Source organism: Pinus tabuliformis, chromosome Q (genome assembly GCF_031772625.1).
Source record: "Pinus tabuliformis cultivar Carrire ecotype Pingquan chromosome Q, CPIR1, whole genome shotgun sequence".
In the NCBI taxonomy this organism is placed as follows: Eukaryota; Viridiplantae; Streptophyta; class Pinopsida; order Pinales; family Pinaceae; genus Pinus; species Pinus tabuliformis.
Window position 1 is genome coordinate 443,556,265 of NC_142296.1, and position 72,089 is coordinate 443,628,353.

Consider the following 72,089-nt stretch of genomic DNA (forward strand, 5'->3'; position numbering starts at 1 on the left):
CTTTTTCTTCTATTGCAGATACTTTGGATTCAAACTTGGGGGATAATGATCTTAGAATCTTTTGAACTACTAGAGACTCCTTTACTTCTTCACCCAAATTTTTCATACAATTTACAATCTCATCTACCCGAAGAAAATAATTAGCCACACTTTCATCATTATACATCTTGAGAGTCTCATATTGAATTCTGAGAGTTTGAAGTTTGGCTTGTTTTACCTGTTCATCTCCTTCATAGCTTGTGATCATTTTGTCCCATATTTCTTTTGCTGATTTGAAGTGCATTACCTTCATGAATTCTGTTTGGGATATACTTCCTAATAGAGTACTGACTGCTTTTGCATTTGTTTCATACTTCTTTTTCTCAGCTGGATCTGTAGGAGTAGCTGAAGGAAAAGCATAGCCTGTTTCTACAATGTCCCAAACTTCAGTACCAAGAGATTGAAGATATGCAGTAACTCTTACCTTCCAATAATTGAAGTTTGTCCCATCAAAAACTGGTGGCCTGATTGATGCTTCTCTCTCGTAGTTGCTCATGATGAACGATCTACCTTCAAGCGATCAAGCTTTTCTGAAGGACCTGCTCTGATACCAATTGTTGGAAATAATACTGAGAGGGGGGGGGAATCAGTATTATCAAGCAATTTACCAAATCTTCCTTATTTGATCTTTTGAATTATTCTTGCATATCAGTACCATAAAATAATGAGCATGAATAAAGAAAATAGACAGTCACACCAAAGAACACAAGATGTAAGGTGGAAACCCAATGCGGGAGAAAACCACCTGCTGCAATATGTCTCTATCTTCTTTCAAGAAATTCTTTTTACAATGATTTTGTACTGGTGCAGTCCTTTACCAGCACGCAGGCTGCAACCTGCAGAGAGCTACAACTCTCTCTCGTTTTCCAGTCTCTCCTGGAAGGGAGCTACAACCCCCTACTTCTTTTCATGAAGAATCAAATGATCAACAAGTATACAACAGATACAGTCCACTACAGATATCAGATCAGTAATTACAGAAATAACCCAGAACACCTTATGAACAGAAATATACAGTCAACAGATCATCTTAAGACAGGGACGCATATTTTCTTTCTGTGACCTGCGACTGGACGCAGTCTACCTTCCACTATTCTGCGTGCCGACGCACTGTTCCTCTATGCTTTGCTGCGACCGGCGCACCCAGAAACACTATCGCGCCGCGTCTTTTTCTTCAGAGACGCACCCAATAACACAGTCGCGCCGCGTCCTTTGCCTTAGAGACGCACCTGAGCCTTTACTGTACTGCGTCCCGGCGCACTTTCCCTTCACTGAACCTGCGTCCCTTCAGATATAAAAGATATGAGGACTTCAGAACCAACCCAAACACTTAGATCCACAGATCTGATCATGCGCCATAGAGATCACAGTCCATTAGAAGATTCGCCTTCATAGATCTGGACTAGATCTCACCAAAAGATATTCAACCAAGATGATACATAATCCAAATGAACTCCTTTGCTTTATATAGGCAAGCTTCTCCCCAAAACATGGAACAAAACCACGAGCCGACACCATAGAAACACAAAACCGTCGGCTAGATACCACACAAGAAACCCCCACGTGCTTTTCTCTGCCTTGAAATGTGTGCACTGGGCGGACGCACCTCCGGAACGGCTGGCCTGCGTCCCTGGACGCGGGTTCTGTATGGTATACCTGCGGGGACGCACTTGCTGAACATATTTCCTGCGTCCTTCTTGATTTATCACCTGAATGGGTTTGCCATCAAGGACAACACCTGAATCATAATGCCAATAGAAGCTCAATCTCCAAGGGGATTTGAGAAATACCACCACAGTGATGCATATTGCAGATAGATCCACAGTAGCTCTTCATGGAATTATTGAGTATGTCATGGTCTCCATTGAATCCTAGAAGTACCCTACTGATTTCCTAGGCCTCTAGCCCAAAACCAAGTTTAATGGCCATCCTCTAATCTTCAAAAGGCCTTGGTTGGCCAATGTTGATTCCTACATTAGTTTTAGGGTTGGGAACATGACTATCAAGAATGGACATTTATCCAAACAACTTGTGTTTTATCCTCTTGCTCAACCTTATATTGAACATGATTTACCCATATGGTTAGAGGATGAGGAAGGGGATGAATTGTATCATACAACCCCCTACCTATTTTGCACTCTAGATACTGTTATAGGAGGGAAACAACTTGATGAAGATGACTTTGTTGACCATATCCTTCAAAATCAGCCTCCTACTCCCATACCAATTGATGAGTTGATGAAAGAATCAGGAAGTAGTCCTTGGAATTACCTGTACTTTGTTGACTCAACTCCCGAACATTTCAATATTGTAGAGTTTGGCCCATCCATAATTTTAAATATCAATCCCTCTCTCTTGGCCAAACAGGAAGAACAATTGTGCAATGTACTGAGGTAACACCTAGATTCTTTTGCTTGGGATTATAAGGAAATGAAAGGTGTGGATCCCTCATTTTTTACTCATTATATTTACATCAAAGAGGGATGCAAGCCTGTGAACCAACCCTATAGAAGGATGAACCCATATCTTAAGGACATTGTGAAAGAAGAATTACAAAATATACTAGATGCAGGGTTCATATACCCCATTTTAGATATCGATTGGGTGTCACCTTTTATTTTAGTTCCCAAGAAGAATGGGAAGTGGAGAATTTGTGTTGATTACCAAGAACTTAACAAGGCTACAAAGAAGGGCCATTTTCCTTTGTCGTTCATTGACCAAGTCCTATATGGCCTTGCAGGAAATAAATTATTCTCCTTCCTGGATGTCTTTAGTTGATACAACCAAATCTAGATCACCCCTGAAGACCAATATAAGACCAAATTTACATGTCCTTGAAGAATCTTTTCCTATAGAGTTCATTCATTCGATCCATGCAATGCCCTTGTTACTTTTTAGAGGGATATTCTGAGTATTTTTGTTGAACTTTTTAATGACATTGTTGAGATATACATGGATGATTTCAATCCTTATGAATGTGACTTCCATGAAGCTCTCTCCAATCTATGAAAAGTATTGAAGAAATATATTGAAATGAATCTCTCATTGAGCCCTGAGAAATGTGATTTTTTTATGAATGCAGGGACTATCCTTAGCCATTCTATATCCGAGGGAATATAGGTTGACCCAAACAAGATTTCCATCGTCAAATGGGTCCCTATCCCTCAAAATCAAAGAGATGTCAGGAGTTTCCTTAGATTAGTTAGGTATTATAGAACGTTCATTAAATATTTTAGCAAACTAGCTTCACCCTTATTTGGTCTGCTAGCTAAAGGTTCAGATTTTTGTTGGACAAGCAATTGTCAAGAATCCTTTGAAATATCAAAAGAAAAAATGACCACTACACCCATTCGTAGGGGTCCCAACTGGGCATTACCTTTCCATATACACACATATGCCTCAGACAAATTTGTAGGGGTTGCCTTAGGACAAGTGGAAGACAAGTTTCCTTATGATATCTATTTCATTAGTAAGAATCTATCTAAATCTGAGCTGAATTATACCGTCACTGAAAAACAACTCTTGGTTGTAGTACATTCTCTAAACAAGTTTAGGCATTATATAACTAGTTATCAAACTTTGGTTCACACTGATCATGAAACCATTAAGTATTTAATGAATAAACTTGATGTCAATGCTAGGATAATGTGGTTGCAAATTTATTTTCAAGACTAAGTCTTCCTACAGGAAAGGAAGAAATGTAGATGATCAACTTCCAGAAGAATATCTCTTTTCCATATCGGTTCTTTCTCCTTGGTTTGCAGATATAGCCAACCATTTGGTTGTTGGGAGGTTCCCTTCTAACATATCCTCTAAGGAGAAAAGAAATATTGTCATGAAGAGTGCCCCATTCACATGGATTGGGGGAAACCTTTTCAAATTGGGGTTATATTGGATCCTAAGAAGATGTGTGAGGGAAGAAGAGGTCTTTGACATCCTCTCCGCATGACATTATGGGCCTTGTGGGAACTTTTTTGCTAAGAGGACAACCTTTAAAATTATACAATCAGGTCATTATTGGCCCATTTTACATTAGGATGCAAGTAGATACACCACCAGGTGTGATCAGTGTCAAAGGATGGGTAAGCCAACACCCAAGGATGAGATACTCTTACAACCTCAAGTGACTCTAGAGTCATTTGAAAAGTGAGGCATTGATTTCATTGGGCCTATTGGCCCCCAATAAGGACAGAAAAGGTATATCATTGTATGCATTGATTACTTGACCAAATGGGATGAAATAAAAGTAGTAAAAGCAGCAACTGAGTAGAAGGTGGATGAATTTCCGATGGGAATATCTTCTACAATTATTTTTTTTATGAGGGAATTATTCATTGATCAAGGAGAACAATTTTCATCAAGTAGAGCCACATCAAGCACATGATATCTACTACCTATCACCCTCAAGAAAATGGGTAGGCAGAATTCACCAATAGAGAATTAGAGAACATTCTTACAAACGTTGTTAGCAACAGCAGAAAAGATTAGGCAGACAGACTTGTGGAAGCTACTTGGGCCTACAACACCACTTGGAAGACCACCATTAGATTCACTCCCTTTGAGTTGGTCTATGGGAAGAAGGCCATATTTTCTATTGAATTTGAGTACAACACCTTGAGGATGGCAACTCAATTAGACTTGGATCTCACTTCAGCACAATAGGAAAGGTTGCTCCAACTCAATGGTCTAGATGAATTCAGAATGAAATCTCTCCTACACACTAAGGTAATCCAACTATAGAGGAATATTTGGCATGATAAGCACATCAAAGAAAGGACTTTCCAAGAAGGAGATTGGGCCCTATTGTATGATTCCAGATTCAAGGATTTCAAGGGGAAGTTGATGACAAGATGGTTGGGTCCCTATCTAGTAGAGAAGTGTAATGAGAATGGGTTTGTCCAAATCAGAACTATTGATGAGGAAGGGATTCCATTACTTGTCAATTGTAATAGGTTGAAATTGTACAAGAAACCTATGTCCAAGGAAGGATTTGTTAGTTCAGTCAACAGAGAGTTAAATGTGATTGGGAGGCTCATAACCCTTAGTCCACCAAAATTATAAATAAAAAACAAACAAACAAACCAAAAAGAGAAAAATAATAGGAGGGCCTAGATGAAAACCTCCATGAGGAATCTAAGGCCCACTCCCAAGTTGAAAACCTCTCTGAGGTAACCTAGGAGAAAATAAAAATAAAATATCCCCATGTGAAAACCTCCTCTGAGGTGCCGAAGGCATACATGTAGGTTGAAAACCTCTATAGAGGTAGCCTACTTGTCTAAAAAAAAAAGAAAAAAAAGAGAGAAAATACAAGCACAAGGAGGGTGTTCTTACACCATTTCTACTAACATCTTTCTTTTGTAGTACCCCACACAATTGGCATAATTATGGCTGTAGGGTAGAATCTACAAGTATCCCTCCATCCTTCCATCCATACACACCTCATCTCCACACTCTCCACTCACATTCCCACCTCTCTCCATCATCCAATCAACAAGAGACTCCAATTTTACCTCCTCGTTGTAATGTTATAGGAGGAGCTTGTCAAGCTACAAGAGGTGGAAAAAAGAGACCAGAAGGCCATGTTGTCTCTAGGAAATGTTAAGGGGGGTCCTCCAATGTCAACTCCATTACCCATACAACCCACTTATAAAACAATTAATAAAATTTCCACTATGTCACACATCTAAAAAAAACGCAGGAATCATTGTTTTATGTTCTTATAACAAGTACACCACTTCCTCATGATCCTAATCTGGTCCTCATGCCTTTCATCACTTCCCTTAAATCCTGTCATGCAATATAGAGACTTTAAGGGAGTATTAAATAACTGCTATAGGAAGGGAACTCCTCTTGTAGCATCCAATGTGGTCACAACAAGACTCCCTGGAATTCTTTTTTCCTCACAAAGAGAATCTTGGAGCCATATCTGCAATAGAGAGGAGACACCTCATCCTCAGGAATGCACTCAACCAGTCGGAGCAACAAGATTGGACATAAGGAAGGAACATGCACACACAACAAAGTTATCAATCATGATATCATCATGTTATGAAGACATGCACAGAAATAAGCAAAAGAATCAACTCCTCATAGATCATGATGTTATGAGGCCCAGCTCTAGAATGAAACCATATTCAGCAATTCGATCCACATGTAGGCTCAAGTAATACAACCCTCACTTATTCCCTAGGCATAAAATTATAAAATGTGTTAATGTTCGAGAAAGGAGTTTTAATAGACTAGAGGTGGCCAGTGAACTTGGCCAACCTCGGCTAGTAAAATTAAGTTTTTGTCAGTCACCCATGCATCGTGGAGATGTCAAATCAAAGTGAGGTGGTACTAACAAGGAGTGGGGTGATAATCACGAGGAGCGGGGAAATTATTGCAAAGAGTGGGGGAAATGTTTCAAAAGAGGAAACCCATGTATATTCCATGTCACCAAAGTGCCCTAAGCCTTTACCACAAAGAGAATATTATGTACTGGACTCGACTTCATTTGCAGCATCGCTCATTTCCAAAAAAAAAGCAGTTAAAGGAAGGATGAGCTATTGCTATCAGACCACCTAGGGTGCCACTGAGAAGTTGCAAACCTTGTTTATAGGTTCTACGGGATGAAGCTACGGGAAGGTATGAAATGATACAGGAGGGTCAAGAAGGAACTACAGGAGGATTTGAAGGGTGAAAGGTAGTCACATTAACCTAAAATTGTCTCTAAAAACTCATGCACACACATAGTTATTTTGAAAAGAAGTAAGTGACATCATTCTTCCTTATTTTCCATCCACTTTCAAGAGAATTATGCTTGAAATTAATAGCATGTAATAGAAAATTGATCAATAGGAGGTATTTCTCAAAATTGTTGTGGACAAAAGAAGAGAAAAAGAGTTTATTTGATATCAATTCTATCATCCTTATCCCTCACTGATAAAAAGGAGTTTAACATTGTTTCCACAACTGAGATTGATTTAAAAAATAAATTGAATTCCAAAACTAAGTAACACCAAGGAGTGGCAATAGAAGAAATGGGGGGAGGATTTAATAGAAGAGAACCCAAAAACACCAAGAGGACTCACTAATACCCTCCTGTAGTGAGAATCTTAAGAAGACTCAATGCTTAGGTTTCTTTTAAATGCTAAAAGGATATGATGATGATATCACTCATGAATTTTCCATGGTACTACATCCTCAAGGGGACGATGGTTCCACTACTATTGTCAGAGGATTGTCCATATCCTCAAGTCCTAAAACCATAAGTAGAGTGACCAAATTATCCTTGGTGGTTCGATGGAGTGAGGAGGATAAGGAAGTAAGTGTTACAGCCAAGAAGAACTTCTTCATTCAGGGAGAGAAGCCCATAGAAGATAAGAATGGAGTAAGAAGAGAAATCCTACCATACCCCTGGGATGAGGTGGCTTATCACATCCTCAAATATATATATATATATATATATATATATATATATAGATATATATATAGATATAGATATTGTGAAGGGAGATTGAGTGTGGTATTTGCCTATCATTTTAGGTTACTTCATGAGTTAAGATTCAAAGAAAAAAATTATCTCCCTTAAAGATTTAGTATTTCCCATTTCCTCCTGCACTTAATCATTGAAATGATCTAGAAGGTGAGGGAAAGAAAGCATCAACACATAGCCTGCCATGGCCTCATCAAGTTAATTGTGATGGATGATTTGAGCCACTTAACGAACCCTATCCTATGGACTAATTTTGTGGACATGGACAAGGAGATCTTTATTGAAACCCAAGTCATCACACCTGGAGAAACACTAGCCTCTAGCACTGGAGGTAGGGGAGGAAAAATAGAAGAAGAAGAGGCAGGAAAAAAAAAGGAAGAAGAAGTAGCAGTCACAAAGGAATAAGAAGAAGATCTTAAGAAAGAAGAAGAATAGAAACAAGTAGAATAAAAATGAATCCCTGAGAAGACTTCTAAACCCTAAGGAAAAGAGAAGCAAGGACATAAAACAAGTCTTTCTCTAGGGAATTTAGAGCAAGAAGTGGTTTCCACATTGACCACATTGAGCACACCTATCAAGCCCAAAAGGAGGCAATTGAGGTAAGTTCCTCTATATTTCAAAACAAGGAAGAGCACCAATATTAGGTAGGGGAAACCACAACCTCCTTCAGGGGTCAATATCACTATTGAGGAGGCACCCAACAAAAAGGGAGAAGTGAGCCCTAGTGAAGGAAAAACTGAGGATATTACCTCTCCTAAGGGAAAAACCAAACCATGTGACATATGAATGAAGGCCCACCACCAAGGCAGTGACCTTTAAGAAACCAAAGACATAAGCTTCCCTTGAGAAAGAGAAAAAAGAGGAGTTACAAGAGAAACAGGGCAAGCTACAGGAAGGAGCAGCAACCTTAAAAGTAGATGAAAAATTCCTCCAAGAGCTTCAAGAACCTAATCCATAACCTAGTTTAGGGTCATATCATAAATTTATTGAGGCAGGAAGGATCATACTTGAAAATTTTGTAGTCCCACCCCTCTGTGAGTTGGAAGTAGAGAGAGGAAGAACACATAGGTGGATGAAAATTGAAAAATATAAGAATGTAGAAGATGTGGGCCTCATGGAGGAGAATTCTACTGAAATGGGAAAGGAGTGTGATGATTTGAGACTAAGAGAGTTAATTATGAGTGAGAAACTACAGACAAAAAAAAAAAAGATTGAGAGAGCAGCTGCAAGAGAAAGAAATGCAACTTGCCACTATGACGAGTCTCTCTATGGAATCCATATAGTGTAGGAAGCCACCAAAATCCTATGCTCTTTTCCTCAAGAAGAGTGGCTTCAATTCCAAATTAAGAAACTAGCACAATATGGATATTTGCCTTTTCAAGAATATAGACAATTTGTTGAGTTTTGCAAACAAGCTAGTATGGAATATAGGGCAAAGGTAGCAAAATTAAATATGCACAATTTCATTCTAACATATCTGAATTTCTAGTATCCCAATTCAAGATTGAGAGACATGAACCTAATGGCATTAGCATCTTGGTTGACTCATGAAGAGACAAGGGTTGAGGAAGTGAAAAAAGGTGATGACAAAAGAAGAGAAGGAACCCTTGTATATCAAAGCAGAGCTAGTAAGCCCTAAGGTTGTCATCAGCAATCATAACCTTATTGCCTTTGATCTTTCTTTAGTACCTAGATACATAGAAACCCAAGAGCAAGAAATTCTTCATTTTGAGGACACTTCAGGATGTCAGAAATAGAGATTTTACAAGCTTGTCCGAGAAGGTGGCATGGCTTACCCCACATTCTACAAATCATAGAGTATCACCCTCTTGAAACGCTAAGGAATTCCTCGGAAAGAACCCCATTGTACAAAAGGATCTTGCAAAGACTAAAAATCAAATGGATAGGACTCAAATTCAGTCCACATTTTTTGTTGGGCTTACAAGAAGAAGGGAACCAAGTAGAGGAACAAAAGGTATGGACAGAGATAGAGAAATGTTGGTTTTTATCCACAGGAGGTCACATCAATTGAGGTGCCTTTGGATGTCAAAGAGGCCCCTAGGGAAATGAGTGAGCTTCATATGGATGACTAAGTTTCTCAGAGGATGAGAAACACCTTGAACAGGGGGGTGATGGTGATTCTTATCAATAGGTATATCTTGAAGTTCATTATACTATCCTCTTGCCTTAAAACTATCATTTTCTTGCATTAATTCACATTTTTGGTTTTAATATGCTTAGTAAGAATAATAAAAGGTGTTTTTAATAGTGTGTGGCCTAATGTGATTAAATTTAAGGAAAAAGGAACCATTTTTTAGGAATTTACCATGCAGGGGTTTGATGAAGACAACCAGGAGGGAATCTAGGGAGGCTTTTCCACCTCCTTAACTCTCTAAATCGGCTTGAGATCACCAAATCCTCACTCACAAGATAGAATTCACTCACATCCGAGTAACTCCAAGTGCATGAGAAGATCAAGGAGGATAAGATCCATAATTTTCGAGATCAAGGAGGGAATCACTCCTATTTTCAAGGGAATTATTATCAACTACCCTTTTGTATAAATAAACGAGTTGAAAGGATCATGCAGATTTGAATTTTTTATTCATCTAGGAGTAGCTATTGAGCCCGGGGCTTGACATTTTCATTGTTAACTTTTGTTGGCTTATTAGGGCCTGACCCAGGTTTAGAAGTGATTTAGCCAAACAAATCTCGAAACTACCAGCCCTTTCAGCAATAGTCCGCGGAGCGCGGACTAAGGTCTCACCCGAGGTAGTATGGGAGGGTGCTAGAACCAGGTTTCCGCACCTTTGGGATGTCTTGATGGGTCTTGGAAGGCTCGTGATCCCACTCTACGCGTTGCGCTGCTTCCGCACAGCTGTTTGTCCGATGCAGCTACCTTCGTGCAGCTTAAATGAAGAGCACAAATGTTCTTTACCCTTTACTATGCTTATTATTATTATAGATATTGAATTAAATTAAGTGGGTCCAATACTTTCATTTACCATTCAACATAAACAAACATGCATGCAATAATAAACTGTAAATATATGCATAAACAGAAATATAGAAACATATACGTCATGTTCCAAAACCAACTTCTCTTTATTAATTCTTTTTCCAGCTACAATCCACTTCCTACCCTATGCACATAGTTTCAGCGGTCTACACACACAGCTGCTGACTCTACGAGGCCTCTGCGCACACAACTGTAGAGCCTCTTCTTACTACTACCAACCATGACTTAGACTTATAGACTCAGAGTGAATTTCCCATTCAAAAACCCATATCACTTCAGATCAGATCTAAAAACTAACTTCTAAGTGTGCGCAGGGGTCCGCGCACAGAGCTACGGACTCTACCAAGCCTCTACGCAAACAGCTGCAGAGCCTCTTCTTACTACTACCAACCACAACTTGGACTTATACACTCAGAGTGAATTTCCCATTCAAAAACCCATATCACTTCAAATCAGATCTAAAAACTAACTTCTACACTTAGAGCCTCGCTCTATTTATACATTCCCATGGTCCACGGACCATGGGTAGGCCGACAAATCCTATATTAAATTACAATATTTTACGGCGGACTACCCTAGACTCTTGTGTTCTGTGCCCACATTTTGCGGGGTCTTTACATTTCATTGACCCAAAACTGGGCTTTAAGCCCCAAAAATCCGCTATGGGGGGATCCACTACCCAATAGGCCCCAAAGACAATCATCGTGACTCATCCCAAGTCACTCAACTGGTGTGGTGATCTTCGCGCGAAGTCCATCTGGCTATGCCTCCACATCATGAAGGTCCATGTAGGTTTTAACCCTGTACATAAATTACCTGCATACGAATTCTAAAACATAGAAAATAAACAATGCGAGAGCATAACACATAAAACACATATACACAGAGATTTTCCCCTGGATCCCAAAACTGGGACTACTAGCTTGATTTTTCATTATTTTCCTTTCAATGTTACAATACATATTTATACATGCCGAAGCATCTAATACCATGGACCGAAAACCATCGCGTCCAATACCATGGACCAAAAAAACCATCGCATCCAATGCCATGGACTGAAAAACCATTGCGTCCAAAAAACATGTGCGAAAATCATGCACAAAACCATAGGTGGGTCCGCCCAACCTAACATAGCCTCCAAAACCAAAATTTTCTGGGGCGCTGCCCCAGACCCCATAAAGTGGGGTTATGGGTGCCCTTCAAACCCCGTGTTAACTATGTGGAAAGAATATAACACAACCCAATAGTCCGCAACTCACCATGCTATCGTTGTCTAGATTTGCTCCCTTTCTGCTTCAGAATCATCTGCATCTGACTTGATCCTCTATTGTGATGCTGGCTTCCAGTACCTGTGTTTATAGTCCCGCACCTCAGTCCGGCTCCTCGAGCCATGAAGATAGTAGTTTGGTCTGTTAGTCAGACAGGCAGCCCACCCATGTAGGGCTTTAGACGACTGCCATTTACTTTTCCTGGGAAGGGCTCTCCATTAAGTTTGACTAGCTGGACTGTGCCTCCGTCTGTGACCTCCTTTACTACATATGGTCCCAACCAATGGATTTTGAATTTTCCAGGAAATTTTTTGAACTTGCTGTCATACAGCAACACTAAATCGTTTACCTTGAATGTGCACAACTTGATATGGCGATCATGCCAAGCTTTTTCGCGTTGTACCTACTGATGGAATCCCACCAGAAACTGCTCTTCCTCAAGTTCTTCCAATTGTGTGAGACTTTCTTCCAAGGTTTCATGGTCTACCATGCCTTTCATCGCTGCTATCCGCAAACTAGGTACAATGTATTCCATTGGCATGACTACTTCCGTGCCATAGACTAACCTGAAGGGTGTCTGACCCATCAATTTCTTACACGTGGTTCTGTATGCCCATAATACGGAAGGTATACGCAAGTCCCAGTCATTTCGCTATGCATTACATACTTTGTTCAATGCAGTCTCCAGAATCTTATTGAATGCTTCTACTGTCCCATTAGCTTGCAGATGGTACAACGTACTTTGCTGATGATACACTTGGAACTCCTCGGTGAGTGCGCTGATAGTTTCATTGAGGAAGTGCGTTCCATGATCACTCATTAAAATTTTCGGGCATCCAAACTGTGTCAACACATTTTCGAATAAAAATTTCGCAGCTGTGGTGGCTGTGCAGTCCTTAACCGGCTGTGCTTCTACCCATCTGGTCAGATACTCCATCGCAGTGATGATGTAGCGCGCACCCGTCTTCCCCTGAGGTTTGATTGGTCCCACAAATTCTATTGCCCATTTTTCAAATGGTTGTAATGTCATCTCTAGATTGAGTGGCATCTTGTCCCTTCATGATGGTTTCCCTATTTTTTGACATGTGTCGCAGGCCCGACAATATGCTTTCGAATCTTGATGTAGGGTTGGCCACCATAGCCCAGCGCGAAGAATTTTCTATGTCATCAGCCATCCTGCATAGTGTTCTCCTGCAACCCCCCCATGTGCTGCCACAAGGATCTATCCTCGTTCATATTCAGGCACATATCTTCGTAATATCTCATCGTTTCCCATTTTTTAGAGGTGCCCCGTGATGATTGAAAATTCTGCCATGCGTACCACCAATTCCTTCTTCTGCTAGACTGAATATTCCGGCGGCGTAGTCCTTGTGGTTAAGAAATAGATTATATCTTCGAAGTGGTCGTCCGTGACATGCACTGCATAGAGCTGTGCATCAGGTAGTCCTTCCTCCAAATTTGTTGGCTCCTCGTCATTCTCAATTCATGATAGGTGATCTGGTCCTGCATTTAGGCGTCTTGGTTTGACGATGACCTTGAAGTCATACTCTTGAAACAGTAATAGCCATCTACATATGTGCCCCACCAACACAGGCTTGTTCACCAAGTATTTCAACGTGGAATGATTGGTATACATTTTGAAGTGCCCACCAAGTAAATAGTGGCGGTATTTCTGGAGCACGTATACCATTTCCAATCCTTCATGCTCAGTAGTAGAATAGTTCTTTTTGACTCTGGACAGCCGCCGACTCGTGAATGCAATCGGGTGATACAAGCCTTCCACACCTTCCTGCGTAAGCACAGCACCCAACGCAATACATGACGCATCAACATGTACATGAAATTTGATGTCCCATTTTAGAAAGACCAAGATGGGAGAAGATGCCATTTTTACATTTAGAACCTCCAAACTTTTCTTACAATCATTGTTCCAACAATATGTAGCGTCTGTTTCCAATAACTGTTCCATTGGTGCTGTTATTTGTGCATAGCTCTTAATAAATTTCCTATAGTAACCAGTGTGCCCCAATGTGGCGTGTAGTTGTTTGATACTTCGCGGCGCTTCCAGATTGAGAATAACGGCAATCTTCGCAGGATCCACCATCAGGCCTTGCTTACAGACCACATGGCCAAGCAGATTCCCAAAGGGGATGAGGAAGGTGCACTTCTTAAGATTCAACGCAATCTAGTGTCGTCGGCAGGTATCCAGCATCAACCATAAACTTGCTATATGGTTTTTAACCAACCCAAATACAGTCCAATCATCTAGATAGACCTCCAAAAATTTGTGGATGAACTCCTTGAACGCGGCCACCACTACGCACGAAAATATCGTTGGCGCATTCTTCAGTCCAAAAGGCATAACAGTGTACTGAAAATAGCTCCATTTGGTTACGAAGGTTGTCTTGCTCCTATCTTCCAGTGCGATCTTGATCTGATGGTACCCTAAGAACCCATCCGTGAATGAGTAAGCTTCTTGCCCACCAACATTCTCCAATACTTCATCTGTAAACAGTGTCGGGAATGGATCGTGAACACAGGTGTCATTAAGCTTCCTGAGGTCCACGCATATTCGGATTTCGCCCTTCTGTTTTTTCTCCTGCACTACCAAAGGACTCACCCAGTTGGATCCTTCCACTGGTTCAATAATTCCTGCTGTAAGCATTTTTTCCAACTCTTCACAGAACTTTTCTTTATATTTCGGATTTAAATGGTAAGGTCCCTGCTTAATTGGCTTCGCATCCGGTTTCAGAGTAATCTTCATCATTCCTAAGTCGCCAATGATCCCCTTTAAATTTGTGATTTTAGTCGGGAACAAATCTTGATATTCACAGAGTAACTCGATGACCTTATCCACCATAGTATCATCCCAACAGTCCCCAAGCATTGCGTACTTCAGCTCCGCATCTGTACCAATGCTTACCTGCTTTGTTTTCAACGATGCAGTGATGTCGGGGTCCTCGATTGATGGTCCTCGAACTTCACAACTCCCTTCAATTTCTGGAATATTAATATTTTGGGGATCGTCATCATCCTCCTCTACTTGTACGTTATAACATTATAGGGCATGGCTTAATTGGGTGGTCCATACTGGTTGAACTACTTCCTGTGGTTCCTGTGGTATTTTGAAGATGGCAACTTTCACGACTTGCAACGCCTCAACAACAATATCCGATCACGGGTCTTCAAATGTGAATGTTAACAAAATCCCTCACGCAAGACATCCTATTCACCCATACCATGGCGGAGCTCTATCTCGGTATACAAGTTCCTGGGTATGACATCCAGGGTATGGTAGAATAAGTGTACCCATTCAGGCTGAGGTTCTTCTCCATAGGTCTTGGTCCATTTTTCAAGGTGCATGCATGGGTCATCACGTCCATCATATTTATCTACTATTCATAGTTCTGATTTCCCAAACCTTAGCTGCATCATCCTCCTGCAGTCGTGCCAGTTCTCAAAATTCCCTTGGTGTGTTCCCCACCAACGTGCAGGTGCCGCATGCAGTGCCCACTTCACGCTTTGAACCGTTGGTGCTCCAGTACTGCATTCTCAAACTTTCTCAAGAATTCATCCACCGCTGTCAACCCATCATATGTCGGTATATCTCGAGCCGGGGTTGTTACGCAACGCAGTGATTTAGTCATCATATTGCAATTTAGTGTTGTCACTTCATTCAACCGATTGTTCTAGTGTTTATCTTCTTTGTCTGAATCCGAAGTGCAGGAACCTGTGTGCGCTCCCACGAGACCCTTCCATTTATAGTTGGATTTATCCAATCCTGGTCTCACACAGTTATCTTGTAGATACACTCAAGCTCATCGTCATGCACAGGTTCAGTGTAGTGCTCTCCTTCAATTGGATCCAGTGGAACTACTACGCATAGAGACTTTTTCTCAAATATCATCTTCCGCTTCTTCAAGTTGATGACTCCATTCATGTCAATGGCCTAGTATATTCCTAGAAACGAGGGGAAAGGGTTGCTATCATCAACAATCTCTATCACCTCAAAGTCTATTTGCGTGCTTGCGCCTTCGATGTCCACTGTTACCCCTTGCAACCTTCCCATGGGAAAGATATTTTGTTGGTTTGCCATCCATAATTGAATCGGGGACCGCTGTAATGCGAGCCTGCCCATGCATTCCCATGTCTGTTTGGGTAATACATTTGCATCCAAACTTAAGTCTAGGATTACCTGATCCATTTCATATTCGCCAATCTGCATCGTCAATCTCATTTCCCTCCTGGTGTACAATGCATGCCTTCCTAGTTTCTGGACTACACACGGTTCACTCGACCCTGCGCACCTAGTGATCAGCTCTTATAGTCCTTTAACTACCTTACTATTGCGCAACGGCTTCATGCATGTCTCTAAAAAGGTAGTAAGCATAGAAGGATCCATTCCCAACTCTGGTTGATCCTTACTACCTAAAGTAGAGGCCTCTGTGAAGCTCTTTTTAGCTTCCATAAACATCTCCCTTACGCGTTCCAAGTCAAACTCATGTTCCTTTGTAGGTGCCTTGCGAACCCATGTAACTTCCTCGGGCTACTTCCCATTATCTTCCCCTATAGTCGCGTCACTTCTGAGCACCACGTTCACGTTGGGGTCTTCTTTGCACGGTTCAGACTTCATCATTTGGATATTTTGGGTTGGAGTAGGCTGTAGTACCCCCTTCTCGCGCATCTGTGTGATCAGCGCAGGAAAATCTACCATTTCATGATCAAACTGCTCACAATACGAACAAGATATTCTCATTGGGTTGGTACAATCACGAGCGTAGTGCCCTGGTCCTCCACAGTTGATCCAGGTCCGGATGTGAAGAAGGACCTTTCGAAGACCTTTTATTTTCATGATGTGTTAAAATTGCATTTTAAAAGAACATTAACAAATACAGCTACAGATTGTAAAGAAGACGAACATAACAATCATCAGCACATGAAAACAAAAGTTGTTGATAATGGAGTTCGTCCAGGAGGGACTAAGTCTTTGGGCCCCGTGTCAAGATTGTGTAGGCCGCTACATTAAGTGCTGTCAATAATGGTGATGTACACAAGAGGTGATGTATCAATCATACAAGTAAGAATTCCCTCACGCAGGAGTGGCTCTAAGAGATGTTCCACAGCTAGAACTCTCAGTCAAAAGACTCCTATCAGTATGATACAAAAACATGCATGGTGTGCATCCCACCAAAATGGCACAAAAGGGATGTCAAAGAAAAACACATACATGATGACAATAAGAGTATCCCAACAATATATAACAAGGGATATCAAAGCATAACATAAAGAGTTATGACAGAAAGTACATCACATAAAAGATTCCGCATAACATGAAGCGAGGAATCATGACAACATGTAATAAAGAAGGTCATGCATCTATATCAATCAAGGATCCATGCAGCATAATGTAAAAGAAGAAGTACATGGACAATTACCATATACCTCACACCACGGGCCATCTGAAGAAGTGGATGTCTCACTGCTAAAGCTGCTCAGACCATCGATCCCAAGGCATCGATGAAAGAAGATAGTTGCTCACACAAGAATGTGGACATCTGAATCAGACTGTCAAAGTGTTGAAGCTTGCTGAATATCGATTTCACAGCATCAATTGCAAGAAGAAGAACCGATCAAAGAAGAATCGATCTCAGAGAATAATCGATCAAAAGAAGCAGAATTGATCATGAGGAGAAGAATCGATCATAAAAGAGAATTGATCACAGAAGAATAACTGCTCTAGACTTCTCTGCAATGTAGCTCTCAGGCTATCTGGTGTTTGTAGTGCTTTGGCTACATTACTGCAGCTCTATGGCCTGCCTAAAGTTCAAGCTCTGTGGCTCTAAGCATCTTAAGCACAACTCTAGCTTCCATGCTTCTCTGCGTACTCAGGCTCTCGGGCCTCTCTCCAAACAATCTCTCCTCGCAGCCTCTCAGGCTCTCTAGTTTCTCTGCATAATTCACAGCATTATCGAGTTATCTCTTGCTTTCTGGCCCTTCTCATTATCTATGACTCTCCATTGAGTGCAGCCTCCTCCTCAGCTCTCTGGCACTCAGGCTCTCAACCTCTCCATGCAGCCTCTCGAGCTCTCTGCCCTCTGTCACGCAACCTTTTTCCTCTATCCTCGGCTCTCTGCATCCATCATGTTTTATAACATGTTTGGGACATGTCCACATCAAAATCAGAGGTCTATTGCTTAAGAATAGAAGCCATTTGTATATAACAATTGGTGGGCACAAAAACCTTCAAAAATAGTCTTTTTATCATTTTCCAACGATAATAAAAAAACCTGAAAAGCACTGGAAAACATTAAAAAATATGAAAGTTCAGATTTCAAATTTTATAAAATCGGACCTATAAATTGATCGGGTCCAAGCTATATCACAAGTTGGGATCGTAGATCGCCGATCGTTCTAATCGCCGATTTAATTGTGGCTGTTGATCAGTTTCCAATCCAATGGCTAAGATCGCATCACATATCGCAATCACTGTGGCCTGGGGTCCTTTGCTAATACATTGGCATATGCTGACGACGATCGTCGATATCGGCAATCGCTGATCGCTGGTTCTAAAGTCTCGTCATCGTCAATTGCCTGCCCCCGATATTGATTAGTCAGAGATCGCTAATCAAGGGTTCCAAAGGCCTGCCTTAAGTCTGCCCTTGGCACGATTCCCGATGTTATTTACCTTATAAAGGCTTTAAGTCCATTTTTATGAAAAACCTCCTTTTTTCAAAGGAACCAAGGCAACTCTTTTCGCGATAACTTCATCATCCGGACTCGGATTGACGAACCATTTGCACCTTCGTGATCAAGAAGACGAGATATATGCTCTGGTCCTAGTTCATCATCATTTTGATAGCTTTAATTTCCATGCCATGGTGTCTGAAGATCCACCTAGATCAATCCTCCCCACTGAGGAGCTTTTAGTCCTCCAAAAGCATAAAAAGTAATCTGCATCTTTCTCTGTACCCTATCTACATCACAAATGTCCTGAAAAGGTCTCGCTTCCATCTCCTTCACCTTTATTCTTCGAAGCCTTAAGCGACGAGCCGACACCAGCTACCTCTGCAACCTGTAGTACATTTTTTGCACATCACATGCTTTGAATAACATGACCAAACTAAAGACCCAAACGTCCCATACTTTCCACGAGTTTATAACTCATACTCGGTGGTCAAGTTTACAATAAGATGGACATAATACTCCAGATATGACAACAAGGCCAACCTATCATGGTTGCTTCAAAAAGTGATGGAAAACACATCATCACTGCAACACATGATTTACATACATAAGGCCAAACACTATTTTTTTGATAAGTGACGGAAACATAACGTCACTTTCAGAGTTTTAACATGCAACTCAAAATACAACTCAATACATGACTAGACATCATTGTTGTTGACCAAGTGATGGAAATACATCATCACTTTTACACTTTAAAATGCAACAAATGATTTACAAAAGAATGACCATGAAACGACAACATGTCTAGAAACCATTTCTCACTTATCTTTGTGAATGGGTCACCTCCCTGAGGTGGTTTTGCTTGTCGAACAACTACTCTTCCTAGTTCACACACCGATGCTTTGTTTTTAAGGCACTGCTCTGGATGGAGCTTCCAGCAAGTGGCTCTTTGATGGCCATTTCTATCGCAATGACTGTAGTATGTTTTCTTCCTCCATATCTGCTTAACTTGTTTCTTTTCATGTTTTAGAGAGGGTTTTTCATGCCTCATGAGTGTTGCCATTATTTTCCAACACTTGGAAAAGGTATGGTTAGGTAAACCACAAAAAGTGCATGTATTTTGATGCCTTTGTCTTCGTTCATTATTAAAAACATGATCAAAATGAACATTCAAAGATCAAAAATGGTTATACCTTCCTTTGCTGTCTCTGATGTTAGCATGGTGATGAGAGCTTGCCTCAGCTCTCTCCCTGCGATGGAAACTGCCATGTGATGATGGGGATGTTTTCCCATCATTATCTTTCCTCGACAAAGTCTCGGACAAATCTAACACCTTTGAGCACTCTCCTCTAGTGTATCTCAAGTCTGCAAATCAAGGTTCATGCATAACCTCCACAGGTTGAGTGATGCCTTGGTTATCAGCACCAAGTTCTTTTTTCTCCTCGTGTCTCGTCTTTGTAAGGATCCTCATGTGTGTCCTTGTAATCGGGATCTCCAAATCTCCAATAGACATCATACTATTAGAAGATGAAATCAAAAGGAAATCAACATATTTTACCTCCTCTTTCTATTTGGAAAGAACTGATGATGTTTTCTCATCATTCGTTGTTGGTGGTTTTCTAACTGTCTCAGCACATTCCCCAACTTCTTTCCTAACATACCCAAGTTCTGCTCGACTTGGTAATTCCTCTACTTGGATGGGGTTGATAATTCCTTGGCCATTAATGCCCAAGCCTTTTCCTTCATACCCCATTCTCCTCAACAGTTTGGAGCCAATTCCTATGGTGTGATTTTCAAACATAGCAAAATCATCATCAGGAAACATACATGAAGATGGAGAACTACTTTTTACCTTGCATGGGTTACACTGCATCTTTTCTAAGGCCTCGTCCTTTGCTTTTAGCTGTAGTAGAAAACTTTGTTTTTCCTCTTTCTCTTCATGTAAGCGCATCTTCAATTCATCATTCTTTGTTTGAATATTATATTTGTTTTGCTTTAGTTCTTTCATGGCCTCTTCTGTGGCTTTCAATTGAAGCTGTAACCGCTCCTTTTCCTCTATTTCTTTCTGTAGAGTTTCGTACACAATTTCCACTTTCTTGGAAATTTTAAGCATGGTCTCTTACATTTCTCTTTCATCCTCTGTCATTGCACGTTCCATTGTTCACACTGCAAATCACATCAATGCAAAGACCTACTCTGATACCACTTGATCCAGGTCCGGGTGTGAAGAAGGACCTTTCCAAGCCCTTTTACTTTCGTGATGTGTTAAAATTTAATTTTAAAAGAACATTAACAAATATAGATGTAGAATATAAAAAAGAGGAACATAACAATCATCAGCACATGAAAACACAAGTCGTTGATAACGGAGTTCATCCAAGAGGGACTACGTCTCCGGGCCCCGTGTCAAGATGGTGTAGGCCGTTGCATTAAGTTTTGTCAATAATGGTGATGTACATAAGAGGTGATGTCTCGATCATACAAGGAAGAATGCCCTCACGCAGGAGTGGCTCTAAGAGATGTTCCACAGCTAGAACTCTCAATCAAAAGACTCCTATCAGTATGATACAAAAACATGCATGGTGCACATCCCGCCAACATGGCACAAAAGGGATGTCAAAGCAAAACACATGCATGATGACAACAAGAGTATCCCAACAATATACAACAAGGGATCTCAAAGCATAACATAAAGAGTTATGACAGAAATTACATCACATAAAAGATTCCACATAACATGAAGCGAGGAATCATGACAACATGTAATAAAGAAGATCATGCATCTATATCAATCAAGGATCCATGCAGCATAATGTAAAAGAAGTACATGGAAAATAACGATATACCTCACACCATGGGCCATCTGAAGAAGTGGATGTCTCACTGCTGAAGCTGCTCAGACCATTGATCCCAAGGCATTGATGAAAGAAGATGGCTACTCGCGCAAGAATGTGGACATCTGAATCAGACTATTAAAGTGCTGAAGCTTGTTGAATATCGATTTCATAGCATCGATTGCAAGAAGAAGAACCGATCAAAGAAGAATCGATCTCAGAGAATAATCGATCAAAAGAAGCAGAATCGATCATGAAGAGAAGAATCGATCATAAAAGAGAATTGATCACAGAAGAATAACTGCTCTGGACTTCTCTGCAATGTAGCTCTCGGGCTATTTGGTGTTTGCAGCACTCTGGCTACATTGCTACAGCTCTGCGGCCTGCCTAAAGTTCAAGCTCTATGGCTCTATGCATCTCAAGCGTAGCTCTAGCTTCCATGCTTCTCTGCATACTCAGGCTCTCAGGCCTCTCTCCACGCAGTCTCTCCCCACAGCCTCTCGGGCTCTCTGGTTTCTCTGCATAATTCACAGCATTGTCGGGCTATCTCTGGCTTTCTGGCCCTTCTCGTTATCTGTGACTCTCCATTGGGCATAGCCTCCTCCTCGGCTCTCTGGCACTCAGGCTCTTGGCCTCTCCATGCAGCCTCTCGAGCTCTCTACCCTCTGTCACACAGCCTTTTTCCTCTATCCTCAGCTCTCTACATCCATCATGTTTTATAACACGTTTGGGACATGGCCGCATCAAAATCGGAGGTCTGTTGCTTAAGAATAGAAGTTGTTTGTATAGAATAATCGACGAGCACAACAACCTTTAAAAAATAGCCTTTTATCGTCTTGCAACGATAATACAAAAACCTAAAAAATACTCGAAAACATTGAAAAATCTGAAAGTTTGGATTTCAAATTTTATAAAATCGGACCTATAAATCGATTAGGTCCGCGCTATATCGCAAGTCAGGATCGCAGATCACCGATCGCCGACACCAATCATTCTGATCACCAATTTAATCATGGACATTGATCGATTTCTGATCCGATGGCTGAGATCGCATCACATATTGCAATCGCTGCGGCCCAGGGTCCTTCGTCGATACATTGGCATATGTCAACACCGATCGCCGATATCGGCAATCGCTAATCACTGGTTCTAAAGTCCCGTCATCGCTGATTGCCTACCCCTGATCCCGATTAATCAAAGATCACTAATCGAGGGTTCCAAAGGCCCACCTTAAGTCCACCCTTGGCATGATTCTTGATGCGATTTTCCTTATAAAGGCTTTAAGTTAATTTTTATGAAAAACCTCATATTTTCAAAGGAACCAAGGCAACTCTTTTTGCGATAACTTCATCATCTAGACTTGGATTGACGAAGCATTCGCACCTTTGCGATCAGGAAGATGAGATCTCCATGCTGGTCCTGGTTCGACATTATTCTGATTACTTTTATTTTCGAGCATTTCCATGCCATGGGGTCTGAAGATCCACCTGGATCAGTAATTGTAACATATTAGCTATTCGTGGCACCTTCCTGGCCCCATTACTCTTCGTGCTCAACCTCACCCTTGAAATCCAACACGCGCCATCCCCGCGGCTAGGCCAAGGCCTTGCATTTCTATCTACATAGTATATGCTAGGGTTCACTCCATCATTAACTCATAGATACGACAAGTATGTTCGTCATGGCCCACCGATCTACGAAAATTTCAAAACAGCTGTTGGGGAGTCTATGTGTACTTTTGTAACAAATGACAATTTTCCGTCGTGTGCTTCCTCCCACCTGACAGATTGTGCACCAGAGCACGGGTTGGCCCTACATGTGCCTCTAGGCTCAACGACATTGGTCCCCCTCCTGCCAAGTAGTTCGCGAATATTGGACAATGATCCTTATCATGGCCCTTGCCTTTACATTTTATGCACCACACTTCTTCGTGCACCTCTGGCCGCGATGCCCTATCCTGCTTCAAACTCTGCATTTCCAAGCATAGGTTATGTAGTTGCATGTGGATCTGTTGGACTCCCAATCCCAGATCCTATATCGGTGTTTCATGCACCCTCATTTCCATTTCCAGTGCTTTGGCCTAGGTTGAAAGCTTCTGCTGTGATAGCGTCATCCTCAAGTGTGGTGTCAAAGAAGTCATAAACCACGCGTGGTGTTGCACATTCATTAGCGTCATATTAGCCTCGCGGATCGTAATCTTTAGTCTCTAATCCAAATCCCAAGGGGTCTCACCTAGAAGCATCACGGTCTCTTTAAATCCGATGATTGACTATGTCTCTGATTTCGACCAGCTAAATTATTTGTTCAACACATTCTAGATCTACGTTATTCATGCATTTGGGGGATCATTCAAGTGCTTGATATACCATGTTAGTGTGCAATCCTACAATGCACTCACCAACATGGCCTTCTTAATGTTGTCATCTGTGGCTCCTTAGGATTCCCAAACTTCTCTTACCACGAACTAGAACTGGTCCAGATCCTCATTCCCTACTCCTTTGAATACGCGTAGCTTGATCGCACTCACCATGTTGAACTGCGGGTTTGGTGGAGGCGGGGTGGTTGAAGATGGAGGTGAAGTAGGTGAAGTGCATGATGGTGTAGTGGAGGTGATAACTACAGAATGCGTTGCCTTATCAAATGGACCGCACTTCTCGGGGAAACCCGAGCACGCTCTTCCTCGCTCGCTCGCGGGGTTGAAATTAAAGGATTTTTTCCTAACCCTTCGATACCTTTGTAGATCCTTCCACTTCACATCGTTCCAATCATTAATGTATTCACATAACCTGCTTCTCACATAACAGCATCTTAATCTAGGTATTCAAGGATTTGATGTACCTACCTCATGGTCCCTTGAGAAAATGTCATTCTGTTTTGCTATAGCTCATGGTTGTGTCTATCGCGAACTCATTGATAAACCCTCCTATTATCCAGTCGAGCCAATGGTCCATGGCCCACGCAATCTTATCTTCTGATGCCTCTAGTCTGTGTACTAACTCCAGAGTCCACACTATCGGTTGATCGAGCTTGTACCTTCCATGGCTGTCGGCTAACCTCGCGATCCAATCATATAGCTCTAAAGAGAAGGTCACGAAGAAGATCTCATGGACTTCCGTATATACGTATCAATCCAGCCACCTCTTCTCAAATATCTGTGGAGTCTTGTTTTCCTGTGTTACAAACTCGTGAAGCTTTTGATCCAACCAATCTTCAATTTCCTTCTTCGTAGGGTTCTAGTGTTCCGACATCAGACATCCCTTAGGCAGATCTTGATCCTAGCAATGGAACAATTTGTTGGCTTATTGGGGCATGACCCAGGTTTAGAAGTGATTTATCCAAACAAATCTTGAAACTACCGGCACTTTTGGCAACAGTACGCAGAGCACGGACTGAGGTCTCACCCGAGGTAGTATGGGAGGGTGCTGGAACCTGGTTTCCACACCATTGGGATGTCTTGATGGGTCTTAGAAGGCTCGCGATCCCACTCTATGTGCTCCGCTACTTCCACACAGTTGTCTGTCCCGTGCAACTACCTTCGCGTGGCTTAAATGAAGAGCACGAATGTTTTTTACCCTTTACTTTGCTTATTATTATTATAGATATTGAATTAAATTAAGTGGGCCCAATACTTTCATTTACGATTCAACATAAAGAGACATGCGTGCAATCATAAACTGTAAATAGATGCATAAACAAAAATATAGAAACAGATACGCGATGTTCCAAAACTAACTTATCTTTATTAATGCTTTTTCCAGCTACAATCCACTTCCTACCCTGCGCACACAGCTGCAACGGTCCACGCACACAGCTGCGGACTCTACCAGGCCTCTATGCATACAGTGGAAGAGCCTCTTCTTACTACTACCAACCACGACTCAGACTTACAGACTCAGAGCAAATTTCCTATTCAAAAACCCATATCACTTTAGATCAGATCTAAAAATTGACTTCTACACGTAGAGCCTCGCTCTATTTATACATTCCCATGGTCCACAGACCATGGGTAGGATGACACATCCTATATTAAATTACAATGTTTTAGGGAGGACTACCCTAGACTCTTGCATTCTACACCTGCGTTTTGCGGGGTCTTTACATCGTATTGACCCAAAACTGGGCTTTAAGCCCCAAAAATCTGCTATGGGGTGTTATAGACATTTTTGTGCCTTACAGCTCTAAGCATGAAATGTCCATAAACCAAGGTATCCTAAGTCCCTAAAAGTGTTGTTCCGGCCCCTAAAGGAATAAGGTCAACAAATTACAGCTTCTCCCAGAAGTTCTCCACTAGAAACTGCTCAGAATCAGTCAAATCAGAATCATTTCAGCTGCTCCACTAGCTAGTTGCGTTGCATAGCACCCAAGTACACTAGCTAGGTGCATTGCAACGCACCTAAATGCACTACCAGGGTGCGTTGAGCGGGAAATGACAAATGTCAGTGTCATTCCGCGAGGTGGACAGACAATGGAAGCTTCCAGAATCTTCCCCAATGACACTTGCCTCACTGAGTTCGACCAAGGATGAGTAAGAGGCTCTCAGTCTCCAAGTGGAAACAAGAACTGACAGAGAGAAGCCACTAGTCAAATCATAAGCTGACTCATCCTCTTTGCATACATCTATATATGGATCCCTCATCCCAGAGATCCAGAGGCTGGAATTTTGTACATTGCAGAGAATTGCTGTTGGTTTTGAGATAGATATCAGAGTATTGGGTGATTTATGCTTTGCTGGAGGTGAAGAGGGGACTCCTTTGCTGGGAGGTTGATGCTGGATCAGGAATCATCGGTTGTAACTCCTCCTGGATCTTCTTGTTATATCAAATAAAACTATTTGAGTTTCTCCTACATGCTTGTGTATCATTGATGTTTGTTACATTTGTATGTTTAGCTTAAATCTGATCCTAAGCTATTTATGAATATAAATCCATGTCTTTGTGTAGTTTCCTTCTTCTGTGATCTTACAGGAACTTGGTGAAGCTGGGCAAGTAAGGGAGCAGGTAGCTGGAAGCTATCAAAGAGGAGAGAGATTGGATCAAAGGACTAGCGCAAGACATAGGTTGGTTCATCCTATTCCTCTTCGTTTATAGTTCATAAAGAAGAATACGAAAGTAGTTTTCTCTATTTGTTTCTAAGGTCACTGTCACACCTTAGTGGGATAGGGTCGTTCTAAGTAGACACTTTTCCCGTTAACATGGGGGGATTCACTACCCAACAACTTTCATGTGATGTATGAGACTACTATTTTCTGATAATGAGAAGTTGATTATTAAGATGCATCTAAGCTAGTTTTTGAGGGCTGAAACCCTTTGGTTTGGGCCCAACCCAAAGGCTTTGGTTCCTCTTCTATATTTTTATCTTGTTCTTAGTTTAAATTATTTCATGTATTTGTTTTATTGTAGTATATGTTAAGTTATAAAAACATGTCATTGCAAGCTTCCCTATCACCTCTCTTGTAGGATAATGGTTGGAAGGATTTATAATATCAATCTAAAAACACTTTTCTATGATTTATTGGAAACAAATAGATGTTAATTTTTCTTATTCATATTTAATTTCTGCAACTTAGGAGTTAGTTCAGTGATCATAATAGTGTTATGGCATAGGATAATTTTGTAGCAGCTACAACCACCCTCCAAAATTTTGGCTTGCATGCAAATTTTGGAGTCTACCTTGGACCCTGTGATCGATCATCCTTGTTCACTTGTTCATAAGATGATGATTTCAAGCTCCCCTAATTGATCTTAAGAGTTGTTTTTGTTCTCATCTTTATGCAGCATGTGTCATCTTTGGGCATAGGGGTGGTTGTTTGTCATGTAAAGGGGATGTTGTTTTTCTTCAAGGGAAAGCATGTGCGCATGAGTTGTTATCATCACATAGACATGTTTCAAACTCATTATATTCACTCTTGTCACAAAGTTCGTTGCATCAAGCATAGTATGTTTATACATTTTGGATGGTTGACATTGTATCACTAAGTGTTGGTGTGTGATCACAATCAAGTCTTATCAATGTTTACATATGTTTCATTGATCTCACACTTAGCCATTTCCCAAGAAACATAGCCTTATCCAGCCTCCCTGAATTATGCACTTTTCTTCTGAAACCATCAAGCTTCCTCCCTTGCCTGCTGGAACTCCACAATGTGAAAAGGTCCCAGCATCCCCTAGGCATCCAAAACTATGCAGAGGTTTCCTCCAGTGTCTTTCCCCAAGCCGGAACCCACTGTCTCCAGAAATTGTGCAGTATTCTCTCTCAACTTCCCAGGCTACACTACACTCAGAAACTACACAGAGGTGTCCTCCCAGGAACCCATTCTAAAGTAGTGTCACGTGCCTCAAAATTGTGCAGTGTTGTCTAAGCTACCCTATCTATCTTGCATGTAGAAACTGTGCCTATGGGCCTCCCATTGCCTCATCTCGACAACAGTCACTACCCGTCGAAATAGCGTTGATTTGTTTCTCAATGACTATAGGAAAAGGTGATATGCTAAGACCACTCCCAAGGAGTTTAGGAGAAGAACCAAGAGAATAAGTGATGGAAAAGGTAAAGACCACATGTAAACTCTGTCAGATGCATGATCATCTCGAGGGTAAGTATAGTAAGTAAAGAAAACCTTTCGAAGTACACCTCTTAGTTGAGTTTGCAGGACTGCTTGTCATTGTCATATAATCCTATCCTCAGTAACATACATGTGCCCAAAAAAAAGGTCATTTCATATGTTTCCTCTACATGTCTTGCTTCCTTTTCACTTGTTTGACCAACTTTCATCATCAACATGTTTATTTCTATGCCATGCTTGTGACCGTGTTCTGGTAATATTGAAGGTTTGTCTTTGTGTGTATCAGTTGTTTTCGCTATGTAAAAACCCATCACACTCACATACAACGACCTAAGCACTATCACACAAGTGTCGTCATGGTCATCCGAAGGTCTATTCAAAGTTTCGCACTTTTCTCTTTCACCAATAGACAATCGTACAGTCAGTCACACTAAGCATATGTTGTCTTGTTGGTTTGAGGTGTCTTGTCATCAAGTCATGTTGAGTGTGTGTTAGCAAGGTCAATGTATACGTGAGTTTACTCGCTCACACACTTAGCCATTTTTCTAAAAATCTATTGACCGAACCACCCTCCATCATCCAAACCTCCATTGAGCTGCATTGCGCAGTCTCAGCCCTCAATGTCCCAGCACTGTTTCCCAAAATTGCGCAGAGCTTGAGGTTACCTTCCAGGAAGTTTGCACTGTGAAATCTTGGAATCAACCCGACTAATTGTGACCCAGAACAACGCAAAATTTTCCCAAGAATACATCTCTATCTGTGCTTCCCGCAAGCCTATCCATCAAGCCTCCCACTGGTCAACGGAGAATTTGACTTGGGCAGTGACCCAGGCCTACACTCCTCCCAAAAATTGTGCAGAAGCTATCATCCTACCTTCCTGCACTGACTAAAGAAATTTCACAAATAAGAGGGATAGGTACCCTCTTCCTATTACTGCATTGTCCCAGAAAATTTTGCAGTTTTGTCAGCTAGTCCCCTTGCTGGCCCACTTGCCACTCCTCCTGAAAATTGTGTAGTTTTCATGCAAATTTTTCCTACAGCCCAACACCTTGCTCAGCCCACAAACTGTGCAGACATGTCCTACATGAATGCCTCCCATATATGCACATTTCTAGCCAGCAAGCTCTCGCAGCCCGATCTCGACCTCCTCTAGAAATTTTTGCAGTTTTCACTTCCAGTGCCTCCTACTGCCCGCATTGCCTTACCTGGAAAAAATTGCGCAGTTCTTCCTCCCAGTTGAGCTAGGTCCCGCAAATGTCACTGTTGTTTTGGACTACTCAACCCAACCTCCCAGTGACCTCTTCACAAGTTTTCCTCACAGTTCCCTGAAGCCCCACATCCCGACCTGACATGTGCTCTATCTTGTTTCAGAGCCATGTCCTCTCTCTCGGTCACCTGCACCCAGAAACAAAAGACAATGCATTATGGTAAAGTAGGGGATTTTTGGATTTGATTTCGTCTCATCATGAGTGATTACATAAACAGGTACATGTATGAGACATGGCGCAACGAAAAATAGAATGAACAAGGAGTGCATGATAGAGGACTTTCTCGCAGTTGGACAAACACATGAAGCATACTAATTAGAAAGTGAAGGATATTCATGAACATGCATGAACCATCAAGTGAAAAAAAAAATTGAAGACTTCGTGCACTTTTCCATGTGGAGGTGAAACTATGGTAACCCATAAGCACACTCATCACTTAGCATAATAACAACTCGACACGAACAACACAAATAGCATGTGCATACTAGCAGTGGCATGTTGAGTTGTGTCATGAGTCTCCTCTGCCACATCACTATTTTGGATCATACTTGTGTCATCAATGTAATGTAACATGGAATTCCAGGAGACCCACAGATGAAGTTAAAGAGTCATGTAAATCGAAGAGTCACGTAAGTCGAACATTCATGAGGGAATTTGAACAGTCACAAGGGTTCGTTTTTCCCTTGGTTATATATACCCCTCATTTATACATGAAAAATACTTTTCACCTTGGCTCATCCCACATAGACTTGAGAGTCTATAGTATTTTCTTTGAGGAGCAAGAAGTAGCTCCAACACCCCACTATCGGGGTTAGTGATGTATGGTGTACAGATGTGTCTTGGAACTTTTGCTTAATTTATAAGCCTATTAACAAGGCACCATGTTTTAACACATGTATTTTATTCATTTTTAGTACTATTCTTTGGACACTTGTAACGTATTTTTCTTTAACTTGTATTAAGACAGTTGAACTATTTCAGTTGTTTAAGTACATATGTTGTTGGAAATGTGTTACATCAGTTGTTAACATTGTCTCGCTCGTGTGGACTATTCCACCGAACACTCAACAAATTCATTCTCGTAAACTTGTTATAATGACCATCGCACTCATGTGGACTATTCCGTTGGCTATTGTACATGCTATCTGTTCACTTTTTGTTTGTGATTGTTGCATCTATGTGGACTACTCCACTGGAAGATTTACATATCCTGTTGTGTTTTGTGTCTCTAATAGGGTTGGGACTATTTCCTTTCGACTTGAGACTCACTCTCACCTTCTCCCTCTGCAGTGAAAGAACTTAGACACAATTTATAATAAGCACTCACCAGGCACACAAACCTCGTTGTTTGAAGACTAAGTATACCACTCCCATGTGCAGACAAGCAAGAGCTAAGGCATATTTTTAAGATAATGGAAACCGGACCATCATACCGGATGGGACTCCTACACCAAACGGTTGTGAGGTCTACTTGGGACATCATATTGGCGAGATCCCTTGAATGTTGGTTGGTCTGACACCATCAACATTTATGGTTCTAGAAGGAGGGCCAGATGACAAGATGAGTCCTCACAATCTGTTTTGAATCCTCACATACTTATCATGACTAACCACAAATTTTTTCTTCCAGAGTGTATGTCTTACAGAAATGACTTTGAAAACTCAGAATATTTTTGGAATGACTTGTCACGTAATACATATGATGGTGAAGGTGGAACATAAATGCTTAGACACGCAGTTGGCATCGTAGGCTCCTGTGAAAGGCATGAAATCCATGAATATTACATGACCTGCACATTATTCACATACACGCTTCAAGGGCACTCACTACTATGGTGTGCCGCGCTGCCCGAAAAATATATTCACTCTTTCCATCATTTGTTCATGGAGATAACCCTTGCTTTCAATAATTTGGATTGTAAAGCACTCAATAAAGAAATTCTTGAATTACAGTTAGCACCTGATGAATCCATTGAACAATTTCACATGCGTTTTCGTAATCTTGCATATCGATTTCCTGAAGATGAAATTTATTGGGAATTCCTCGATGGAATATTTAACTATCTTCTTTAGCTATTCGAAAATCATTCGAACCCCCACTAGCATACCTCGGTGTTAGAGCTTTCAAATCTAAGACGAAAAAGGTCACTGTTACAAGTGACTATAGGTCCTCTTCTCATCAAACATCTCTAGCTCTGCAGTGCGAGGTGGGAGAAGGTGCACGCACATCTGTTGAACTGCCACATACTCCTACCCCACCTGTTATTAATATCTACGTAGATTTGGCTTGCAGTCCTACTGGATTTCATGTGGATTTGTTACCTCAACCTCTGTCCTTGCGTTCTGATGATCCTTCAGATTGTACTATCTTGTGTTCTTTCATTCTGGACTCCACACTTGTTGTGAATGAGGATCAAGTTGTCAACGGAGTTGGTGTTGTGCAGCCAACCTGCGCTATCATTCATGATGAATGTGTGTGGGAATATAAATAATAACCCACGGTGAAGGATGAATCCCTTCCATCCGTGCCTCATACGCTCTATCTTGACATCTCTTGTGATTTTTCCACTTCTGAATTTCCCTGTGAAAACTCATCTCCGAATGTTTCTACTTCTGATCATTCAAAAGACACAATCGATGTCAGCATGTCATCACATTGCGGAGAGGATATATCTTCCTCTAAAAATCCATCCCATTTGTCATCTGCCATTTCTGAAAACATAGATGGTGAAAATCCTTGTTTCTCATCTACCTGTCTACATGATTAATAAAGTCATTAGGATGCCAACAAACATCCCGAATTTTTTGATCATGGTTTTTGTGTTGATTCACTCGTTGTTAATCTTCCTAAGCCATTGGTCTCCAATGATCTATCTATTGATAAAGTGGAAACCCCACAGGATGTCGAGGCACTTCAGCATAAGCTGATGGTTATGTAAGGCCCTTGTTGTCCTGAGGTTAGTTCCACTTCCGATCATAAAATTTTGAAACACCCAAGGCTCTTCATCACTCTCTGCTTCGCATTGAAGATCAATCTAAGACACAATGTTCACTTCGCCCACTCGAATCACATGATCACATTGCTCAGGCCTTAGAGGAATCTTACACAATGAGCACACTTGCAAAGCATAATTTGTTTTCTTTCTCATGTTCACTCATATGTCATATTCCAAAGGGTGTGTATGTTTATCGTCTACACGTAGTGCGTCACAACACCATGGTACGTCTACAAAATGTTTGTTTTGTGCATTCTCTCTTTTCTTTTTTGTGGATGTTTTAGAACTCAGAGTGTGTTGGTCTTCATTGATCTATATTTCTTGTTTGATGGTTTACATATATATATTTATTATTTACCATGCCTTTGCCAACATGGGCTAGCCAATGCGTCGGTGGCTGCATTAGAAATATCACTTCCCATGAGTAGGCCCATGCATTGTTTAGTGTAGAAGTAGGAGAATTGCTTGCTTTCTTGCTTTACTTTGCTTCCTAGTTTGCTTGTTTTCTTTGCTTGCTTGTTTTCTTGCTTTTCTTACTTGGTTTCACTTTCACATTACTTCTGAATTTTTCTTTTGCTTTCTTTTCTTGCTTGTACCCATAGGTTAGCCTCTCATGAAACCGTGTTTGGCTTTCGAGACAAACAGGGAAAATCTAAGAGGACTTATACAGCTTTAAAATCTATTTATCTATTGTCCTCTCTCTTTATGAAGATCTTGTTGTCTTCTGTCGATGATGCCTTGATGGAAAATGCATTCTGTTCAAAGTGAGTCTTGGTGAAAACACAACGCTTGCATGGTTAACTGGTACTGGCTACTCTAATCAGTTCTTTTGGGTTAACCCTTGTTAGCTCAGTTAAGTAGAGTAAGGTGAGGGGGAAAACCTTAAAAAGTATGTTAGAGGTATATATAACATACTTCTCTAAAGGAACAACCTCTTTTTCTCTCAATAAGTCAGGATCCCTCTCCCACCTTTGAAATAAATAAGTGCTTATGCACAGTTCTTTGAAAAAACAAAATGAATAAGGTGAAAGAAGAGAGAGGCTTCCTGCGTAGATAGGTGATACAAGTAACTCCATCAGGGTACTAACTAGGCTCACTGGAAGCGGAGTGATGCTTTTTTTCCTGCGTGACTCTGCCAAGGTATTGTCCAGGCCTGATAGCAGTGGAGCAACACCTGAGACGAAACTTAAACTCTAACAGTCATATTACTATGCATCAATATACCCCTCATCTCCAATAGAAACAACTAGGGTGACTTGGCTTGGAATGTGTGTTTATCGACCAAGAGAATGGTAGGGACTACATCTTTCACATGATCTAGTGTGGAATCCATCATGATCAAAGAATGGAACAATAATTCCAGAAGTGTTAGACTCACTTTTCAGGAAACAAGGTCTATACAGAGAGTTGGAGTTCTACTAGTGTGTCACCAATGTTGTAGTGGCTACAACCACCCTCCAAAATTTTGGCTTGCATGTAAATTTCAGAGCCTACCTTGTATCCTGCAATCGATCATCCTTGGTCACTTGTTGTAAGCTAATGATTTCAAGCTCCGCTCCTTGATCTTAAGAGTTGTCTGTGTTCTCATATTTAAGCATGTGCGCATGAGTTGTTATCATCACATAGACATGTTTCACACTCACCACACGCACTCTTTTCATGAAATTTGTTGCATCAAGTAGAGTTTTTTTATAAATTTTCAATGGTCTACGTTGTATCACTAAGTGTTGGTGTGTGATCACAATCAAATCTTATCAATGTTTACATATGTTCCATTGATCTCACGCTTAGTCATTTCCCAAGAAACTTCGCCTCATCTAGCCTCCCATAATTATGCTCTTTGCTTCTGCAACCATAAAGCTTCCTCCCTTGCCTATTGGAACTCCACATTAAAAAAACACCCCAACATCCCCTAGGCATCCAAAATTGCGCAGTGGTTTCCTCCAGTGTCTTTCCCCTAGCCAGAACCAATTGTCTCTAGAAATTGTGTAGTATTCTCCCTCCGCTACCCAGGCTACACTGCACTCAGAAACTACGCAGAGGTGTCCTCCCAAGACCCTATCCCAGAGAAATGCCCTGTGCCTCAAAACTACGCAGTGTTTTTTAAGCTGCCCTATATTTCTTGCATGTAGAAACTGTGCAAATGGGCCTCCATGTCCTCATCCCGGCAGTAGTCACTGCCCGCTGAAACTACATTGATTTGTCTCTCAGTGACTACAGGAAAAGGTGACATGATGAGACCACTCCCAAGGTGTTGAGGAGAAATACCAAGAGACTAAGTGATGGAAAATATTAGGACTGCATGCAAACTCTGTCGTATGCATGATCATCTCGAGGGTAAGTATGGTAAGTAAAGAACACCTTTCGAAGTACACCTCTTAGTTGAGTTTGCAAGACATCTTGTCATTTTCATATCATCCTATCCTTAGTAACATGCATGTGCACAAACAAAAAAGGTCATTTCATATGTCTCCTCTACATGTCTTGCTTCCTTTTCACTTGTTTGACCAACTTTCGTCTTCAGAATGTTGATTGCTATGTCATCCTTGCGACCGTGTTCTAGCGATGTTGAAGGTTTGTCTTTGTGTGTATGAGTTTTTTTCGATATTTAAACACCTATCGCACTCACACACAACATTGTAAGCACTTTCACACAAGTGTCATGATGGTCATACGAAGGTCTATCCGAAGTGTTGCACTTGTCGCTTTCACCATTAGATAGTCTCACAGTCAGTCACACTGAGCATATGTTGTCTTGTTGGTTTGAGGTGTCTTGTCATCGAGTCAAGCTGAGTGTGTGTTCACAAGGTCAAGGTATACACAAGTTCACTTGCTCACACACATAACCATTTTTCCAAAAATATTTCGCCTCGACCACCCTCCATCAGTCAGACATCCATGAGCTGCATTGTGCAGTCTCATCCCTCAGTGACCAAACATTGTTGCCCAGAATTGTGCAGAGCTTGCAGTTTCCTTCCAGGAAGTCTACACTACACAATCTTGGAATCAACTCGGCTGAATGTCACCCAAAATAGGGCAGAAGTTGCCTAAGAAGCCATCTCAGTCTCCGCTTCTTGCAAAGCTATCCATCAAGCCTCCTACTGGTCAACTGGAGAATTTGACTTAAGCAGTGACCCAGGGCTGTACTCCTCCCAAAAATTGCACAGAAGTTGTGAGCCTACCTACCTGCACTGACTGAAGAAATTGAAGAGACATGAGGGATAGGCACCATCTGCCTGTCACTACACTATCCCAGGAAATTACGCAGTTTTGTCAGGCAGCCCCCCTGCTGGCCCACTTATCACTCCTCCTGAAATTTTTGTAGTTTTAATGGATATTTCACCTGCTTCCCAGCACCCCGCTTAGCATGGATATTGCACAGATATGTCCTGCATGAATTCCTCCTAGATCTGCGTATTAATGGCTAGCAAGCTCCCATAGCCTGATCTCGACCTCCTCTGGAAATCTATGTAGTTTTCACTACCAGTGCCTCCTGCTACCCGCAATACCTTCCCCTGAAAAAATTGTGTAGTTCTGCCTCCCAACTGAACAAGATCCTGCAAATGTCATTGTTGTCCCAAACTACTCAACCCAGCCTCCCAGGGACCTCTACGTAATGTTTCCTGACAATGCCATAGAGCCCTGCATCCCAGCCTGAGATGTGCTTTGCGTTGTTTCAGAGCCTTGTCCTCTCCCCCGATCACCTACCCCCAGAAATGAATGATAATGCATCATGGTAGACTAGGGGATTTCTGGTTTTGATGTCCTCTCATCATGAGTTATTGTAAAAATAGGTACATGGATGAGACATGGTGCAACGACAAATGGAATGAACAATGAGCGCATTCTATTTGGCTTGCTCGTGGTTGGACGAACACACGAAGCATACCAATGCAAGAAAAGGAGACACATGCACATGCATGAACCATCAAGTGAATGTCACCAAGACCATTGAAGACTCTACACACTTTTCCATGTGGAGGTGAAGCTATGGTACACCACAAGCACACTCATCACTTAGCAGCACAACAGGTCAACATGAATAGCACAACCAACATGTGCATACCAACAGTATCATGTCAAGTTTTGTGATGAGTCACCTTGGCCACATCACTATTTTGGGTCATATTTGTGTAATCAATATAATTTAACATGGAAGTCCAAGTGATCCACGGATGAGGTTAAAGAGTCATGTATGTCGAATAGTCATGAGGGAAGTTGAATAGTCACAAGGGTCAGTTTTACCCTTGGCTATATATACCCCTCATTTGTACGTGCAAAAGACTTTTCACCTTGGCTCCTCCCACATAGCCTTGAGAGTCTATAGTCTTTTCTTTGAGAAGTGAGTAGTGGCTCCAGTGCCCTGCTATCAGGGTTAGTGACGTGTGGTGTACGGATGTATCTTGAAACTTTTGATTAAGTTAGAAGCCTGCTAAGAGGCCAGCATGTTTTCACACATGTATTATATTTTTTTGTAAGATTATTCTTTGGACACTTGTAATGCATGTTTCTTTAACCTGTATTAAGAGAGTTGAACTATTTCATTTTTTTTAGTACATATGCTATTGGAAATGTGTTGCATCATTTTTTAATGCTATCTCGCCCATGTGGACTATTCTATTGGACACTTGACAAATTCATTCTCGTAAACTTGTTATAAATACCATCGCACTCATGTGGACTATTACATTGGGTGTTGTACATTCTATCTGTTCACTTTGTGTTTGTGACTGCCGCATCCATGTCGACTACTCTGATAGAAGTTGTGCATGTCCTGTTGCATTGTGTGTCTCTAATAGAGTTAGGACTATTCCCTTTTGACTTGAGACTTACTCTCACCCTCTCTCTCTGTAGTGAAAGAAATTAGACACAAGTTACACTAAGCACTCACCAAGCACATGAACCTTGTTGTTTGATAAGTATACCACTCTCATGTGCTGATAAGAAAGAGTTAAAGTGTATCTTTAAGATAATGGAAACTGGGCCATCATATCAGATGGGACTCCTACACCAAACCGTGTGAGGTCTAGTTGGGACTTCATATAGGGGAGATCCCCTGAAAGTTGGCGGGTTCAACACCATCAACATTTCTATTACTAGAGGGAGGGCCATATGACAAGATGAGTCCTCACAATCTATTTTGAATATTCACATACTTATCATGACGAACCACAAAATTTCTCTTCCGAAGTGTATGTCTTATGGAAACAACTTTGAAATCTCATAAGAGTTCTGGAATGAATTGTCACATAATACATATGATGGTGAAGGTAGAGCATCCATGCTTAGACACACATTTAACATCGTAGGCTCCTGTGAAAGGCATGAAATCTATGAATATTACATGACCTGTGTGTTGTTCGCATACACACTTTGAGGGCACCCACTGCTATGATGTGCCACACTGCCCGAAAAATCTATTCACTCTTTCCATCATTTCTTCACAGAGATAACCCGTGCTTTCAATCATTTTGATCGTAAAGCACTCAATAAAGAAATTATCAAATTATGGAAAGCACCTGATGAATCATTTGAAAATTTTCACATGCACTTTTGGACTCTTGCATATCGATTTATTGAAGATGAAATTTATTGTAGGTTTTAACCCGTACAGAAATTACCTATATACGAACTCTAAAACACAAAAAATAAACAATGCGAGAGCATAACACATAAAATACATATACACAGATATTTTGCCTTGGATCCCAAAACCAAGACTACCAACTTGATTTTTCATTATGTTCCTTTCAATGTTACAATACATATTTATACATGCCAAAGCATCCAATACCATGGATCGAAAACCATCGTGTCCAAAACCATGGATCGAAAACCATCACGTCCAAAACCATGGACTGAAAACCATCGCATCCAAAACCATGGACCGAAAATCATCGCATCCAAAACCATGTGCGAAAATCATGCACAAAACCATAGGTAGGTCTACCCAACCTAACATAGGGTCCAAAACCAAAATTTTCTGGGGCACTGCCCTAGACCCCATAGAGTGGGGTTACCTGCACCCCTCAAACCCCCTGTGACTCCCCCTGCTACACAATCGGTGCAACGAAGGGGGGGATCTACCCCCTTCTAACCCCCCAGTTAACTACGTGGGCTAGTCGTGGAAAGAATATAACACAACCCAACATTCTCCCACTTGTTGTTGTCTTTCCACATGGGGACACAAGAGAGCTTAGTCATTTATCCAGCCCTACAACGCCCATTGTTTCTCTACACCAACAGAACTTCTCAGAGCTCACAGATTTTGTCAATGCATCTGCAGTTTTCTTCAAAGTGTCCACCTTTACTAGTAACACCTTTTTGTATTCTATCATATCCCTCACAAAGTGATATTGAACATCATTGTGCTTTGTCTTTGAATGATATGTAGGGTTCTTTGCCAAGAAAATTGCACTTTGGTTGTCACAGTCTATCCTTATAGCTCCCTGTACTAACCCCATACTTGAACACAATCTCTGCAACCAAACTGCTTCCTTGATTGCATCAGTGGCTGCCATGTATTCTGCCTCTGTAGTTGATTTCTTACTCATCCAACTAACTGCACATCCAAATAGGTCAAACACATACCGACTTGTAGATCTTCTCTGATCTAGATCTCTAGCCCAGTCTGCATCAACAAAACCACGAATATCCAACACTCTGTCCAATCCTATTCTTCCTTAGTAGCACAAACCATAATCACTAGTGCCACGCAAATACCTAAAAGCTTGCTTCACTATTGTCCAATGCTCCTTCCTTGGTTTTTCCATAAACCTGCTCAATACTCCCACTGCATGTGCAATGTCTGGTCTAGTACAAACCATTGCATACATCAAGCTACTGACTGCACTTGCATATGGAACATGGGACATGTCCTTTTCCTCTTCTTGTGTCTTGGGACATTGTTCAGCAAATAACTTCACACCTATAGGAATAGGAACCTTCATCGGTTTACTATCCTGCATATTAAACCTCTGCAGTATTGTCTCGACATACTTCCTCTGGTTTAACTAGAGCTTCCTCTTTTCCCGATCTCTTTTAATTTCCATGCCCAAAATATAGTTTGCAGCATCAAGATCTTTCATGTCGAATTTGGAGGAAAATTTGGTCTTCAAATCCTCGATAATTTCTTTGTCATTTCCAACCAACAACATATCATCCACATACAAGACCAGATAAATAACACAGCCACCAATTAATTTAACATACACACAGTGATCTTCTTTGCTTCTGGTGAAGCCAAGTCCCCATATAAATGTATCAAATTTCTGATACCACATCCTTGGTGACTATTTTAACCCATACAGAGACTTCTTTAAATTGCATACCATTTCTTTCTTACCCTTCACCGCAAAACCTTCAGGTTGCTTCATGTAGATCTCCTCTTCCAGATCCCCATGAAGAGATGTTGTCTTCACATCCATCTGTTCTACCTCAAAATCAAAAGCAGAAGAAACAGATAAAAGTAATCTAATAGAAGCTACCTTAGCAACAGGAGAAAAAATATCACAAAAGTCAATTCCTAGCACTTGGGAATAACCTTTTGCTACCAACTGAGCTTTATATTTCTCCACCTTTCCTTTTGCATTTGTCTTCTTCTTGAACACCCATTTGTTGCCGATGGGTTTCCTTCCACCCAGCAACTCCACCTAATCCCAAGCCGCATTTTTGTGCAAAGATTCCATTTCATCAACCATGGCCTCTTTCCAGAGTTTTCCATCCTCTCAATCTACTGCTTCCTTCACAGTTCTAGGATCATCATCAGTAACAGATAAAACAAAATTTGAATAGAAATAATATGGACTATAACTTTGCATTTTCCTTCTTTCTCGAACTGATCTTCTCACACCCGAAGTTTAAGGCTCTTCATCTTCTAATTCCTCCTCTGTTGTAGAGTCTAATTCTTTCTCCTTCAGCTCAAACTTTATCTTCTCAGGTTCCTTTGGTTGGAATTCATGTTTAATAACATCTTTCACCTCTCTGAACACCACATCTCGGTTGTACATAGCCTTCCTTATTACTAGGTTCCAAAGCTTACAACCCTTTAAGCCATCCTTATACCCAATAAAGATGCACTTTTCAGATTTACTATCCAACTTGGTTCGTTTTTTCTTTGGAACATGTACATATGCATCACATCCAAATACCCTTAGATGTGAAAGAGAGGGTTTCTTACCAATCCATACCTCTTGTGGAGTCTTATCCTTCAACTCTGATGAAGGTGATCTATTGACCAGTCAACATGCTGTCTCCACCGCCTCTGCCCAGAATTCCTGTCCTAACCCGACACCACTGAGCATGCTTCTTGCCCTTTCCATCAACGTCTTGTTCATTCTTTCTACAACTAGATTTTTCTCAGGTGTATATGGAGTAGTCTTCTGCCGTGCTATACCACACTTCTTACAGAATTCTTCAAATTCCTTACTACAAAACTCTCCACCGTTAGCTGTCCTCGGCACCTTTATCTTCTTCTCTGTCTGGTTTTCCACCAGAGCCTTAAATCCTTTAAGTCTATCAAAGACTTCAGATTTCTTCTTAAGGAAATATATCCATATATTCCTTGAGAATTCATCTATAAATGATACATAGTACACAGACTTACCCAGCGACGGAACCTTCAGAGGTCCAAACACATCACTATGCACAAGCTCTAATATATTTTTCACCCTCTTACCACCAGAGGGGAAACACACCCGATTCTGCTTTCCATATACACAATTTTCACAGAAATCAAAATCCAAAGAGCTATTACTCATACCTTCTACCATACCTTTACCCTGAAGTATTCGAAGGCCCTTCTCTCCAATATGTCCAAGCCTTTGACGCCACAACATGGTCTTCTCTCTAGAGACCACTAGATTTTCTACTCCACTTTCAAGAACCACAAAACTATTGTACCCATCAACAACAGTGTTACCTTGCAGCTTGTATAGAGTTCCAATCTGAACTCCCCATCAATACTAGTGCTCCCCGAACCATTTTGCAGGTATCCTTCTCGAACACTATTTTTACACCTGCATCATCCAGCTTACTTACAGAAATCAGATTTCTAGCCAATGCAGGAATACACAAAACACCCGGAAGTGTTCTAACCCTTCCACCTTGTAACTTCAACTTTACTTTTCTACGACCAATGATTCTAACCTTCCTGTCATTCCCCAAGAAGACATCACCACCATCATATTTCTCATACTCACAAAACCACTTTCTATGGGGAGTGAAGTGAAAGGATGCACCTGAGTCAATAAACCATGCCTCATGATCTACATGTGTACTTGAAGAAGCCAAGTACACATCCCCACATTCATCCAAGGTGGTTTTTGCCTCTGCAGAAGGAGCATCATCAAATCCCTTTCCTTTTTCAGGATCTTTAGATTTACAGTCCCTTTAGTAGTGCCCTTCCTTTCCACATTTCCAGCACACCACCTTTACAGGTTTTCCTAGAGATTTAGATCTACCTCTAGATTTAGATCTCCCACTCGATGACTTATTTTTGTTTCTATTTTGGGACCATCCTCGTACAGACAAGGCAACACCATTCTGGCTCTCCATATTTAACCATCTCATCTCCTCCGTTAGCAAGGATGAGACTATTTCATCAAACTGCAAGGCAGTTGCATTGCTACCTATTGCAATAACTATACTATCCCACGAATCTGGTAGAGAACACAACAAACTGATGCACTTATCTTCATCTGAAATTTTAATATCGATAGATAATAAATGACTTACCACAGTATTAAATCCGTTCAGATGTTCTATCACCGAGTCTCCATCTTTCATCCTCAGGTTATACAGTTTTTTCCGTAGGAACAGTTTATTCACCAGAGACTTAGATTGGTACAAAGTCCCTAACTTATCGCACAAAGCCTTCGTCGTAGCTTCCCCTGATACATTCAGCAACACTGAATCCGAGACACACAATCGTATTGTGCTCTTAGCCTTCTGATCCAACTTCTTCCATTCTTCATTGGACACTCCCATTAGTTTAGCACCCGGATCTACCAAAATCCACTAATCTTTATCCACTAAAAGATCCTCCATCTTGAGTTTCCATAACTCAAAACTCTGACCATTAAATTTCTCGATATCTATATTTCCACTGCTCACCATCCTCTTTGACCACCAGAATCGATCCCAGAAATCTCCCACTGAACAGGGTCTACCACAGGCCCGAGCAAAACCCCTCAGCAACAAAGGCGTCCCCTTGAAGTCAAAACAGCTATGATACCAAATGTAGGTTTTAACCCCATACATAAAATACCTGCATACACATTCTAAAACACAAAAAATAAAAATGCGAGAGCATAACACATAAAACACATATACACAGAGATTTTCCCCTGGATCCCAAAACCAGGACTACCAACTTGATTTTTCATTATGTTTCTTTCAATGTTACAATACATATTTATGCATGCCGAAGCATCCAATATCATGGACCAAAAACCATCGCGTCCAAAACCATGGACCGAAAACCATCGCATCCAAAACCATGGACCGAAAACCATCGCATCCAAAACCATGTGCGAAAATCATGCACAAAACCATAGGTAGGTCCACCCAACCTAACATAGGGTCCAAAACCAAAATTTTCCGGGGCGCTACCCTGGACCCCATAGAGTGGGGTTACCTGCACCCATCAAACCCCATGTAACTCCCCCTGCTACACAATCAGTGCAACAAAGGGGGGGATCCGCCTGCCTTCTAACCCCCCAATTAACTACGTGGGCTAGTCATGGAAAGAATATAACACAACCCAACATTTATTTGGAATTCCTCAATGGAAGATTTAACTATCTTCTTTATCTATTTGGAAATCTGCAATTCTTAGAATCATTCTAACCCCTCCCAGCGTACCTCAGTGTTAGAGCTGCCAAATCTAAGACGGGCAAGGTCACTATTACAAGTGACTATCTGTCCTTTTCTCATCAAACAACTCCATCTCCGTAGTGCGAGGTGGGAGAAGGTGTGTGCACATCTGTTGAACTGTCACATACTCCTACCCCACATGTTATTAATATTTGTGCATATTTGTCTTGCAAACCTATTGGTTGTCATGTGGATTTGTTACCTCAACCTCCATCCCCACATTTGTCTGATCCTTCGGATTGTACTATCTTGTTTTCTTTCATTTCAAACTCAACACCTGTTGTGAACAAGGATCAATTTTTTAGAGAGTTGGTGTTGTGCAGCCAACCTGTGCTATCATTCATGATGAGTGTGTGTGGGAATCTGAAGAAGAACCCAGGGTGAAGGATGACTCCCTTTCATCTATACCTCATCCGCTCTATCGTAACATCTCTTGTGATTTTTCCACTTTTGAATTTCCCTGTGTTAATCATCAATTGATGCATGAATGTGTTAGTTTTAGGGTTGTGTTGATATGTGAGGGAGGGAACCTCTTTCATATCCACTTGGACTTCTTGATATTCTCCTTCTCCTTCGCAACAAATGAGGAGCTACTCGAGAAACATGGGAAGCTATAGGAAGGATCAGCCGCCTTAAAAGAAGATGAAAAATTCCTCCAAGATCTTTAAGAACCTGATCCATAGCCCAGTTTAGGATCCTATTATAAATTTAATTAGGGACCAAGGATCATACCTGAAATTTTTGTAGTCCCACCCCTCTATGAGTTGGAAATAGAAAGAGGAAGAACACATAGGTGGATGAAAATTGCCAAATCTAAGAATGTAGAAGATGTGGGCCTCATGGAGGAGAATATTACTGAATGGGAAAGGAGTTGAGTGATTTGAGACTAAGAGAGTCAATTATGACGGAGCAACTACATAGATAAAACACAAGGTTGAGAGAGCAACTGCAAGACAAAGAAACACAACTTGCCACTATGGTGGGTCTCTCTATGGAAGACATACAGTGCAGGAAGCCACCAAAACCCTATGCTCTTTTCCTCAAGGAATAGTGTATGGATATTTGCCTTTTCAAGAATATAAACAATTTATTAAGTTTTGAAAACAAGCTAGTATGGAATATAGGGCAAAGGTAGCTAAATTATATATGCACAATTTCATTCTAATAGATTTGAATTTTTCATATCCCAATTCAAGATTGAGAGACATGCAACTAATGGGATTAGCATATTGGTTGACTCATGAAGAGACAAGGGCCGAGGAAGTGAAAAAGGTGATGACAAAAGAAGAGAAGGAACCCTTGTATATCAAAGCAAAGCTAGTACGCCCTAAGACTATCATCAGCAATCATAACCTTATTGCCTCTGATCTTGCTTTATCACCTAGATACACAACAACCCAAGAGAAAGCCATTTTTCATTTTGAGGACACTTTAGGATGTCAGACATAGAGATTCTACAAGATTGTTAGAGAAGCTAGTATGCCTTACCCCACATTCTACAAATCTTAGAGTATCACTCTACTAAAAGGCTAAGGAATGCCTTGGAAAGAACCCAATTGTACAAAAGAATCATGCAAAGACTAAAAATCAAATGGATATGACTCAAACTTAGTCAACATTTGTTGTTGTGCTTACAAGAAGAAGGGAACCAGGTAGAGGAACAAAAGGCATGGACAAAGATAGAGACAAATGTAGGTTTTTATCCACAGGAGTTCACATTAACTGAGGTGCCTTGGGATGTCAAAGAGGCCCCTAGGGAAATGAATGAGCTTCATGTGGATGACTAAGTTTCTCAGAGGATGAGAAACACCTTTAGCATGGGGGTGATTATTATTCTTATCAATAGGTATATCTTGAAGTGCGTTATACTATCCTCCAGCCTTAAAACTATCATTTTATCACATTAATTCACTTTTTTTGTTATAATATCCTTAGTAAGAAGAGTAAAAGGTGTTTTTCATAGTATGTGGCATAATGTGATTAAATTGTAGGAAAAAAGAACCATTTTTTAGGCATTTACTATGCAGGGGCTTGATGAAGACAACCAGAAGGGAATCTAAGGAGGCTTGTCCATCTCCTTAACTCTCTAACTCGACTTGAGATCACCAAATCATCACTCACAAGCTCGAATTCACTCACATCCAAGTAACTCCAAGTGCATGAGAAGCTCAAGGAGGATAAGATCCACAATTTTCAAGATCAAGGGGGGAATCACTCATGTTTTCAAGGTAGCTGTTATCACCTACCCTTTTGTATAAATAAATGAGTTGAAAGGCTCATGAGGATTTCAATTTTTTATTCATCTAGGAGTAGCTATTGATCCTGGGGCTTGACATTGTCATTTTTAACTTTCATGTGATGTATGAGACTACTATGTTCTGATAACGAGAAGTTGGTTATTAATATGCATCTGAGTTAGTTTTGGAGGGTTGAAACCCTTTGGTTTGGGTGCAAACCAAAGGCTTTGGTCCCTCTTCTGTATTTTTTTCTTGTTCTTAGTTTAAATTATTTCATGTCTTTATTTTATTACAGTAGATGTTAAGCTATAAAAACCTATGATTGCAAGAATCCCTATCACCTCTCTTGTGGGAGAATGGTTGGAAGGATTTACAATATCATTCTAAAAAAAAATTGTTTATGATTTAATGGAAACAAATAGATGTTATTTGTTCTTCTTCATAGTTAATTTCTGCAACTTAGGAGTTAATTCAGTGATAAGAATATTTTTATGGAAAAGGATAGTGTTGTAGTGGCTACAACCACCCTCCAAAATTTTGGCTCGCATGTAAGCTTTGGAGCCTACCTTGGATCCTACAATCGATCATCCTTGGTCAATTGTTGGTAAGTTGATGATTTCAAGCTCCCCTCCTTGATCTTAAGAGTTTCCTGTGTTCTCATCTTTATGCAGCACGTGTCATCTTTGGGCATAGGGGTTGTTGTTTGTCATGCAAAGGGGATGTTGTTTTGCTTCAAGGGAAAGCATGCGTGCATGAGTTGTTATCATCACATAGACATGTTTCACACTCATTACATGCACTCTTGTCACAAAGGTTGTTGCACCAAGCAGAGTATCTTTATACATTTTGGATGGTCTACGTTGTATCAATAAGTGTTTGAGTGTGATCACAATAAAGTCTTATCAATGTTTACATATGTTTCATTGATCTCACACTTAGCCGTTTCCCAAGAAACTTAGCCTTATCCAGCATCCCAAAATTGTGCACTTTGCTTCTGCAACCATCAAGCTTCCTCCCTTTCCTATTGGAACTCTGTAGTGCATAGAGACCCCAACATCCCTTAGGCATCGAAAACTAAGCAGTGTTTTCCTCCAGTGTATTTCCCCCAGCCGGAACCTGCTATCTCTAGAAATTATGCAATATTCTCTCTCAGCTTCCCAGGCTATACTGCACTCAAAACCTGCACAGAGGTATCCTCCCAGGACCCGATCCCGCAACAGTGTCTTGTTCCTTAAAACTTCATAGTGTTGTCTAAGCTGCCCTATCTATCTTGCATGCATAAACTGCGTAGATTGGCCTCCCATGGCCTCATCCTGACAGTAGTCACTCCCCACTGAAACTACGTTGATTTGTCTCTCAGTGACTACAGGAAAAGGAGAGATGCTGAGACCACTCCCAAGGAGTTGAGGAGAAGAACCAAGAGACTAAGTGATGGAAAATATCAGGACCGTATGCAAACTCTGTCACATGCATGAACATCTTGAGGGTAAGTATGGTAAGTAAAGAAAACCTTTCGAAGTACACCTCTTAGTTGAGTTTACAGGATTGCTTGTCATTTTCATATCATCATGTCCTTAGTAACTTGCATGTGCCAAAACACAAAAGGTCATTTCATATGTTTCCTCTACATGTCTTGCTTCCTTTTCGCTTGTTTGACCAACTTTTGTCTTCAGCATGTTGTTTTCTATGTCATGCTTGCGACCCTGTTCTGTCAATGTTGAAGGTTTTTATTTGTGTGTATGAGTTGTGTTTGCTATGTAAACACCCGTCACACTCACACAAAACTATGTAAGCACTATCATGGAAGTTCCATCGCGGTCCTCCGAAGGTCTATCTGAAGTTTCACAAGTGTCGCTTTCACCATTAGATAGTCCCGCAGTCAGTCACACTAATTTTATGTTGTCTTCTTGGTTCGAGGTGTCTTCTCATCGAGTCATGTTGAGTGTGTGTTCACAAGGTCAATGTATACAGGATTTCACTTTCTCACACAACCATTTTTTCAAAAGTTTGTCGACTGGACCACCCTCCATCAGTCAAACCTCCAGTGAGCTGCATTGTGCAGTCTCAACCCTCAGTGACCAAGCACTGTTGCCTAGAATTGCACAGAGCTTGAGGCTGCCTTCTAGGTAGTCTGCACTACACAATCCTGGAATCAACCCAGTTGGTTGTCACCTAGAACAACATATAAGTTGCACAAGAAGCCATCACAATATGTGCTTCCCTCAAGCCTATCCATCAAGCCTCTCGTTAGTCAACTAGAGAATTTGACTTGGGCGGTGACCCAGGGCTACACTCCTCCCAAAAATTGCACAGAACCTGTCAGCCTGCCTGCTTGCACTAACTGAGGAAATTGCATAGACATGAGGGACAAGCACCCTCTATCTATCACTACACTATCCCAGGAAATTGTGCAGTTTTGTCAGGTGGCCCCCCTGCTGGCCCGCTTGCCACTCCTGAAATTTGCGTAGGTTTCACGGATAATTCACCCGCTGCCCAACACCCTGCTCAACCTAGAAACTATGTAGACATGTCTTGCATGACCATCTCCCAGATCTGCTCAGTTTTGGCGTGCCAGATCCCATAGTCCGATCCCGACCTCCTCTAGAAATCTACGTAGTTTTCACTGCCAGTGCCTCTTGCTGCTTGCACTGCCTTCCCTGGAAAAAATTGAGTAGTTCTACCTCCAACTCAGCTAGATCCCCCAGATGTCACTGTTGTCTTGGACTTCTCAACCTAGCCTCCGAGTGAACTTTGCACAATTTTTCCTGACAGTGCCTTGGAGCCCCGCATCTTAGCCTTACATGTGATCTGTGTTGTTTTAGAGCCCTGTCCTCTCTCCCGATCACCTACACCCAGAAATGAAAGACAATGCATCATGGTAGACTATGGGATTTCTGGATTTTATTTCATCTCATCATGAGTGATTTCAGAAACATGTACATGGCTGAGACATGGCGCGACGACAAATGGGATGAATAAGGAGCCCATTCTAGAAGGCTTACTCATGGCTGGACGAACACATGAAACGTACCAATTACAAAGCGAAGGAGACACATGCACATGCATGAACCATCAAGCAAACACCAATACCATTGAATACTCCACATACTTTTCCATGTGGAGGTGAAGCTATCATACACCACAAGCACACTCATCATTCAACAGCACAGTAGCTCAACATGAACATCACAAGCAGCATGTGCATACCAGTAGTGTCATGTCGAGTTGTGTCTTGAGTCGCCTTGGCCACATCACTATTTTGGGTCATACTTGTGTAATCAATGTAATGTAACATGGAAGTCCAAGAGGCCCATGGATGAAGTTAAAGAGTCATGTAAGTCGAACAGTCATGAGGGAAGTCAAAGAGTCATAAGGCTCAGTTTCACCCTTGTCTATATATACCCCTTATTTGTACATGCAAAATAATTTTCACCTTGGCTCCTCCCACATACCCTTGAGAGTCTCTAGTCTTTTCTTTGAGGAGCAATCAGTCATTCCAACACCCCACTATCGGGGTTAGTGATGTATGGTGTATAGACGTGTCTTGGAACTTTAGCTTAATTCAGAAGCCTGTTAATAGGCCAACACGTTTTCACACATGTATTGTATATGTTTGTAAGACTATTCTTTGGACGCTTGTAATGCGTGTTTCTTTAACATGTATTAAGATAGTTGAATTATTTCGGTTGTTTTAGTACATATTCTATTGGAAATGTGTTGCACCAGTTGTTAACATTGTCTCGCTCGTGTGGAATATTCTGTCGGAAACTCGACAAGTGCATTCTCGTAAACTTGTTATAACGACCATCGCAATCACGTGGACTATTCCATTAGTTGTTGTACTTTTTATCTGTTCACTTTGTGTTTGTGACTGCCACATCCATGTGGACTACTCCACCGAAATTTGTGCATTTCCTGCTGAGTTGTGTGTATCTAGTAGTGTTGGGACTATTCGCTTTCAACTTAATACTCACTCTCACCCTCACCCTTTGTAGTGAAAGAAATTAGACACAAGTTACACTAAGCACTCACTAGGCACACGAACCTCGTTGTTTGAAGACCAAGTATGCCACTCTCATGTGTTGACAAGCAAGAGGCATATCTTTAAGATAATGGCAACTGGGCCATCATACCGGATGGGACTCCTACCCAAGACGATGTGAGGTCTAGTTGGGACTTCATACCAAGGATATCCCCTGAATGTTGGAGGGTCTAGAAATGTCAACATTTCTGGCACTAGAAGGAGGGCTAGATGACAAGCTAAGTCCTCAAAATCTTTTTTGAATCTTCACATAGTTATGATGACTAACCACATAATTTCTCTTCTGAAGTGTATGTCTTATGGAAACGGCTTTGAAATCTTGGAAGAGTTCTAGAATGACTTGTAATGTAATACATACGATGGTGAAGGTGGAGCGTTTGTGCTTAGACACACAATTGGCATCGTATACTCCTATGAAAGGCATGAAATACATGAAGATTACATGACCCATGTGTTGCTCGCATACACACTTCAAGGGCACCGACTTGTATGGTGTGCCATGCTGCCTGAAAAATCTATTCACTCTTTCCATCATTTTTTCACAAAGATAACCCATGCTTTCAACCATTTTGACCCTAAAGCACTCAATAAAGAAATTCTTGAATTACAGAAAGCACCTGATGAATCCATTGAAAAACTTCACATGCGCTTTCATAATCTTGCATATGGATTTCCTGAAGATGAAATTCATTGGGAATTCCTCGATGGAAGATTTAACTATCTTCTTTACATATCCAAAAATCTGAAATTCTTGGAATCATTCAAACTGCTCCCAGCATACCTCGGTGTTAGAGCTACCAAATCTAAGATGGACAAGGTTGTTGTCACAAGTGATTGTCCGTCCTCTTCTCATCAAACATCTCTAGCTCTGTAGTGTGAGGTGGGAGAAGATGTGCACACATCTGTTGAACTGTCACATACTCCTACCCCACTTGTTCTTAATATCTACACAGATTTGGCTTGCAAGCCTGCTAGTTGTCATGTGGATTTTTTACCTCAACCTACATCCCCTCGTTTTGATGATCCTCTGGATTGTACTGTCTTGTGTTCTTCTGTTCTAGACTCCAAACTTGTTGTGATCTAGGATCAAGTTGTTGATGGAGTTGGTGTTGTGCAGCCAACATGCACTATCATTCATTATGAGTGTGTGTGGGAATCTAAAGAAGAACACATGGTGAAGGATGACTCCCTTCCATCTGCTCCTCATCAACTCTATCTTGACATATCTTGTGATTCTGGCACTTTTGATTCTGCTCTATTACTGTGTTAATCATTAATTGATGCATGCATGTGTTAGTTGTAGGATTGTGTTGATGTTCTGGGGAGGGAACCTCTTTCATATCCACTTAGAATTCTTCATATTCTCCTTCCACCCTTCGATTCTACTCCCAAAACTTTGTTTCCATGGTCACCCTATTTAAACAATTAAGGACACCGTGGGCATTCATCTTGGTGCAAGACAGACCTACACTAGTTTCTCGACTTGGCTAGGAGGCTTCCCCAACATTCATTCACTTTATCCTATCTTCATCCACCTCTTCATCCCTTCAAGACACCATCTCCACCCTAAAACGACTCTTAGAAACCCTCCTATAGCAATATAGGACCTCCTGTAGGAGCACCTGTAGCTGGCCTATAGCACCATTTTCCTCCACCTATTTTTCTCCCCACTTAAACCTTAGATAATTCAAGATGAATCATGATCCCAACTTGTGATTTGATGATTAAGAGAATCTCTTATACCACTCCAACCACATATTTTCCTAACTGCAAAACAGAGTAGAATTAGTGCTTTTTGTTGGGCAGCAGATCCCCCCATAGCGGATTTTTGGGGCTTAAAGCCCAGTTTTGGGTCAATGTAATATAAAGACCCAGCAAAATACGGGCGTGGAGTGCGAGAGTCTAGGGTAGTCAGACCTAAAAATATTGTAATTTAATATAGAAGGTGTCAGTCTCCCCATGGTCCGCAGACCATGGTGTTATAGACATTTTTGTGCCCTACAACCCCAAGCATGAAATGTCCATAAACCAAGGGCTCCTAAGTCCCTAAAAGTGTTGTTCTAACCCCTAAACGAACAAGGTCAACAGATTACAGCTTCTCCCAGAAGTTCTCCATGAGAAACTACTCAGAATTGGTCAAAACAGGATCATTGCAGCTGCTCCACTGGCTAAGTGCGTTGCATCTCACCTAAATACACTGTGAGGGTGCGTTACATTTCAAAATTCCCTTCTGTGGGGTGCGATGGGCGAGAAATGACAAATGGCAGTGTCATTCCGCGAGGTGGAGAGGCAATGGAAGCTTCCAACATCTTCTCATGTGACACTTGCCTCACTGAATTCGACCAAGGATGAGTAAGAGACCCTCAGTCTCCAAGTGGAAGCAAGAACTATCAGAGAGAAGACACTAATCAAATCACAAGCTGACTCATCCCCCTTACAGATATCTATATATGGATCCCTCATTCCAGAGATCCAGAGGCTGGAATTTTGCATATTCTAAGGAATTGCTGTTGGTTTCTAGAGACAAACATCAGATTGTTGGGTGATCTAAGCTTTGTTTGAGGTGAAGAGGGGCTTCTTTGCTGGGAGGTTGATGCTGGGTCGGAACAACTGGTTGTAACTCCTCCTGGATCTTTTCTTGTTTATCAATAAAAGCTATTTGAGTTTTCCTCCATGCTTTTGTATCATTGATGCTTGTTACATTTGTATGGTCAATTTACATCTGATCCTAGATTGTTTATGATTATAGATCCATGTCTTTGTATAGTGCTATGCTTCTGTGATCTTACAGGTACTTTGTGAAGCTGGGCGTGCAAGGGAGCAGGTAGTTGAGGACTATCAAAGAAGAGAGGGATCGAATCGAAGGATTAGCGCAAGACAGAGGTTGGTCTTTCTGTTCCTCTCTATCTATAATTCATAAAGGAAAAACAAAAGTAGTTTTTCTCTGTTTGTTTCTAAGGCAGCTGTCACACCTTAGTGGGATAGAGCAGTTCTAAATAGACAATTTTCCCTGTAACAAAATGGCGACTCCGCTGGGGAGAAATTAGTTTGTTTGTTTATCATTCTCTGTCGTCTGTTTCATAAACTTACAAGTAGCATTCGAACTGCATTTGCCATAACAAATGCAAAGTAGATAAATGCTACTTCAATCCATCTACTAGATCTGTTTATGATTTAAACAACTAATTCACAAACTATCTGATTGCCCTTGTGATAGCTCTTATATCCTCCTTAGATCTATCCCTGATTGTTGCATTACTGATTGCTTTTTGCTCGGCCAAAACCCAAGAACTGAACTGCAAACTGTGACCCGGAACCCAAACAGAATCTCGTTTCTGGCCCAGCGCAGGCACTATTTAGAGAATCTGAACTTCAGTGCACTTCCCGAGTGGACAACCTGCGCTGCATTTCAGATTCTCTGTGTTACAGGTGCGCTGATCAGACTAGCTCTGTGCAGTTATGGCTTCTGTGATTCATTCTTTCCAGTTCTATTCCTGAATTTTGCTGCCTGTGATCAGTATATGTCTTTTTGAAACCCCTTTTCCTTACTGTTATTCCACCTCCTTTGTACAAAAGAACTGTAGATGTTTTTGTGTGTTTGTTGAGTCGTTTACAGTTCTCCTTTGCAAAAGTAGCGTAATTGTACTATCGTCCTTTGATTTGAATATGTCGCAAGTGTCGATTTCGATCGTAGGAAAGAGTTTGATTGCTGTTGATGGTCGATTATCCTGTTACTATTGCTTTTGGTCTGAATTTGTAATTTTCTAGTGTCGAGAACAAGTATTCATTTCAAAATCGTAAGGTGTTGTAATCTTCTCCATTTTTTTATTTCGAAAGAAGCTTGTTGATATTTGTCGCTTGAAAAGAAATTCAGATTTGAGCATCAACTTTCTTTTTAGCATTCATATATTAAGAAAGTCGAAAACAAATACATGCATGTGCATTTGCATATAAACAGTCTAATTGGCTTGATTTAGGAAAGTGCATTTAGAGTGTGCTCTTTGCTCTTTGTGAAAATATTCTATCTTTCTTTTCCCTAGTAGCTAGGATTTTCATTGCATAAAGAAGATAAAAAGTTTGTTTATCATCTTAGATTGCATTTTAGGAATTACATCTACATCTCGTGGTGAACCCAAAAGGCAAACTTCATAAACAAGATCAACTTAAAATAAATTCAATGAATCTAACAAGCTTTGGAACTTAACGCACAACATTTAGAAGTATAGGCTAGAGACGTATTCCGGTGTCGTAAAGCCTGGTAACTGTTGTTCTCACTGATGGTTGGGTGATTCCTCCACTTTGAGACAATAAGTGCCAGTACGGACTTGTGCTCCCACGTACCGTCGAGTATATTTTGGGAGACCCCAATAGGCTTAATCCTTTATCCATAGGAAGCCATGTTTGTCGCCCTATCGATCGCAATGCACTGAACACAGCATTCAGGAAGATTGATTGCCGTACCATAAAAATTATTCTGCAGTTTTGCGATTGGTTTGGTAATCCCTCTACCTAGATTTTCAGAGCAGTCCCTTTCGTTCCTTTTCAGACTCTTTAACAGAAAATGTCCATCTGAGCACTTGTCACTTCAGGCTCATTAAAAATCGAAGGAGACTAGAGTCATCTTTTTTTTTTCTCGAATCTTAAAAACTGAAAAAAACAAGTTGTGTCAAAGCGTCTAAAATTTATTTTAAATGGAATAATCATCACCTTTCCCTCATTGGTCTTCAAAATTAGTCTCCCTTCATCGCAAGTTCTTGTAGAATCGCTAGGAAATCTTTTGGATAGACTAGATATGTCTGAACAACCGTCGACATCTAGGACTGTGTCATCCGACACAGCAGCAGCAGAACCTCCTGCTGCTACTCCAACAATGTTCGCCGGTATACCATCTATCCCGGCAAGTTATCAACAACAAGCCGAAGTCCAATCATGGACTGTTTCGACGACATGGTCTGTTCCTATTTCTTCATCCGGATTATCATCTGGTATTTCTTATGTTGAAACTCAACAAATTAATCCAATGTGTCTTCAAAGGCCAATTTACCCTTTAAGTACTAGATTGCCACCATATGGAGGGCAGTATGCCTTTTCATTGTTCCCTCCCGGAGAACAACCATATGGGAGTTTACAACAAAGTTCAGGTCAAACTGGAATTACATCCAGCAGTTGGGTACCAATACTGCCTCAACAACCAAGGGTTGTATATTCAATGCAACCAGTCCACACTGTGTCGAATACTCCCACTATACCTGCTGTGGTGACTGCGTCGCAAGTACAAGCACTACCTGTTGTATGTCAACCCCAAGTTTCTCAGGTTGCAATACAACAGCGTCTTGTCTCAACGACTCAATCACAACCTCAGGTTAGTGCCTCCTTATCTGGAGCGACTCAGGCTCAAACAAGTGCTGTGACTCCTCATCTTGGTCAATCATACAGTATTGGGCATCAGCAAATGGTCCAACAACCATGGCTGGTTCAATCTCAACAACCGCCATTCTAGCAATCATATCAAGGACCTGAGCAACAAGTCTTTGTAAGTAATGGGCAACTGCATTTCCAAAGCGGTTATCAACAACCATATTATAATGGTTATGTCCATAAACCTTGTCAAAGTTGCCAGCATCAAATACATTATGCTGGTATGCAAAGACCTACTGCTCAGGCGATTCCATCTTATCTAGGGTATGCTTCGCCTAACCTGAATCAACAGTTGCCCTTTGTAGCAACTCTAGAATTACCAGATCTAAACCGGCTGACGAATGATCCAATTGCTTATGCCCCTTGGTGGCCAGCGATTCTGCATAAACTTCCATCAGATATTCCTAAATTTAATGGAAATCAGGGTGAAGACCCGTCGAATCATGTGATGACATTTCATCTGTGGTGTTCATCAAACACCCTAAATGATGAGTCGATTAGGCTTCACCTTTTCCAGAGGACGTTAACTGGTCCGGCAGAAAAATGGTATATCGAGTTACCTAGAGCTTCATTTGACAACTTCAGTACCCTAGCCACAACCTTTTTAACCCATTTTCAGTTACCGATAAGGTACGAAACGGGAACGGAACTTCTTACTAATTTCAAACAAACAACGGCCACTCACATATTTGATCATATTCATGAGTGGCGATGTCATCGTAGAATGGTAAAAACATATGTTCCTTATCAGCTTTTAGCTGAATGGTTTATTAAGTCTTTGTTACCTTCCATTACAGAAGATGTGGCAAAAGGGGGAGTCATCACCGAAGAGCAAGTTATTGCTCGTGCGCAATATTTAGACTTGATTTATACTCAGTTTGTCACGCTCTACGATAAATCCCTGACGCTCCCAGACCAGAATTTTCCGTTACACCTCCTCCTAAATCAAACAATGACTCTCATGCCAGCAATGGTGTGATTGGCGCAACAGACACGAAATCGACAATGGCTACATCTAAAAAGGCCCGTAAGATTTCTAGTCAAAATGCAAATGAGGAACTTCTTGCCTTGGCAGTAAATGCTTTGTCGACCAACAAGGGCAAACAACTGAAGCAACCAGGGGGCAAGAAGAAAAAGAAAGGGAGAAAAAAGAAGCAGGATGAGTCATCTCCTGAAAAACCTTCTACAAACCCTTCTGGGCAAAGGAAACCCCCTGCGGGGTGTCATATATGCGATGAGGATCATTGGACGAGAGATTGTCCACATAAAGCTGAAGTTAAGAAACTCTTTAAGAGTTCAAAAACCTCAGCAGTATTGACTGATCCGTTTCCAAACCTGGGAACCAAACTGGTTGCTAATCAAAATGCTTCTTGATCCCAAGTGCTTATGTTGTCTATCTCAAAGCAGAAAAATGATGCTTTGACAAGGAATAAAGATTACAGGAATCCACAGCTGTCGAATAACAAGGCTAATGAACAACCTAGTAGTTCGACAACAACTTTGACCGAAGTTGTGCCACCCATCATTCCTGAACCAATGATAAAGTCGCCAAAGGGAGTAGTACACAAATCGACATTTAATCCTCGTGCAAAAGTAGCACAGAATTATAATATAGTAGAGGACCTGGCCCAATCGCCGTCCGCTATGTCGACACTTGAGGTACCGCAAAATTTCCTCTCCCAAAAGCATGATCTATTATCAGTAATAGGTGGGATTGACCCAACGGATTCCAATCTTGTATCCTTTAATCACAAAGGATATGACCCTCAGTTACCAGCTCAACTAGCTTTCCTTATTCAAGTGAAAGCCCTCAACAAAACTATTCATCGAACAATTATTGATGAGGGGGCATCTACATGAATTATGTCGATGAGTTGCTGGAAAAATTTAGGCTCACCACCCTTGTCGAGATCGTCAATGACGTTAAAAGCATTTGATGGACGATCATACACTCCATATGGGATTTTAAGTAACTTGCAAGTTGAACTAGGAGGCAAAATAGTAGAAATTGATGTTGAAGTAATCGACGGAAACCTCGATTACAACATCCTACTGGGAAGGCCCTGGATTTATGCCATGGTCGCAGTTGTGTCGACCTACTTCAGGAAGATTGCATTTCCCTTCCAAGGAGGAATTACAATCGTCGACCAACAAACATTTCTCCCCAACAGTCCACAAGTTACGGGAAGCATTCCATTGATCCATGGAAGAAATCATTCGCTTCAAAATATTGGAGTAGGCCTCCTAAAAGACCTTGCCTTAAAGGGTAGTTTTGCCCTACCGCCTCCGAGTAAGCTGGCGGAAGTGGCCACAGTGGAAACCTGCAATATGAAATCTTCTATATCTAATGGATTCGGAAGATTCCTAAACATTTTGTCAGCATGGATCATCGCCCTAATAGAAATATTGTAGCAATCAATTTTCTTGGCCCAGGGGGCAAACCCAAATCAACGCTCATCGAGTGTTTGGATAGATAGGTCTAAGGAATATGGCACCTCTTCAGATCCTTGGACAAAGGAATCATTCAGTCAATGATGTTAGGGGAGGCACCATGGGAAGATTACCACCATCGTTCCCATCTCCTGGATTACAATGAAGATTCTTCCAATGACCTTGATCATCCTTCAGTTTTTTATTTTCTATCAAATACTGTAAATACAGTGGATTCTGAGGATAGTTCTTTTACTGTGTCAACCTCATTAAAAAATGGAACAAATCCCCTTTCCAAATCTTCATTCCAACCACCGAGTTGAATGTAACAAAGCTTTGGGGGCATGCACCTCGATTTGTGTTATTATGCTGGGGGCATGAAAACTTATCACGAGCAGTGTTACTGTAGGGTTCAAGCTCGTTAAAAAATAAACCTGCCTTGATCAGTGTTACCGCAAGGTTCAAGCTCGTTAAAAAATAAACCCGCATCGAGCAGTTTTAGCACATAGTTCAAGCTCGTTAAAAAATAGACATAAGACATGAGCAAATGTTTCCCCCCGCGTTTAAGCTCATTAAAAAATGAACTATTCCCCGGTAAATAACCATCGCGAATGTAGTACTTCAGCCATTAAATCCTTGGTCGTGTTTGCACCGTCACCTCCACTTTTTCATTGGCCGATCATTCACCTCCATTTGATTGTTTACCCATTTTGAGGAACAGCTGCGAAGAGTGATTTCACTAGGCATCCTTGTGACACTGCCATGATTGGAAAATTCCAAACCTTACCTGGAATCAGCTGCTACCCGTTTTATCACTCGTTCCTCAAAAGACAAGTCTTCTTTAAGCTCTTTTCAACTGACTCGTAAAATATGAAAAGATTGTCGAGCCATTGGCCTTTCTAGCTTGTTAAAGGGACAGGAAGTGCTATCCCTCCTCTAGATTTTAATCTTTTTGGACCTGATGGATTATTACACAAAAAGATCGAGCGCTTGTTTTGTTCTACTCGTTAAAAGTATCGAAAATTCATCCCTTCTGTATTGTTTTATACTTTTTCGGACTTAAGGGATTAGATGACGAAAAAGGAATTTTGGAGTTACCTTTACGTTCCTTTTCAGACTCTCTAAAATTGAAAAGGATCGAGTTATCTTTGTCGTTAAACTCGTTAAAAAGATTAATAGCGACAAACTTGTCTATAGACGAGAACGAGTTTCACTATCGCTAGGCTCGTTAAAACATAGCGATGGGTTTTCCCAAAGGGAAAATTATAGAACAAGCATATGTTATCCTCCTCAAGCTTGACAAAAATAAAGAGGTACTGGTCAGCAATGACTGGGGAAAATTGGGAAGAAAACTCAAAGAAACTTTGTTGTTAGCAAGTCGCTCTTGAACATGAAACTTCCACTCCGTGTCCGAGTCGGGTTGGGTTGTTTCATTCACCGGTCACATCACCATGGTCACGCCATACCATCCACATTTGGGGTTAATGCTACCGATCCATCACATCAGTGTCGCCGATATGTTCAAGAGAAGTCATTCAGAGAATTCACCTGTGTCTCACCCACTACCATACATTATACTCCATTCTTTCATGACCGCCACCCTGAACCTTATATCACCAGATCGTTTTCACCTCCATTAAAATCATTTGCTCCGTTCCGTGTCATTGATGTGGGATTCATTAAGGCCCTCCTGTGACGGATCACTTCTTGTCGACATCAGCTCATTATCCAAGAAGTTTATCTAGGAACACCCCATTTAGTACTTTGAAGCTTGCATGCCTCAATGGCAAGTTTCTCACTTCCGGCGACAGGTTTACATCAATGGCCTTCGACCGAAAGATTTTGCGTGGTGTTCGACGCCAAGTCCTTTATTCACACCAGGTGAATTGTACTGCAGTACCTTGAGGGTCATTATCATTATCGGTGATTCCTCTCGCGCTTGTTAACAATTTACATCATTGACTGGTAATCAAGCAATGTCTTTCCATGTTCAACTTCAGAACATTTCTCACATGGATCGACTTGTACTTCAAGTGAAGATTGGACGAGATTGAAGACCCCGGATCTAGTTTCATCCATCCGGGCTGCGATATATATTCAGGGAAATAAAGACATTAAATGTACATCATTGCTGCACTGATAATCATCCACTCAAAAGGATGATGGCTCTATCAGAATCCTCAGTCTACACTCAGACGATTGTCTGTCCTATGTACATGAAAATGAATTTATAAAGCTGAGCATGGGAATGCCCGCCTCAGCTAGATCATGAAAATAGTATGAAGATAATGTATTGTATTGTATCTTATTACAGGTCTCCTCCCAACATTGAAAGAACTTCGGATCCTCATAATAAAGCATTTCACCCGACACCAAAAGGTTAACGGCCTCATACTTTAGGGGGCAACTGTTATAGACATTTTTGTGCCCTACAAACCCAAGCATGAAATTTCCATAAACCAAGGGCTCCTAAGTCCCTAAAAGTGTTGTTCTAACCCCTAAAGTAACAAGGTCAACAGATTACAGCTTCTCCCAGAAGTTCTCCATGAGAAACTACTCAGAATTGGTCAAAACAGGATCATTGCAGCAGCTCCACTGGCTAAGTGCATTGCATCTCACCTAAATACATTGTGAGGGTGCGTTGCGTTTCAAAAGTCCCTTCTGTGGGGTGCGATGGGCGAGAAATGACAAATGGCAGTGTCATTCCGTGAGGTGGAGAGGCAATGGAAGCTTCCAGATTCTTCTCCTGTGACACTTGCCTCACTGAATTCGACCAAGGATGAGTAAGAGACCCTCAGTCTCCAAGTGGAAGCAAGAACTATCAGAGAAAAGACACTAATCAAATCACAATCTGACTCATCCCCCTTACAGATATCTATATATGGATCCCTCATCCCAAAGATCCAGAGGCTGGAATTTTGCATATTCTAAGGAATTGCTATTGGTTTCTAGAGACAAACATCAAATTGTTGGGTGATCTAAGCTTTGTTTGAGGCGAAGAGGGGCTTCTTTGCTGGGAGGTTGATGTTGGGTCGGAACAACTGGTTGTAACTCCTCCTGGATCTTTTCTTGTTTATCAATAAAATCTATTTGATTTTTCCTCCATGCTTTTGTATCATTGATGCTTGTTACATTTGTATGGTCAATTTACATCTGATCCTAGATTGTTTATGATTATAGATCCATGTCTTTGTATAGTGCTATGCTTCTATGATCTTACAGGTACTTTGTGAAGATGGGCGTGCAAGGGAGCAGGTAGCTGAGGACTATCAAAGAAGAGAGGGATCGAATCAAAGGATTAGCGCAAGACAGAGGTTGGTCTTTCTATTCCTCTCTATATATATTTCATAAAGGAAAAACAAATGTAGTTTTTCTCTGTTTGTTTCTAAGGCAGCTGTCACACCTTAGTGGGATAGAGCAGTTCTAAATAGACACTTTTCCCTGTAACACATGGGAATGTATAAATAGAGCGAGGCTCTAAGTATAGAAGGAAGTTTTTGGTTAAGTATTGATCTTAAGTGATATGGGTTTTTGAGTGAGATATTCGCTCTGAGTCTGTAAGTCTGAGTCTTAGGTCATAGTAGTAGAGATAGGCTCTACAGCTAAGTGCGCAGAGGCCTGGTGGAGTCCGCAGCTGTGTGCGCGGACCCCTGCAGCTGAGTGTGCAGGGCAGAGTTGGGATTGTAATAGAACAGAAGCTTAATAAAAGCTAAGTTGATTCTAAAATATTGTGCATCTATTCGTAGATCTGTATGTTTATTCTTTTGTTATATGTTCATGCATCTCTTTACATTCCATGATTGCGTGCACTTGTTATGAATGTGAATGATTGTTAAGACTACTGGGCCCACAAAATTAAGTCAGATCTATAATAATAACACAGTAAGGGTAAAGAATCTAGACAACACCTCGTCGCGCTCTGTACCAAAACTACGCGAAGGTCAGACAATTGCGCGGGGTAGCGCAAGTGCGCAGGATTGGGTTGTGAACTTCCCAGACCTCATCAAGACATCCCTAGGGTGCAGAAACCTAGTTCCAACACCCTCCCTTACTACCTCAGGTGAGACCTCAGTCCACGCTCCATGGACTGTTGCCAAAAGGGTCAGTAGTTTCAGGATTTGTTTGGCTAAAACACTTCTAAACCTGGGTCAGGCCCCAACAAGCCAACAAATGCTTCCGTTGATGGCACCGGTATTTGCCTAAGAGATGTCTGATGTCGGAACACTAGAACCCTACAAAGAAGGAAATTGAAGATTGGTTGGATCAGAAGCTTCACGAGTTCGTAACACAGGAAAACAGAACTTCGTAGATATCTGAGAAGAGGTGGCTAGATCGTGAGGTTAGCCGACAGCCAGGGAAGGTACAAGCTCGATCAACCGATAGTGTGGACTCCGGAATTAGTGCGTAGACTAGAGGCATCAAAAGATAAGATCGTGCAGGCCATGGACCATTAGCTCGATCGGATAATAGGGGGGTTTTCATTGAGTTCACAATAGACACAACCGTGAGCTATAGCAAAGCAGAACGACGTTTTCTCAAGGGACCGTGAGGTAGGTACATCAAATCCCTGAATACCTGGATTAAGATGCTATTATGTGAGAAGCAGGTTATGTGAATACATTAATGATTGGAACGATGCGAAGTGGAAAGATCTAAAAAGGGATCAAAGGGTTAGGAAACAGTCCTTTAATTTCACCTCCGCGAGCAAGCGAGGAAGAGCGCGCTCAAATTTCCCCGAGAAGTGCGGTCAGTTTGATAAGGCAGCGCATTCCACAGTTATCACCTCCACTTATGCCATCACCCACTTCACCTACTTCACCTCCATCTTCAACCACCCCACCTCCACCACCCCCACAGTTCAGCATGGCGAGCACGATCAAGCTACCCATATTCAGAGGAGTAGGGAATGAGGATCCGAACCAGTTCTGGTTTGTGGTAAGAGTAATGTGGGAAGCACAAGGAGTCACGGATGACAACATTAAGAAGGCCACATTGGTGAGCGCGCTACAGGATCGCGCGCTGACATGGTATATCAAGCACTCGAATGATCACCCAAATGCAGGAATAGTGGAGATCCAGAATGCACTGAACAGAGAGTTTAGCTGGCCAAAATCAGAGACATAGTCAATCATCGAATTTAAGTAAATCACGATGCTCCCATGTGAGACCCCCTGGGATCTAGATCAGAGACTGAAGAGTACAATCCACGAGGCTAATATGACGCTAACATATGCACAGCACCTAGCATGGTTTGTGGCATCTTTGACACCACATCTGAGAATGACACTGTCATAGTAGAATCTTTCAACCCAGGCCGAAGCACTGGAAATGGTGATGAGGTTGCATGAAACACTGATACAGGATCTGGGATTGGGAGTCCAACAGATCCACGCACAACTGCAGAGTCTATGATTGGAAATGCAGAGCTTGAAGCAGGATAGGGCACCCTGACCAGAGGTGTGCAAAGAAGTGTGGTGCATAAAATGTAAAGGCCAGGGCCACGATAAGGATCACTGTCTAGTATTTTCAAACTACTTGGTAGGAGGGCGACCAATGTCCTTGAGACTAGAGGTACAGGCAAGGCCAAGTGCGGCACCCATGCTCTGGTGCGCGATCTATCAGGTGGGAGGAAAGCACATGATGGACAACTGTCATTTGCTGTAAAAGTATACACAGACTCCCCAGCAACTGTTTTGCAATTTTTGTAGATCGATGGGCCACGACGAGCGTACTTGTCGCAGCTATGAGTTAATGATGGAACGAACCCCAACATATAGAATGCAGACATAAACGCGAGGCCTTGACTGAGCCGCGGGGATGGCGCGTGTTGGATTTCAAGGGCGAGGTCGAGGACGAGGAGGAATGGGGCCAGGAAGAGACCGCAGATAGTTAATATGTTATAATTTCGAAGGACCAGGGCATTGCACTCGTGATTGTACCAATCTGAAGAGACTATCTTATTCATATTATGCTCAATTCGATCATGAAGCAATAGATTGTCCTACATTGATCGCACAGATGCGCGAGAAAGGGGTACTACAGCCTACTCCAACTCAAAATATCCAAATGATGAGGTCTGAACCGCGCAAAGAAGACCCCAACGTGAACATGGTGCTCAAAAGTGGCATGACCACAGGGGAAGATAAGGGGAAGCAGCCCGAGGAAGAAACATGGGTTCATAGGGCTCCTACAAAGGAACCTGAGTTTGACTTCGAACGTGCAAAGGAGACGCTTATGGAAGATAAGAAGAGCTTCACGGAGGCCTCTACTTCAGGTAGTAAGGATCAACCAGAGCCGGGAATGGATCCTTCTATGCTTACTACCTTTTTAGAAACATGCATGAAGTTGTTGCGTGATAATAAGGTGATTAAAGTACTACAAGAACTGATCACTAGGTGCGCAGGATTTGGTGAACCGCGCGTAGTCCAGAAACTAGGAAAGCATGCATTGCGCGCCAGGAGGGAAATGAGATTGACGGCATAGATTGGTGAGTATGAAATGGATCAGGTAATCCTAGACTTGGGTTTGGATGCAAATGTGTTACCAAAGCAGACATGGGAACAGATGGGTAGGCCCACATTACGGTGGTCCCTAATTCAATTATGGATGGCGAACCAAAAAAGATCTTTCCCATGGGAAGGTTGCAAGGGGTAACAGTGGATATTGAAGGTGCAAGCACACAAACAAACTTTGAAGTGATAGACATTATTGATGATAGCAATCCGTATCCCGCAGTTCTAGGAATAGACTGGGCCACTGATATGAATGGAGTCATCAACCTAAAGAAGCAAAATATGATATTCGAGAAAAAGTCTCTATGTGTAATAAATCCGCTAGACCCAACTGAAGGAGAGTGTTACACTGAACTCGTGCATAACAATGACAGCGATGATGAGATGGATTGCATTTACCAGACAACGGTGCAAGACCAGGATTGGGTAAACCCAACAACGGATGGGAGAATCTCATGGGAGCGCGACAGTTCCTGTACTTCGGATTCAGATGAAGAAATAAAATGTTGGCAAAACCGATTGCATGAAGTAACAATGTCGAATTGCAACATGATGATTAGATCACTGCGGCGCATGACAACTGAAGCAAGGGAACTGCCAATAGATGATGGGGTAACAAGAGTGGAGGAATCCTTGGACAAATTTGAAAGTGTAGTACTGGAACAGCAGCAGTATGGTGCGCTAGAATGGGTGTTGCACGTGACACCTGCACGATGGGGGCATACACCTCAGAAGAATATGGGGAAGTGGCGCGAATATAGAAGGCAGATGTGCTTACGATGTGGAAGTCCCCAACGTCGTTCGCGAGATGGGTAGCCAGGATGGAGCAATTTTCATGCTCTCCTATGCCGATGAAGCTGTTTGCAAGCATACCCTAGACTAAGGATCGAAAATCAGAACCCGACGCAGGGAACGCGACACATGCTACAAAAATTCCACGTCGGAGCCTTCACAAAGCTATGTGGAATCATGAATAGAGTTTACTAGACAAGATGAACTGACCGGGACCTGCGTATACCAGGGTTCGATGGGCTTATAGGACCATAAACAAAAATCAGAGTGCGGAAATGACTCCAACACTAACAAGAAGAGACGAAACCAGGAGAACATAGGAGAATTGCCAGACCGCAACTCCCGTAGTTGGGATAGGACAGCAGGATCTGGGTACAGGAATTATGTAGTTACGGGAAGCCATTTGGCGAGGGAATTTGAAGATTCACAAAGTCGATGAAGATTGGGCCCAGCTGAGGAAGAAAAGTGGGACATTGGACAAAGAAATCAGCGAACTCAAAACCGAAGTCGCGCAAACAAGCAGCAAGAAACTAAACATTTTGCGACCAAGTCTAGCTAGCCCTACTACTGCATTAGAAGGTGTTGCGACCCTACTACCATGGCGCATACCATGCAAAGAAGAACATGATGCACTAAAAAATGAAAGAGTGTTTGAAGGGTGCCCTTGGCTAGGGCTAGTAGGAAAATTGAGTCCTCGCACCAGGGGTGTGACCAACTGACTATCTATAGAAAGCATAGTCTCAACGCTCCAATTAATTGAAAGAGGGCATGGAACTATAAATGAATCTGCAGGAGAGCTTCGTGGGAAGGAGGTGTCGCACAAGGCCAATATGTCACGAGGGTTGTGGTCACGCGCAAGGGGCTGCATTGCTGCGTGGGTAGGCTAGAAGGTGACCATTGATGTCACTGTTCATGACAAGAGGTCCACTTTAAGGCAGAAAGGAGCGGGCAGTGGGCCATTAAGATAGGAATTAAGAGCTCGATTCAGGACGATCTACCACCAGAAAGGTATTAATGGCCCAAAAGTGGAGGGAATGGTCAAATTCAAATTCAAACGTGACTATAAAAACCCTTGGGGTAGCTTCGAGGCAACACTTGGTTGTTTAAGATTTGTGCCAGTACAGAGCATGAACACCAAACTACCTTGCCACCCGTATTATGCGACTGAGAAAATCCAGTATAGAAATGATGATGATTGCAAGAACCAGAGTGAGATTCACGGAGATTACCCCAAAGCCCCATGTGACCCAAGAGGAGCCTAGAGAGGCGGCAGCTGTGCTAGAGGTTCCAAAGTCTCCACATGCACCGTGACCACAGAAAGACAAGCAGATAATGGGGCCAGTCCGGGTGTCACCACGAAACCCACGATTCAGTAAATTGTCAATGGCAGAGAAGGGCAAAGCTGTCACCGTCGAAACCGAGGAGGAGGAGGAAGATTTGCAAGCCCTGATCGCTCAAATTGAAGCACATGATGATGAGGTGGAAAATGTTTCCCAAGTACCTTTGGCGATAAAGTTACCCCCCTACATGCCCCCGTGGAAAGGGACAACCAAGATACCGAAGGACCTGGAGGCCACGAAGAGTGTGCTTTAGACCCCGCTTCTTCTCGATGAAATAAGGTTTGACAGTCCACCACTAGGACGGGTACTGAATATGAAGTTCAAAGACTGGGACCTCGCGTATAGTGAGAAGTTCCCATAGTTGGCCACGGAGAAATTACTACAGCAGAAATGGTTACACGGTGTGGAGAAGGCTGGGTTACTCCATCTACGGTGGATACCCCACTACCACTGCGCGCCCATCACAATTTTTGTCATCCAGTAGCTACTATGTCTAGTACATGATGGGTATCTCTGGTTGGAGGAATCGATTCCCATCACGGCTAACTTAATTCACTGGATTTCTCGGCTGCCCATCAAAGGAAACAATCCCATAGCCATAGCAAGAAAGAGCAACGACTTGGGCCTCGCAGAAGCTATGAAGGCCAAATATAACCTAGAGAAGAGCGAGGGTATGTCATAGCAAGCATCAAGGAACGAGGGGTGAACGTTTCCACCCAACTACTAGTCAATAATCTCATGAGGAAATGTTGCGCACACAAGATGCCAGCATCTGTAATTGTGTTGGCAGAGTAGTGTGCAGAGGGGGTCCAGTTCAACTGGGTGCAGTTTCTCTGCAATGAATTTTTGACAAATTGTAGGGAGGCCCAACAGTAGGGTAAGACCTTCCACTACACGTGGTTTCTCTTATCCATCCTATTGGTTGTAGGGGAGTTGCTGGAGGATAGCCAATTTCCAACCATTGAGAGGAACCTACCCGAAGCCGCGAGGTACACCTCGCTCTGGGCGACGAAAGACGCGACGAGGGTTCATGAGATCAAGGTGTTTTGGGTGTTCATGGAAGCGAGCATCCGAACATGGATCAACCACAAGTTGCGCTTGTCGCCGAAAGTAACAACAGTTTGCAAAGTGCGGCAGAATTCAAGGCGGATATGCATAATTTGTATATCTGGGCACGAAAGGATCCAACCTAAACATGGGTGAAGCTTCTGTTCATTGCAACGGACGATGCAATATTCGATGTAATGGCGGCATGGTCTCTAGATTGGCGTGCTCCAGACTTGGCAGAACTAGAAAAGATTGCATCACAGCAATGGAAGATGGAAGCCAAGTTGTGCATGTGAAGTTGGTGGAGAGAAAGCACCAGGAATAGGAAGCAGTCGTGCAACAGAAGCTGGCTAAGGCAGCAGCGACAGTGCAAATGGCACAAATCACAACCACGACCACCGAAGAGACTGAGGAAGGTAGGGAAATGTCCACGAAGTAGGACATATAGGGGGAGGCTGAGACAGAGGAACGCACGGACCCTACACCAAAATCGACCCAACTCAAGAGGTCGTGCATCCAGGAGAAGCCCACCACACGGAAAAGACAAAGGTAACAATGCCTCTTGAGGGAGACCTTCCTGACAGTGGTGAACTAGTTCGCAATGTCACTAAGGATGCTCTTGCATAATTAATGATGGAGCAGACAACTATGTTGGGGGTGCTTAGAGCGCAGTTGCAGGCATTACAGGTGCGACATCTAGGAATGACAACGTCGCACCTTGTAGAGTGTGCATCCAAAGTTGAACAGATGTTTCAAGCCCACACAGCGAACACCTTGGTGCTACTAGAAGATGCAGTCCTAACAGAAGCCGAGGGTGACATGAGGGGCTTGAGATTGAATTTGGCCGCCCTTCCCAAGGAAACCTTATACCAGTTGTAGGATGGGGTAACCGTTGAGCTTCGCGCCAGGGAGGGCCGAACTCTCCAAGTCTTGAGTGAGCAGAAGGTCAATTTAGAACAGCTCAACCTGCAGCGTGACAACCTAGTCACCCAAAACCAGGGATTAGAACAGACCGCGGAGGCGGCCTATAGCAGCATACCAGAGCTGGCCATGCTAGCGGCACTCCCCACCACGGACAAGATTCAATACTTAGCAACTACAGTCTGAAAGGCCCAGGAGGATGTTGCGAAGGTTTAGTTGGAGCTGAGCTTGTAGATTGTTGAGCTGAGGCTGAAGGCGAAGCCCTCTACACCCTCAGAAGTCAGAGAGCAGTGCCACCGCGCCATTCAATCGGGGTTGGAGGTGATAGAGCACGCTGTATAGGAATGCACGAGATTTTTGGATCAGTCCCTATTCACACTCATTTCACTGCAGGAGGACCCAACACTACAGCAGTTAGAGACAGAAGCGCGAGAGTTGCAACAAGCCTATGAGAATGTCTGGGGGACTGCGCAGATGATCGCCCTCACTCAGAGATTGGCAAAAATGAGGGAGGCTCAGGCTCTGAAGGAACACGTGGATGCCACACACCAAAAAGAAGCAAGGCTTAAAGCACGCCTTGGCTCGAAGAAGCGTTCACGGCCACCGCCACGATCAAGGTGAAGTTGGCCCAGATGTAGGATACATATGTGCTAAGGCAAGACGGTGCCTCTAACAACAATGCATCAGAAAGTCACGCAAAATTGATACAGCGAACAGTGGTGGAATGTGTGGCAGACGTCAGCGAAGTGTAGAAGTTGCTGGATGGCCTTTGAGTGAAGATCACCACACCAGCCAAGTGACTCGGGATGAGTCACGATGATTGTGTTGGGGGCCTGTTGGGCAGCGAATCCCCCCATAGCAGATTTTGGGGCTTAAAGCCCAATTTTGGGTCAATGTAATGTAAAGACCCCTCAAAATGCGGGCGCAGAGTACGAGAGTCTAAGGTAGTCTGCCCTAAAAATATTGTAATTTAATATAGAAGGTGTCGGCCTACCCATGGTCTGTGGACCATGGGAATGTATAAATAGAGTGAGGCTCTAAGTATAGAAGGCAATTTTTGGTTAAGTATTGATCTTAAGTGATATGGGTTTTTGAGTGCGATATTCTCTCTAAGTTTGTAAGTCCGAGTCTTAGGTCGTAGTAGTAGAGAGAGGCTCTGCAGCTGAGTACGCAGAGGCCTGGTAGAGTCCGCAGCTATGTGCGTGGACCCCTGCAGCTGAGTGCATAGGGTAGAGTTGGGATTGTAACAGAACAGAAGTTTAATAAAAGCTAAGTTGATTCTGAAATATTTTGCATCTATTCGTAGATCTGTATGTTTATCCTTTTGTTATATGTTCATGCATCTCTTTACATTCCATGATTGTGCACACTTGTTATGAATGTGAATGATTTTTAAGACTACCGGGCCCACAAAATTAAGTCAAATCTATAATAACAACATAGTAAGGGTAAATAATCTAGACAACACCTCATCGCGCTCTGTACCAAAACTACGCGAAGGTCAGACAATTGCATGGGGCAGCGCGAGCGCATAGGATTGGGTTGTGAACTTCCTAGACCTCATCAAGACATCCCTAAGGTGCGGAAACCTGGTTTCATCATCCTCCCTTACTACCTCGGGTGAGACCTTAGCCTGCGCTCCGCGGGCTGTTGCTGAAAGGGCCAGTAGTTTTGAGATTTGTTTGGATAAAACACTTCTGAACCTAGGTCAGGCCCCAACAAGCCAACACTTTTCATTCACAAGCATGATACAAGTTAGATTTATGGTTTTCAACCAATGTGAAGTAGATCAATGAGAAATTAAAATAGGTTACTGATTTTATGAATTATGCAAGATATAGTGGTTTTACTTATGTAGGTATATTAGCCCTTTCTCTTTCATGTAATGGTAATTAGCATCTACAAGTTGAACAAATGGAATTTTCATTTTCATAATTAAGAATCATTTTTGAATTGTGCTTTCACTATAGTTGAGTTGGAGGAATGGTCTCTGAACACCTTTATCTGATGTCATGACTGAGGGCGTGATGAGTAGAATATGACCTACTATGCATATAGCATTGTCACCTCTAAGTTTGTATGAACCCCCGAGTTGATAATTTGCATTAAGGAGCCCCTGGGAGTTGTAACACTCTTGGTGCAATACCAGGGCTCACCAGTTACAATATTGAATCTTATATAGTCTCATTCATCATGTTCACATTGTTATCCCGTTTCCATAAATAATGAGGGTTGACATGGTATCCTCTTGAATTATGGTGGCCAAAACAAGAAGGTCAAGTTTCGAGTGGAATAATTTTTACATACAGACTCTGATTGAGATGATTCTTGCATCTTTGGTAAGGTATTTATGTTTATAATAGGAGAAAAAGGTGTGTCACTAAAGTGATAATTATTTACCTCCAAAAACATCATTCGATGCCTCACTAATGCTACAAAAATATTTCAAACCCCAATTTGTCAAACTGGGTCCTGTAGCAAACTCTTTTGCTACCCCTTATGTAAATATCATTATATGAACTTGCTTATGTGAATTTATGTAAAAATATAATTATAGTTGAGTTAGAGTAGTGGACATAGATTTACAGATGTAAGGAGGAGAGGTTTCTTATGTAGTGTTTAACCCAAACTACACCACTTCATTTAGTTGGCAGCCTACCTACTTTCCTGGGAAAAATTTAATGGTTTGCACAATAAACAGTAAAGAGGAGTATGGGATGTATGACTAGAGGATGAGGCCCCAAGATGTTCCCATTCTTCTCATGGGACGTGTTGAAAAAAAAGTCAAAATTAAAGTCAGGATGATAAAAAGGGGGGAATACGCTATGGAAGAAAGAGGGGCACAAAACACAGAAGGTGGGAGGGTGGAAAATGAGGATATACAGAGGAAAAATGACATCCTCTAGTCAGTGCTCTCTAACTTAGACATTGTTCTTAGTGATTTTGTTAAGGCCAGTGGTGTGTGCTTGTGAAAAGTTGGCCAATGAAGATTTAGTAGAGATATTGACTACTTAGTTCTTGCTCATAGGGCTGATAAACCACTAGGGTTCTTGCTTGAAGGTTGATAAACCACTAATTTCTTTCTTGTGGGTTGATAAACCACTTATGTTCTTACTCAATAAGCTAATAAACCACTTGGATAGTGGGCTTTGTAGTTCTCTCCTAGAAAATCTAGGTGATAAACCACCTATATAGTGTATTCACTCCCAAGGAATTGAGAGTACTTCACTAAGCCTTAGGTGAATCCCTGTGATTCATTTTTGTTGGGATAGAGGTTCATTGTGGGGATTACTATTGGAGGCAGTTTCCAAACCACCTAGACAATGGAATCCTCTTCTTGATCATCTATTTGAATGAATATTGTTGTGAATGTCATTGAGAAATTAAATGATCCTCATACTCTAAATATGAATCGGGGGTGGTCAGCTGCAAGAAATATTGTAGTGTAGTTGGCCTATGGTTGGGTGGAGAGTTCAAGTCCCTCCCTTAGTTTCTAGCCATTGCAAGTTAAACATTTAATTATATTTATTTGTACTCTTTGTACTATGGATGATGTATAAATGTATGGATTTGCATTTCCTATGGAAGGTTGTTGAGATCTCTATATATTCATAATGAATGGTTTTCTTTATAAATTATCATAGCTAGGTTAAATTTATGGAGCTATTTGTTTTGTTGTTATCTTCATGATTTTAAAAAGTGGTTGATAAGAATGTGCAAGGTTGCTTTAATTCCCTCAACTAACATGTCATAGCATGTGATGTCATTTACGTTATATGTTATGAATGTCATGGCTCACTATTTACTTCAAGTTAATAGAGTACTTACATGATAAGGAGGAAATGAGAACATTTTTGATGCATGAGGATACATTTAAACCCAACGGTCACGTGTTTAAAAAACATCATAATATTTCACGGTCATGTACACTATTGGAACAGGGTCCCCTAAGGTTAATTTTGGGGCAAAAGCCTAAGTTTTGGGGCAGAAAGCCCAAGTTTTTGCAATGTAAAGTGTAAAGTCTCCACAAGTTATGATCACAGAGCACGTAGATGTAAAGTGTCATAAAGGGATTTTACCCTTCATTTATGTAAATTGTGTCGGCTTTAGAAGATCTACCTAGGGTCCACGAACCATGGGTTTGTATAAAAAGGAGAGCCATAGAGAGTCTAAGGCAGTTCAGCAAGTTTGAAGATGAATGTAATGGGTCAACAGGAGCTAAGAGAGAAGAGTCTTAGAGTAGAAGAGAGGATCTGTAGCTGTGTGCGTAGAGGCCTAGAGTAGAGTCCACAGCTAAGTGCATAGACCCCTGCAGCTGTGTGCGTAGA